General features: G+C 42.2%; 8 protein-coding genes and 1 long non-coding RNA gene across 12 annotated transcripts in view; 6 read left to right on the plus strand and 3 right to left on the minus strand.

The window, feature by feature from the left end:
* The window catches only part of LOC143138562 (uncharacterized), a 6010-nt gene extending 2077 nt beyond the window's left edge, over nucleotides 1–3933 (minus strand). The window contains exons 1-3 of the mRNA XM_076299006.1: nucleotides 3883–3933; nucleotides 3524–3636; nucleotides 158–1322 (exon numbers count right to left, since the gene is read on the minus strand). Coding sequence (XP_076155121.1) covers nucleotides 158–1322; nucleotides 3524–3636; nucleotides 3883–3903 — 1299 coding nt within the window. The 5' untranslated portion in view covers nucleotides 3904–3933. The remainder of the gene's footprint in view (nucleotides 1–157; nucleotides 1323–3523; nucleotides 3637–3882) is intronic.
* Nucleotides 3934–9137: 5204 nt separating this feature from the next.
* LOC143138563 (uncharacterized) lies at nucleotides 9138–10743 on the minus strand. The gene is made up of 3 exons (XR_012990249.1): nucleotides 10379–10743; nucleotides 9723–9808; nucleotides 9138–9291 (listed from the first exon to the last, which is right to left on the minus strand). It is a non-coding gene; the product is annotated as an uncharacterized LOC143138563 (long non-coding RNA).
* A 4942-nt stretch (nucleotides 10744–15685) lies between these two features.
* On the plus strand, nucleotides 15686–17901 carry LOC143138046 (parvalbumin, thymic-like). The gene is made up of 4 exons (XM_076298453.1): nucleotides 15686–15759; nucleotides 15995–16127; nucleotides 17602–17711; nucleotides 17873–17901. The coding sequence occupies exons 1-4, from the start codon at nucleotides 15699–15701 to the stop codon at nucleotides 17899–17901; spliced, it is 333 nt and encodes a 110-aa protein (XP_076154568.1). The 5' UTR covers nucleotides 15686–15698.
* A 1175-nt stretch (nucleotides 17902–19076) lies between these two features.
* On the plus strand, nucleotides 19077–21257 carry LOC143138045 (parvalbumin-2). The gene is made up of 5 exons (XM_076298452.1): nucleotides 19077–19109; nucleotides 19809–19880; nucleotides 20134–20266; nucleotides 20520–20629; nucleotides 21053–21257. Exons 2-5 carry the CDS (start codon nucleotides 19820–19822, stop codon nucleotides 21076–21078), a joined length of 330 nt encoding a protein of 109 aa, XP_076154567.1. The 5' UTR covers nucleotides 19077–19109; nucleotides 19809–19819; the 3' UTR covers nucleotides 21079–21257.
* A 2858-nt stretch (nucleotides 21258–24115) lies between these two features.
* LOC143138047 (parvalbumin beta-like) lies at nucleotides 24116–26285 on the plus strand. Its single transcript, XM_076298454.1, has 5 exons — nucleotides 24116–24198; nucleotides 24705–24771; nucleotides 25094–25226; nucleotides 25335–25444; nucleotides 25987–26285. The coding sequence occupies exons 2-5, from the start codon at nucleotides 24711–24713 to the stop codon at nucleotides 26010–26012; spliced, it is 330 nt and encodes a 109-aa protein (XP_076154569.1). The 5' UTR covers nucleotides 24116–24198; nucleotides 24705–24710; the 3' UTR covers nucleotides 26013–26285.
* A 2796-nt stretch (nucleotides 26286–29081) lies between these two features.
* pvalb9 (parvalbumin 9) lies at nucleotides 29082–33512 on the plus strand. 2 transcript variants are annotated; one of them, XM_076298455.1, is made up of 5 exons: nucleotides 29082–29334; nucleotides 30172–30239; nucleotides 30527–30659; nucleotides 31565–31674; nucleotides 33233–33512. In XM_076298455.1, the coding sequence occupies exons 2-5, from the start codon at nucleotides 30179–30181 to the stop codon at nucleotides 33256–33258; spliced, it is 330 nt and encodes a 109-aa protein (XP_076154570.1). In that variant the 5' UTR covers nucleotides 29082–29334; nucleotides 30172–30178; the 3' UTR covers nucleotides 33259–33512. The 2 variants fall into 2 exon arrangements, with proteins under 2 accessions (XP_076154570.1, XP_076154571.1); XM_076298456.1 differs by lacking the exon at nucleotides 29082–29334 and adding an exon at nucleotides 29343–29433.
* A 2696-nt stretch (nucleotides 33513–36208) lies between these two features.
* Nucleotides 36209–47858, plus strand: ccz1 (CCZ1 vacuolar protein trafficking and biogenesis associated). The gene is made up of 17 exons (XM_076298457.1): nucleotides 36209–36344; nucleotides 37079–37154; nucleotides 37291–37387; nucleotides 38189–38286; nucleotides 38401–38494; nucleotides 39462–39542; nucleotides 39637–39684; nucleotides 39779–39862; nucleotides 41635–41810; nucleotides 43072–43153; nucleotides 43526–43587; nucleotides 44547–44658; nucleotides 45269–45302; nucleotides 45698–45815; nucleotides 46823–46981; nucleotides 47073–47200; nucleotides 47388–47858. The coding sequence occupies exons 2-17, from the start codon at nucleotides 37141–37143 to the stop codon at nucleotides 47441–47443; spliced, it is 1443 nt and encodes a 480-aa protein (XP_076154572.1). The 5' UTR covers nucleotides 36209–36344; nucleotides 37079–37140; the 3' UTR covers nucleotides 47444–47858.
* An 8049-nt stretch (nucleotides 47859–55907) lies between these two features.
* Nucleotides 55908–64389, plus strand: dlgap5 (discs, large (Drosophila) homolog-associated protein 5). Of its 3 annotated transcripts, none has more exons than XM_076298458.1 (19): nucleotides 55908–55973; nucleotides 57165–57388; nucleotides 57863–58041; nucleotides 58317–58403; nucleotides 58605–58635; nucleotides 58781–58876; nucleotides 58987–59043; nucleotides 59154–59240; nucleotides 59394–59431; nucleotides 59563–59765; nucleotides 60017–60277; nucleotides 60775–60863; nucleotides 60970–61232; nucleotides 61667–61925; nucleotides 62152–62578; nucleotides 62698–62749; nucleotides 62941–63100; nucleotides 63483–63526; nucleotides 64190–64389. In XM_076298458.1, the coding sequence occupies exons 2-19, from the start codon at nucleotides 57166–57168 to the stop codon at nucleotides 64298–64300; spliced, it is 2667 nt and encodes an 888-aa protein (XP_076154573.1). In that variant the 5' UTR covers nucleotides 55908–55973; nucleotide 57165; the 3' UTR covers nucleotides 64301–64389. The 3 variants fall into 3 exon arrangements, with proteins under 3 accessions (XP_076154573.1, XP_076154574.1, XP_076154575.1); XM_076298459.1 differs by having other exon boundaries at nucleotides 58320–58403; XM_076298460.1 differs by having other exon boundaries at nucleotides 57866–58041.
* A 13-nt stretch (nucleotides 64390–64402) lies between these two features.
* rsph10b (radial spoke head 10 homolog B) overlaps nucleotides 64403–68688 on the minus strand; it is a 7303-nt gene continuing 3017 nt past the window's right edge. The window contains exons 9-19 of the mRNA XM_076298461.1: nucleotides 68488–68670; nucleotides 68247–68338; nucleotides 68078–68160; nucleotides 67819–67967; nucleotides 67612–67719; nucleotides 67273–67434; nucleotides 66847–66912; nucleotides 66700–66769; nucleotides 66499–66603; nucleotides 65924–66116; nucleotides 64403–64593 (exon numbers count right to left, since the gene is read on the minus strand). Of these exons, the coding sequence (XP_076154576.1) occupies nucleotides 64404–64593; nucleotides 65924–66116; nucleotides 66499–66603; nucleotides 66700–66769; nucleotides 66847–66912; nucleotides 67273–67434; nucleotides 67612–67719; nucleotides 67819–67967; nucleotides 68078–68160; nucleotides 68247–68338; nucleotides 68488–68670 (1401 nt within the window). The 3' untranslated portion in view covers nucleotide 64403. The remainder of the gene's footprint in view (nucleotides 64594–65923; nucleotides 66117–66498; nucleotides 66604–66699; nucleotides 66770–66846; nucleotides 66913–67272; nucleotides 67435–67611; nucleotides 67720–67818; nucleotides 67968–68077; nucleotides 68161–68246; nucleotides 68339–68487; nucleotides 68671–68688) is intronic.

Here is a 68688-nt window from a genome sequence, read left to right on the forward strand (position 1 = left end):
GGGTGGTGTGCATTAGAACGCAATGAGAATGAAAAGAAGTGTTTTAGGCTAGTGGTGTTTACAGTAGGATAAAGCATGGCAAAATGATGGCTGTGCTTGACAAATCATCGTGGAAGGATGTTATTTGGTTTGTTGGAAAGCGACTTTTTTAAGTTACCTTGTCAAAAATGAAGACAGTGACCTCCTCGAAGAAGGATACTCTCTTCCTCAGACGAGCTGCATTGTGCTCCTCTGATGAGGCAGACGGTACGGCATGCAGGTGTGCCGCTCCCCGAGACCTCTTGAGGATGGACAGCGGGCACCAATATCCTGTCCGCTCGCTCAGTGATTCATGCCCATCAGAGAATTCATGCTGACAGGAGGTATCAGATGTGTCTGTGCCCGCGTCATCGCTGTCTGAGTCTTCAGTCTCTGAGATGTCACTGCTGGACGTGCCGTTGTCTGCACATTGGCTGATCTGTTCACCAAAGGTGTCCGCATCTAATTCGGCCCCAACCTCCAAGGGAGGGTCGCTGTCGATTGTCGTCCATTCTGCACTAGAACTATGCCAAAGGATAGAGCTTTCTGGAAGCGAAACCGTTGGCAGCACCCTCAGGAAGGCATCATGAGGTGTGATGATACAGTCAGGGGGGGATTTCGTGGATAAAGTCGCCGTTGGATGACAAGGATGGTCGACTGTTGTCCTTAACAAGCAGTCATTGTGGTTGTAATCTTGAAATGTTTCTTCCCAAGGATAACTAGATTCAGCTCTGTTCTTTGGATGTCTGGCAATGTGCAGTGCACCACAATGGTCTGAGGTGCATACACTGTGTACACAGTGGCCTGGAGAATAAGGAGCTGGAACTCTGCACACAGAAGCCTTGGCACATGTAAAGTAGACATTAGGCTGAACTTTGAAGAATAAGATAGGAATGCTATTTGCTCTGGTGAAGTAACTAATAAGTCTATTTTCTATTCTATGATCATCCTTATGTGCTCCAAGTGACTCACATCTCAAAGAAGGTTGCCAGATTTGGTTTAAATCCATGTAATTTGGTGGAGAGTTTAAATTCTTATGGACCTCGCATCTGTGGCAGTTCAGCCAGGTGGCCTCCACCATACCCTCCAAAGGCAGTACCACAGCGTCTGGGGACATCATGACCTCTCCTCTGACCCAATCATGACCACACAGGCCCAAGTGAGGTGCGGGGATGGACGCTGGGTGCCATGTACAGCTCAGGCTCTTGTGCAGGTCAGGGGTAACCCAGGCCCGCCTGAGATCTTGAAGATGGACATAAGCTCTCCTCTCCTGTTGTAGCCATCTCCACTGATGTCTATTACACCTGATAATAATAGTAATGAACATTGTTTATTTACATGAAAGCTTTATATAAAGGGTAACTTCCCTGAATGTATGTGTAAACCAGTAATACCAATACAATACACTGATTGTCATTGTATTTAGAATCTTGAAACATGGAAATGGAACATTAACTAATCTTTTTCATGGTTTGTTTATTGAACTAATGGATTGTGCCAGATATCTTGGGTCTCCAGGAACAGCATCACTCATTGCATTATTTGACAAGAACAAACCATTACTGTCAACACCGACTAGCATAAAGACTTCTTGCTAATCCAGCCAATTAATGTTATCTAAGAGAACCTAACTGAACCCTGGTGTAGCAGTTTCTTCTTCCTGAACAATGTTTTTTAGTCCTGCCATCTTTCCATGTTTCTATGTGGCAGTCATGCATGCCCTATAAATCCCTGACATGATGAAAACCATAGTAACCAGTCACTCAAACAGGAGTTGGTGATTGGAACTTGCTAGAGGTGATGGCCTTTATCCTCCCCTTCACCCAAACAGTTTTGAAAAACAAAGTGCAAAGAACACTACTCAGCTCTTTTCTCTTTCAGACAATTTAGCTTTGATGCAATCATTTGAGAATGTATCTATTATTTTCTCTTGGCCTCTCACCATTTGGCCTGAATAAATATTAGCCACCAGCATCAGCAGATACGCAATAGGAAACATTTTCCCCTCCGCCATTGCCTGGCAACCCTCAAATGAGTGAGTCAGTGGAAGGAAGAGAGTAGCTGACTCAATGAATGACGAGTTCAGGGAGACTCTCTCTCTTCTCCTCTCTTTATCTGTCTCTATCTCTCTTTCATACACATAACGCTCTCTCTCACACAAACACACACACACATGAACTCTCTCTGTCTCTCTCTCGCACACACACACACACACACACACGCCCACACACACACACACACACAGTCTAGACTAGATTAATCTAACCTCTTAAGCCTGCTCCAGTTTTCCCTGAATAAAATGTGACCTGAACATGGGTTGACTATGATAATCAGTATATATCCAGTGGTTGTAGGGAAAGAAGCCCTTCAGAAACACTCACCATCTGGGCAAAGCAGGGGTCTCTAGCTGTGAGATAACATGCCTAATCTGCTGTCCCTTTTCCACTGGGATTAACACCTCACTGTCTGACAGGTTGGGGAGGAGGCAACGCCCCTCCTTAACTCCACACGGAGACGCTTTTTGGGTTAAACGCAGAGGTTTTGCTTTGTCTTGGCCGAGCGTCCAAACGAATCCTGTAAACGCACTGCCCGAAACCGCACTTTTTTGAAACCTGGTCCCAGAGTGGAAAAATCTGAAACCGTAGCCCTTTTGAATTCGTTTGGACAGCGAAACCGCACATCCTACTTGCGTATCGATGATGTCATCGCCACACCTCAGCTGCCCTGGACTTGCACTTATAGTATTGCCAAACAATACTAGTTTTCATACATGACATTACCTACGATTACACTCCGTAGGATAAATATCACAACTGGTGCTGCGCAGCGCCGATAGCTTATGACTTGGTGGCAGTGGCGTAACTATAGTAGGTGCAGCAAGTGCAGTCGCACCAGGGCCCGTGACCTCCCGGGGCCCGTGTTACCCCCGCCCTGCCTCCTTTTTTTTTAGAACTTCACCATTAAGAATCAAACTATCAAATAAAATCGGCTAAATCAAATTACCATCTTTCTTTGTCGTCATACTGTTTCGCCAGAGTATCTTTCTTTATACTAGATGCAGCAAGGATTTCTGGGTAGGCTGAGTGATTTGTTGTGATTTTTTGAATGGATGGTGGCTGCACATTTCAGTCATCGTTCCGACCAAACAACGCAAATATTCTTGATACGGTTCCAGGAAAGACGGAGGAAAAAAAGATGGGTTTGGTACGTGTGGACTAGGCCTCACACAGGGTGGACTCCCACATCCTGTAACCACACACACACACACACATGTTTGATCTGTAATCCCCATTATCAACAAAAAACCATCAACTCCCAGACAGTCACAAATAAATCAGTCTACTCCCAAGCCTGTAACAATGAACGCAGATAAACCCTGAGATGAGGCTAAGTGTTAGTGCAGCCTGTGCATTGTGGAGAGAGCAGGAAAAGCCTGAGGGACCTTGATTGGTCGGGTTACCTTGGGAGGCACAGTGAAATCAGAGAGCAGGGAAGAGAGGCTTACCACACTCTCAGCGGATAGGCCTGCTCCATCCCGACCACACCCCCAGGAAGTCCACCGCCGGGCAGAGAGGCTGTCCGGCACTCAGACGCATCCAGGTCATCACAAACGCTCATCTGGGAGGACCAGCACACCACATGCACAGAGCTCACACACTGCAGATGGTTCATAAGACACAATCCACTCCCAAAACCCTGCAGTACACAGTATAGTATAGTATTGATGCACGAGTGATTCACAGCATCAATATTACCAAAACAACCATCCTGAACTAGCATCACTGATTTGTGGAGTGTTGTGTGTGTAACTGAGTTTCTCTCTCTTTCTCTTTGTTTCTGTCTCTGTTTCTCTCTCTCTCTCACCTTGTGTTGTGATGGTCCCATGCTGTAGTCCCCATCCTCTCGCTGGCAGGCCCTGCGCTCTGCTGTGGCTGCTCCAAGCTCAATAATGGACGGAGGCGCATGAAGGGGAAAAGGACGAGTGCCGAGGGAGGGAGGGATGGGCTATGCAGACAGGCGCTGATCGATAGCTTGTATAATATGACAGAGGTTTTTCTTTCCTTTCCCGGCAGCTCTGGCGAAGGCTGCCTATAGCTGGTTGGCAGAGGGTACTGAGTGCACTCTCCACAGCACTGGAGAAGGGGCAGGCTCTTACCGGCTGCAGTCCGAGTGTGCTGCATGCACAAGGATGCGAGCTATTAGGACGACCTTGTTATCACGTGCAATATGCAGTATATCACCAAAGCCATACATTGGCTGGCTTAGTTTTACTTGTCTTGTACTTTAATTCAACAAAACAGAACACTTCTCATGCATCTGACTGGTAAGGTTCAACATCTGGCAAGGTTTTCAAAACCTATTTAACAAGTCAGCAGTGTTATCAATATAATCATCACCATCATCATTATCCTAATCATCATTAATCATTCCAATCACCAGCATTATTTGCATGACATTATATATGATTGATTAGAATCAGAGATGCTAATAAACTTGATCTAACTATGATGAACTATGATATTGTCTCTGTGTCATGTTATCATGCAGGGCCAACTGAGACACTGTTCCCAGGTCTGCCGGCCAGTAACGCTTCCATGTAAGTACTGCCCTGCCCTCCAGTGGTCATTTTACTCAGCTGCAATTATTTTCTTCTCTGGAGAACTGTCAATACAAAATAGTACAACACATGGAAAGGATTCTAGTCAAAACAACTTACTACAGACTGTGTTAAATGTCTCTTATCAACAATATTCTGGTTGACCACTTTCTCTGTTTTATTGATTGTTTAAAACCATCACTGGGATGTGGTATCACACTAAATGGAAACTCCTCTTTGGGGTGTCCTAACTTTAATATGTGACAGTGTGTGCTATTGCATGGAAAAGGTCCCAGAGACGTGTGTTAAGAACCTATATGATGAAAGGAACATAGATGGGCACTTTATTTCTTAAGGTGGGGATCCAAAGTCGTCTGATGATCAAGGAAAAAGGAACAATCACCACAAACCAGATCTAATCAGTTTTTATTTTTACTGACCAACATGTGTGTCTATGTAACATAGTGGCAAAGAGCGTTCAAGTTTGATGCTTTTCCGCAGTTGAATGCTTTTCATTGTGTCTGTGTGTTTGTATAACTCTGCTTCATGACAAAATCCCATTAGTTGCCTGTGTTCTTCACCAGCAACAAAATCACTGATGCTGGAGTAGTCCTTCTCAACACACTCAGGCAGCATCAGGATATTGTTGCCAGGGAAAAACAAACATACAGACACACACACACACACACACACACACATACACACACACACGTACACACACACACACACACGCACACACACACACACACACACACACACACACACACACACACACACACACACACACACACACACACACACACACACACACACACACACAGACTCACTCACTCACTCACTCACTCACTCACACACACTCTCTCTCTCTCTCTTTATTAGCATGACTGTATGGGAACAGTGTTGCTAAATCTATTGTTACATACAACATAACATACAGGAACATAGGAGGTGGACATAAAGGATCTAGAATTAACAGCAGTAAAGAACCAGAGTAATAACAGGATGGACAGGCTCTGAGATGAGATACGGCAATTCATATTCGCTTTTTAGGATCAGATAGGAATTCATTCTACTTTGGCTGGCAATTTGGTTTGTCTAATGCTCTAAATATTCTTCTTTTGCTTGATTCATTATTTTGTTGCCTCTGATTGATGTTTGGGAAACAGATTGATGTGTATTAATTGTTGTTATTGAGTTAGGTGGCTTATGTACCAGCTGGCTAAGAGGACTCTTTTCAGGTTTCAGCTGCTGGGTTTTTAGTACCTCAAAATGGAGAGAGTTCTTCAGACTGTTCAGGTGCATCCAAAATGTCAAGATTATTTTCTGAATAGGTAAGGCCAATGGAAAACTGCCTAACTCTGTCCTACATGCACCGCTCTCTCTCTCTCTCTCTCTTTCTCTCTCTCTCTCACACACACACTCTCTCTTTCTCACACACACACACACACCTCACCCTGTCACCCTGCTGAGTGTAGAGCAGGGGTCGCCAACCTTTTTTCCTCTGATAGCTACTTTGACAAAATGGACATGGCCGGGAGCTTTTATGTTAGTAGTACCATGGCATGTATTCACATAGCTGATCTCCACCCAAAACCCCTGAATAAGATTTGTATGCTTTTTAAAGGTTCCTTTCAACTCATTTACCTTCTCTCTTTGTAGACTATGAATTGATACAATAAATTGTATTTCATTGAAATTTTAACGTTTCCCCAAGTGACGGGGTTATCAGAGTTATAAACATCTTCCTCAAACCTTTTGGAGAGCTACTTAGAAACAGGTGCGGAGCTACTGGTAGCTCGCTAGCTACCTGTTGGAGACCCCTGGTGTAGAGTAAGGAGGAAGGGGAGCTCTGAGTCTGCAGCGGTGCAGGAGGATGGAGGACGGGGCCAGATGGTAGTTCACTCACACGCAGGGCAGGCGGAGCATGGACGAGAGCGGAGAAGAGAGGAGAGAAGAGAGAGGGGAAGGAGGGAGAGAGAGAGAGAGGGAGGGAGAGAGGGAGGGGCTGGGTTGCTTTACTGGGACTATCCGAAGACAAGACCCTTCCTTGTTCGGTGTGGGGCTGGGGGCGCAGGCCAGGAGCGACTGTCAGTCCCTGCGAGGCACCCAAGATGAATGGAGAAACATCTGAGACTTTTTTTTCCACTGCACTTAGCAGCATTATACACACTGTATAGTCAGCTCAAGAAACGTGGACCCTGCCCTACAAGGCCACAATAAGAAAACACTGAACTAAAAGATGAATTTACTCTAAAAGGGGATTCTAATCAAATTAATCCAGGTCCAGTGTTAATTACAGACTTTGTAAATAAGGATTTCTCTACAATGCTGGTGGAAATACCTGACTGAGTAGCCTACTAGCAACATGCAAGTGTAAACCAAACCCCAAGTTGATTATATATTATTATAGAGCTGCTTTGGACTTTTGTGTGATTCAACAATTCGACAATTCTCAAAATTCAAATAGTGATAAAAAAGTCAACAGATGAGGTTAACTGATAATGTTAACTGATAACTGATAATGTTAACTGATAACTGATAAGTTACGAGAGACTCACCTCAGACCTATTTGCAGCAGCAGGTTATTCCTAGGCTTCTATTAATATTCACGCTTAAACTAAAATAATTTAGGAATGTCTTGCAAATACTTTGTATGGTCATTAATCTTTTTGACATTACTGTTGCTTGCAGAGTTTTGAGACTTTTTCCAAATTTAACCGCTTGGCCTCAATCCTCCTCAGTAACAGAGTTGTGAAACCCTAGCCTTCAAGGAGAAAAGTATTCTTTGCTTAAATTTCAGTGACAGTGATAGCTGCTACATTCCAAAGTTAACTGCTGTTTTTCTAAGTGGGTAAAAGATTGAATCCTATCTTTGCTGCCCACAATGCTTTTTATTTTTTTTGCCTGTACTATAGCAAGATCTCATCTCTCTCTCTCTTCTCCCTTGCTTTCTCACACTCCTTCTCTCTCTCACTCTCTCTCCTTCTCCCTCTCTCCCTCTGTCTTAAATTAAAAACATTAACAGCATTTGCAGTGCCAAGCCTATGGCCATCCAAGAAGTCATTTAAGTGCCAGGGCCACTAGACCCTGTGCAGGTCATGGTGGGCAGCCCTCTCTCGCGGGGTGGCTTCCCGGGCAAATCAGATAGCTACCAAAAACGGGGAAAGCCTCAGGATTAAAACCCGCCTTTGCGTCGATGTTGCAACCGATTGAGCTGTAACACTTCAAAGTGAAAAAGCCAAGCCTGAACGCAAAACTATCCTTTTACACGAGAAGCGCAGAATCATCATATATCCCAGGAACAGACGACAAGTGACACCAAACAATCCGTGGGAGCTGTGTAATTGGATGCCTTTGGGCTCATTCTGAGCATGCACAACAGCCAGCAGGCCCGGGAGACACACATGCTTGCCCGGCCTCTGCTCTGCAGCGCTCGTCCCCCAGCCCGCCTAACTGCCACAGTGCACTCTGGGAAAGCAAAATGCTAGGCAAAGCGTCTGCCTGAACTGGGGCAGCCTTTTTTGGGAAGGTGAGTGTGTACAGTAGCCGGGTGGACTGGGGGTGGGGGGTTTAGGGTTAGGGTTTTAAAAAAAAGTGACAGGCTTGTCTTTTGAAATATCTCTGTAAACACAAAAAGGACAATCAATTCCCTGCCAAAGTGACATAATTGTCAAAATAAAATCAAAATAAGGGTATTACATATCTAACAGCACAGCTAAGGCAAAGGCCAGTTTTTACACCCATTCCCAATCAACCCTTATCAAGCAAAGACTGGAGCACCACAACAATAAAGAAAACAAATAATGTGCAACTTTAAGCACATTAAAGTTTGCACATAATGTGCACTGACTTTTTAAATTGAGTTTTCCACTCGAGGTTAATGACGTCACGATAAATGTAATCTTTAATATGACCACTAGTTGTTGCATTAGCAGAATTCACTATGCAAATGAATAGAAGAAAGTAAACTACTTTGTCAACACAATATATTTTCTGCCCATCAGAGGTACATTGCAACAGCAGCAGAGCTAAAAAGCTGAATCGACAGCAGACTGCAAATGGTTTTGAGGCCGCCTCATTGGAGGGCTAAGGGAAGGTTTTTTTAGCCCCCTGTCTGAGGGAGAGGCCAAGTGAGGCTAATGTAACCAACCTAATTTCTTGCCCCCATGCCAGAGAATACTGCCAGTCTGGCAGAAGACTGTAACATGATGTTTGTCCTAATTCCATCAGAGATGTTTTGCTTGGGTGAAGCCTGCAAGGGTTTCCTCCTGTCACACAGGTTAAAAATGATTGAAACCATTAAAAAATAACAAAATGATCATAAGCAAATAGTTGCATTTCTGAACAACTGTTGAATTCAGTGGTAGATGTGTTACGTTTGAAGCATATACATACCAGACAATTTGGATTGTGTAGCTTAGTTAGGTTCAAAGAAAAAATATTTTGCAAGGCTAAGTGCTTTATGAGAAACTGTATCAGATCACAGCCCACAGACTCAGTAGCATTGAATACCTGTGGCTGTTACCACTGATGGTGCTGTTGATGAGCAGAATGACGTTTGCAGTCATTAGCCATGCCAAACTCCTCAGAGGGTCAGCGGTCTCCCTATGTGACATCATAGGAAGTAGAACAAGACTCAAGCGAGATTCAGACGTTCCATCCAGATGTTCTATTTGCTGAAAAAAAGAAAAATACAAAATTATCCTTGGTGAGAACAACTTGCCATCACTTGTCAAGAGTTTGTTTTGCAGGCTGAAACTCCCTGCATATCTCTCTCTCTCTCTCTCTCTCTCACACACTCTATCTATTCATATTTGATCATAAGTGTTATCTTTCCCAGAAAGTAAACTAAATGGACTTACAGATTGATAGAATGATCAAGAGAGAGAATGAGTAAACAGCATGGATCTCAACCCTCAGTGGTACTGAATGTTCCCTTGAAGATGGAGTTAATGGTTTGTTCCCTTGAAGTAGTCAGCAAGATATCAAATGTGTGTGTGTGTGTGTGTATGTGTGTGTGTGTGTGTGTGTGTGTGTGTGTGTGTGTGTGGTGTGAGTATGTACAACCAACACAACACAAGCAACAAGCAATACATTTTATACATACATTTTATTCAGCAAGGTGCCATCTGGGGAGAGTGTCGTCCACCAAATTGAATTAGCATGCAGTTGATCATGCTCCTGCCGTAAGCCCTACATGGGCAGGGATGTTTCATGCATTAGCTTATATGCTGTGTCACTACAACTTAAAAATAAAAATAGCACGGTCAGTCGGTGGCCTGCATGATACTCTATCGCTGCCACTCACACAGATTGCTACAAACAACATCGCACTTGCTAATCGCGATAACCTGCCCCATCAAAACACTAAAGTGCTCAATCATCTGACATGTAACAACATACTGCTGGCCACATTCAAGATGTACGTTGATTATTTGTGATAGAAGATCTTGAGAGAATGGAAGGCTGCCATCTAGTGTGAGGTGCTCCTCTTATGCATGCCTCCCATTAGGATTGAGTTGGAAAGTTGCATGGAGGTATTTACAGACATTTGAAAAGAGGGCCAGAGGGTGAGGAGGCGTTCATTTTACAAGAGGGTCAATCTTCACATTGACCCACACTGAGCGTCCTCTCTTGGATTTGTGACAACTGGTTCTTCACGTGGACGTGAGAGGAGAACAGATGCCATGAACGTGCTTTAATAGTACCGCTAAGGACACACACACACACACACACACACACATACACAGCAAATAAACTTACACTGTCTCATCTGCAGGGAACATTCAGGACTTGATATCCAAACAGTAGCACAGAGGACATGCTTGCTTGTGTTATTTGAAGATCAGTCAAGAGGCAAACAAGCTTGTTTTCCTGTTTTAATTTCTCCTTTCACACTTCTGTTCACGGTCAGGTCAAATCAAACTGAAGTGTACATCTTAGCTTCAGATTTGTTTGTTTTTTTGGACACATCTTGGGTCCTCAGTGTCCCCAAGTACCCAATCTGACAACATACAAGAAAGAACAAGAAATACAAGAAATGTCAATTTGACTTTAAATTATCCCTGGTGCCTCTTCTCACTCAGGCCATGTGTTTCCCAAATACCTTTTTTAAGTAAAACAATTAAATGATTTCATGGTATTTTCCTCTGAAAAGCTGGTAGACATACAGTACAGATACACAGAGCAAGGAGAAATCAGCAGCCAAGCCAGTCTCTGATATCTGACATGAGAGTGTTGAGAGACTAGACGCCGCCTCTGACCTGGTCGTAAACATGCCATAATGTAATTAGTCAGGCATATTGAGGAAAGTTCTCTCCTCTCACCAATATACACACAAACACACACACACACATACATACGCATGTGTAAAACACGGCCGGGTTGGCCTGCATGAAAGACGACTTAGGGTTGCTGAAAGACGACACAGCAAATGTTTACAGGGTGAAAGCCTGTAAAAGGCTGGTGGCTCTTTGATAACCATGCCACAGCAGCGGGCACTAACTGGGCTCCTGTCCCAGAGCGGTGCCACTGAGCTGTCCATCATGCCCATAACTATGAAGCTTGCCCCCCCCCCCCCCTCATCCCATCCCACCCCCACCCTATCTCCAGTCACAGTCCAGGGAAACCCCTGAGGCTCTGAGTGGGTAGGCTGGACGGTCACTGCTCCTTAAGCCAGCTGGAATTCGGCTGCCTGGCCCCTGCCGTGCCACACTGCACACGGCCACTGTAACTATATTCTACTCAACTGAAACACACCCAGTTAAGGTTGCCACCGGTTACTGCTCAAACAAGGAGTACACAAAGCCCAGGGGTCTATTCATCCTGCATGTGCACTCTCACGATGCCTCCTCCAAAGCCCAAATCAGCTTTCTGACTCATCGACTGTCCGCGTTTTCTCTCCGCACCTGTATGGCGCTTAATCCTGACCAGGTTTTTGATTACAGTTTAATTTGGCCTATCGTCGGTCCAACAGTAAGCGATATGGTTGGCCCATCCTAGTGTTTGTTTTTAAAATGACCTGATAACAGCTTAATTTTGAAGGTTAGTGTAAAGTGAAGCTTCGAGACCACCCGAAGAGGGCTCAAAAAAGTGGAAATGTCAAACTCAGCTGTTATTGAGACAACCACTCAACCCCCCGTATCACCTCCAGTGAATTAGAGAGGCATTTATGTGACTTGGTGGCCTCTCACTCCTATTACATTGAGATCATGCTTAAAACTGAAAACAAGCTCATTCAGTCACCTTTAGACGGATATACCTTTCACCACAAGTGATCCTCTTTGTCTTGATTTCATTGAATTATCAGATAACATAAATCACAGACCCATACTGCTATAGAACTGCTAGCAGTTAAGCTATGCTGCTAAGCTACTACGCTAAGGGTGTCATTTGTCTATCTAGTTCTACTATCTTCAGAAGCCTCAGCAGACTGAGTGAACTTGCTTGAAGAGGGGAATTCAGAAAAAGGGCACAAAAGACAGAGAGAGAGAGAGAAAGAGACAGAGGGAGGAATAGAAAAGGCCTCAGCCCTTCTATTTTTTTCTGCTGGTGTGAAAACACTTGAACACCTGCTGCCGGGTGGTGCGGGCAGAGCTCGGGACACTTGATCCACACACACACACGCACACGCACACACACATACACACACACGCACACGCACACGCACACATACATACACACACACACACGCACGCACACACACACGCACACACACACATACACGCACGGAGGCGGGCAGTCGAGGGGAAGTCAAGGCAGTGGAGCGGGGCTGCCAGCCGGGAGGAATCTCCGGTGAGGCTCTGGACTAATAGAGGGTGCCTCTCACTCCGGGGCCAGGATTACACAACTCCCTTCCCCCCCCCCCAGCACCATGGTCCGTGGTGAGCTCATCCTGGTCAGGTCCAGGCTGCTGGCCGCCTGCCTCCCTGCCTGCCCCTGAGGGCCCCCGGGGGGGAGTATCGGAGCCCTGTGCGGAGGCTTCGCACCCTGGCAGGCTGGGCCGCTCAATTAGCACCCAGCAGGAAGACTGCTCAAGCCATTCTAGCTGGCCCGCAGGCAGAACTGGGGGGAGGGGGGTGAATTAGAAGGGAGAATAGGGGGAGGACGGTCCAGCTGTGAAGGAGGAGGGAGGTGGCAAAAGTCGAGAGAGACTCCGCGCTGTTAACTGTTAACTCACCGACAGTAAATCACAGAAGCTCACAGGGTAAAGTGGAAATGGCTTCGTACGGCGTCTCGTCGTGAGTGTTTTTTTTTTCTGCAATGCAATACAGGTTGAGTTGCGTGAAAGATTTACAATCGCAAGGCAGGGGTCAGACTGGGGCTCCAGACTGAACGCACAAAAGTATACACATAAACACACACACACACACACATCCACAACCGCACAGAGACACACGCACTAGCCAGTGATTGATGTCCGAGGCAGAGGGGTGTGCAGATGAAGAATCTGCCCCCACCCTGACTGCCCCCTGCTCATCAACCACCCCCCTCCCCTCCCCCCTCCCCAAATCTTGGCTGAATCTGAGAGTTGCAAAGGCATGTCACAGTCAAAGCTGCTTGACTGAAAATAGACTGGAGGGGTAACTGAACCCAAGAGACAGGAGGGAGTAGAACCTGCCCATCTTGCAAGAGTGACCAAATCCCCCCACCCCCCTCCCCACCCCATCTCTCATTCTGAGGAGGGGCATTTAAACGTGTCTCTTTTTAAATGAGGGAACAGATTAGATACGTCTAATAGCCCAAATACAATATCGCATATCTGGCTGTGGCAAGACAGGCACAGCATGTCGCAGGTTATGTCAAGTTGGCAGCTTGATTAGGAATCAGAGACTTGCTTCAGCAGATCAATATCACTGAGACTCTCTGTATGGAATGCCGCTCCCAAAGTAGAACCGCTTGTGGAAAGCAGAGCATATAACGATTAGCGTACAGTTATTGTGACATGTCTATCACTCATCAGATAATTAATCTTTGTCTCCATCTTGAGTCATCAGCCGGTGACAAATAATTGTAGCAATCGAATCGTTCCCCACAACAACAGTTGGACGTCTGATGTTGCTTAAAATGGTAGAGGTTGATGGCCACAAGTAATCCCAAATTAAGAAACACAAGCAGCTGTCCAACATGGATCAGAATGAGAAGTCAGCGCCTATGAGCACGGTGCGAAATGCATGGCGGTACTACACATCATCACAAAGTACTTATATAGGAACACAGGTTGGTAAGGAGTGTTCATCACTATCTCCCTGCATTAGCACCGGTGACGGTTTCTATACACTGTCAACTGGTCTGGCAGCCCATCCTTTAGAGACAGAGTAAAACACTTACTTGTTGCTCAACTCTTGTGGTATGGCAACCTTCAACTCTTTGTCAAACATAACCGCTGACATGTTTACGAACTGAACTACAAGTAATGTCAATGCCAGAAAAGGGATGTTTGTGTTTGTTCCTGGCCTATACCGCAATTGAATCACTAAATGACCACCATCATAAAAACTGATTAGCTTCACAAAAACACTTACCCCTTGTTTGCCCCGTGACCGTCCAAAGTCAGGCTGCTTGTTGTGTCTCTCTCTCATCTTCTGGGGCCACTTCTTTGTCATTGGGGTTTTTAAGATCTCCATTCGACCCTCAGCGACACAGTCCCATGAGCAAACGCCACAAGTGCTCTGTTGAAGCCGGACCCAGACTTTGTCTCTGACCAGCTACCCTGTGCTCCATCCAGTCGTCCTGCTCTCCCCCACCACCACAGCCCCGCCACGGTCCATCACACAGGAAACCTGGCCTTCCTGCAAACAAGCGTCAGCGGCCGAGGGGGGCAAGGCCAGAGGGGCAGGTAGAGGGGGGGGGGGGGGAGGATGTGGATGTTTTTGTTGTTCTTCAGGCCCAGGGGCTGGCAGTCCAGCGGCCTGGACGCACGCATTCGTCCATCCTGAGGAAGAGAGCCTGCGGAGGAAACCAGCCTCGCGTCACCGCGGCCTCGCAGCCACCTGCACCGGACCAGCACGTGCACATGCCACACACACACACACACACACACACACACAGAGAGAGAGATTTAATCTCTCCCACAGTATTTCACACTTACATGACAGGAAAATATGTCTGAGAAAAAGAACACAGTGTGTGTACTGCAAAGTTGGCAAAAATATTTTCAGCAGTGCAGTGCTACTAAGTATTTTATTACATTTCCACATAGTTGACCGTGTAATCTCATTTTCATTATAAATGAGGGCTTCCCTCAATGAACTTTCCGAGAATTAAATAAAGGTATACTACGATTAGAGATCTGAGAGATCTGTGGCTGGTTGCTGGGAGTTACCATATGCCTTTCATTTGCTTCTTACACCAGCCACTATTCAAATGAATGTATGGTCATTAACAAAGTGAAACACAAGATTCAGAATGACAGTAGTGCAAAAACAGGATGTTTGCATGGACAGGGTGCCAAATAGTCAGTGGAGAGTACCAAATCACTACACGGAAGCTTCTAGAAGAACCGAAAGAGGAAAAGTGATCGCATCTGGCCAAACCAAATATAACCTGATGATAATCTGACAAAAAGAATATAGTGTCTTTACTTGTGAATATGACGACACATGCTCTTTATGGAGAGGCATTGAAGAAAAGCCATGGCTTTGAACGACATACAAAAAACAACTTAGTTCCCCCTTACCATGGATTTTCTGTATGTCTTGTGTGAGAGTTGGTCTGAATAATGTGATTCTATGCAATTAGTTATATGACAATTCTATCATTCTAAGATTATTCATTGTACCATTCATTTTACAAAAAAGAGAATGGAAAAAAGAGGTAAAGAAACAAATGCAATGAATTTGGATGTACAAAAGAATGAAATTAACACTGCAAATGAAGTCTGCAGGTAGTGTTTACATATCACTTGTAAATGCACAATTCAGTCTTTGTGTGCACCTAAGTAGTCCTCCACTGCTGAAGAGGCTTCAGTAGAGCCCAGGTGCATCTGACAACGCCACGCTGGTGGTTTTTGACATGGAGTTTGAAGCTTTCTATCTCCTACCAGCAGTCAGACTCTGCAGTCTTCCCCGCAACCTCCCTGACGATGGCTATTACAGACTTCCTCGCTGCTTCTGACATTACTTCAGCCATCAATGCGTGCCAAGGTATGAGAAGCTGTCATTGGATTTCTTCCATTGACTGCCAAATGAAACAGTCAGGGGTCTGAGCGTTAAGTTTCTGGAATGCTGTTGTTTGGCTGTCTCTCTCTCCCTATCTCTTTGAGCTATAACATCACTAGGATCTTACATTATCAGATCATATCATGCTGTTATCATAACCGAGAAATGCCTTTTCTTCCTGTGATAATCATTTGTTATTTTTTTTCTCTACGTGGTGTAGCAAAAGATTCTTTCAGTCCGAAAACCTTCTTTGCAACTGTGGGACTGTCAAAGAAATCTCCACCAGAAATAGAGAAGGTCTTTCGGATTCTGGACCAGGATAAGAGTGGGTTCATTGAGCAGGATGAGCTACAGTTGAGTATATTAGACTTTTTCTCAGAAATAGAGCTTTTCTACCTTTGACAGTCCTGTTAATAGAGCTTTTGAAATGTCGAGATTAAAGTCAACATGATATTTCAACTTTATTATCGAAATTTCCAGTTTAATGTCGACATGTTGACAAGTCAAGATTAAAGTCGACTTGATATTTCAACTTTATTCTCGAAATTTCGACTTTAAATAAACATGTCGAGTTTAATCTCGTCATGGCAAAAATATATATTTTTATCATGTTTGCCATAATACGCCGTCGTACTTGTCTATACCTTTTCTATACCTATTTTGTATAATTAAGCAATATAGCACGAGTGAGAGTGGGGTTGGTCATGGATATTCCCACGGGTGTTGTTCGGCCGTAGCCACGAGGCCGGAGGCCGAGTGGCGCAGGCAACAACACCCGTGGGAATATCCATGACCAATCCCACGATCACGAGTGCTATATTGCTTTTATACAACAATTCTACCACAAACTAAATAATCTGAAAACACCCCATTCTTGTTTAAAAATGTTAATTTTGACATCGTTCTTACGCATCAAAACATAGTTCCCTTTTCAATAGACAGCGTCTTGGTTGCTAGGTAACCAACATTCCAGATCCCTTGTTACGGGTCTTTGTGGTTTAAATGTCTTCTTGAAAGAAATGTTGAAAGTCGGGCTGAAATCACATTTATATCTAGGTTTGCTGCATGCATGTTACAAGGACACTGGACCATGTCGTGTAAGGGACATGGTACTGCAAAAAAACGGAAACATAGTCTACATTGCAGAACCACTCAACTTTATTAATTTATGGTGAATAAATGTTACACTACTGTGCACAGCCTGACGTGACGATGCTAGCACGTTAGCATCGGTTAGCTAATTATGCTAACGTTAGTTATCTACAAGTCTCCTCCAAGTGACAATCATATTATACACAATGCTGGCAATGCTGAGAGCATCCTCGTTTATCTTACTTACATTGAGTTGAATGTGTGACTTAATCCACAGATGTGGTGAAGCACTGTTTCGTTATGGTTTGCTATGGAGTAACCCATTGCTTGAAATAGTGGAGGGATGGGATGAGAACATTGTGTCAAATCTTCGCATTGTATCGCGGAGTGATTTATTATTAGCTGTGCAAAGTCTGAGTTGAAATGTCCAGGGATATTCCAACTCATGGAACGTCTCTCGGCCAATCAGAAACAAATAAATAGGTCTATAGAACCCAATTGTTGTATAACTGCTAATAATGCACAAGGTAATACTTGAAGTAAAGAAACTGGAGCAAATTAAAATGGACATGAAAAAATGGAAATAAAATTGGAGTTATAAAGTAGCTTTATGGACTTTATGAGTTGTTACAGTTGTATCCTCAATGTAAAACTAAGGCCAATCAGTAAGAATTCCCCTTTTTGCATAGAGTGACATCTTCATTTGGGTTTTTCTTCCCATGTCTTGTTGTCCAGACTATTCCTTCAAAACTTCTCCAAAGGGGCACGGACTCTGACGGCAGCGGAGACCAGAGCCTTCATGATGGCTGGAGATATGGACGGGGATGGCAAGATTGGTTGGGAAGGTCTGGGAATATCTGATCTGAGATATTATTCTCACTCCATAGTGTAACAGTTGTTAACTCACAAAAACAGAAATGACTCAAATAAGGACATGGATGAATATATCCTTCCAGGAACTGAAGAACGTATTTGCATTCATAAATTGTCTCCTTTTGCTTCACAGAGTTTTCAAACCTTGTCAACTCCTCCTGAGGACAGACAGCCCAGGATTGTCACTACAGCATTCCAGCTCTGCACCCTCTGAATGATTTATTTAGATCATTGTGATTTGTACTTGTCCTGCTGATTTTAAACAGTACATTTGCTTGCAATGTGTCATTCTTAGTACAAGTGATGGCATAAAAAGACCCCGCTGAATAAAAACTCTTGGTTCAACAGTGTCACTGTGTGTGCAGTTTTGGTGCAAAAAAAAAAAACTGGCCAAGTTATTAATAGCGTGTCTCACTAGTGGCCTGCGCCACTCCTCAGAGCTATGTGTAAACAAGTTTTTCAGGTCTCTAGGGGATCTAAGGGATGTACATTTATAAGTACAAACTGATCAAAGTCAAGGTTTGTAACTAGTCACATCATTTTTCTGAGGTGTCTGTGGCACAAAAACATTGCTCACAGTCTGACCTTCAGGCACAAACTGAACTGTGAAGCTGAAAGCACACACCACAGTTTAAACTAGCAATTCAGCAATAGTGAATTTGTCTCGTATGCCTCCTAATTCATTTCAGAGCCCAGATCATTTTCTACCACAGGCTCAAAAGAGAGGGCATTTATCTTACTGCATACATACCTATGGGTTAGTGAAATTCTGTGGTGTATTCTGTCACATACATGTAGGGTTTCTTTTACAAGTGCAACAGATGACATTAAAGGAATCCTGAAAGATTGGCGGGTGAAATTTGAGAATTCTCTTCCTACACCTCAATCCTTGCCCATGTTTGGGATATCCTGTAAGACAGATGCCCTGATAAATTGCTTACTATTTATTTCTTTTTAAATCCATATAAATGCATATAGTTATATTTGTCAGGCAAACTGATTGCCTATAAACCACACAAGAGAATCCTGTTGGATAGTCACTTATGAATCTACAAATGGGGCATTTCCTTATGACAAGAGTCATATTACAAAGAAAACGCACTGTAGACAGTATGCCGTGCACATCGACTGCACGAGGGAGGAGAGACAGCCAAAGATGCCCGCTTATGTTACACTTTTGGACGATGAGCATCTCCATTTTAAAAGGATAAAAATAGCACTATATGACTTGGACACATTTTTTTTCGAAACTATACCTAACCTAAGCATGTGGTGTGTGTTACACAGCAGCAGTATAAATGTGAGACAGAAACTCTGCATCCTCAGCCTGTGCACATCCTTGCTACCCAGACGTAGACCAAAGTCTAAAGGTGAGTCGCTATCCGGAGTCGCAATATGGGAAGAGCTGTGATGCGCTAAGCGCTCTCGGTTCCCGAGCGCCAAATGGAATACAGTATGGACACACGAGGAAAGCTTTGCATTTGGAATTCATTTGGACTTCGCCTTTGGGTTGGACCTGCGAATAAGTTATATTGTTTTTAATGAAAAATAACAAGAACTCCCTGCTCAAGAGTGGACGGGAATTGGGCAATTGCCATGTGTCAAATAGGCGCAGGAATGGGGTGATGCGGTGTCCTTCAGACAGAAAGTCATGGGCAGTTACGGATTTTAGCTATTGACACGGTTTGCTCCTCAGTAGGCACTGTGCTATGAGACCAGAGTTCAAACTGCAATAGGATTTGGCAAGCTCTAGAATAACACTTTTACATAAAAAGCAAGAATTGTAATGTTGCTATGACATCTGTAGAGTGGGCAAAATTAACTGACCGGTCTTGGTCTTGATTCCTTAGCAACTCAGAAACAGTCAGTTTTGTGCAAACTTAGGTCCTAGGGCAAGTGATGGCAGGCCTGTAGGCTATTGACAAATGGCCTAACCCTTAAGGTCAAAGTTGATTCGGCATAGAAATCATGTTGTCAAACGGTTTTTATTATTTTTTATGTATGCGCTTCTTTTTTCATACGCATTGCCAACAATCTAATAGAGCTGATATCCTGCCATCCCTCCGCAGATCTTTTAAAGATGGCTTTTGCTGGTATCCTTAACGAGGCCGATATTGCTGCTGCAATCAAGGACTGCGCAGGTAAGGAATGCTAAACACATGGCCGTACTCATACATTACCACCAGGCACAATTCTCCCAAGAAAAATGAATAGGCTACATTGTTTGAATAATAGCCTACATATTTATTTGATTTCGTGAATCTTTTATTTTGAGCGTGAAGAATTTATTTAATAGTTTAATTAAATTATCAGTATAGTTGATAATATAGTTGTGTAAGTAAACATCTGCTTGAGTCCAAAATAGCTTTTTCCTGACCTCCTGTCCTCCAACAGCTGCCGACTCCTTCAACTACAAGACATTCTTCGTCAAGTGCGGGCTGAGCGCAAAGTCCTCCGATGATGTCAAGAAGGCCTTCTTCGTCATTGACCAGGACAAGAGCGGCTTCATTGAGGAGGATGAGCTGAAGTAAGAACAATATCAGTTGCATACTGCTTTTCCAAGAGATATCTGATGGTGTGGCTCGGCTAATGAGAATTGCATAGCACAATTATGATAATTGATAACCTACAAAGCCACGGGGATAAGGAACAAATCCTTCATGATCCAACAAAACATCTGCGATACGGATCATGTTAAGAACATAATTCAGAATGGGGGTCATCCTCTCTCTCACGAGTTTCCTCACAGCTAACTCAAATGATCCTGCTCTTTTTCCTAGACTGTTCCTGCAGACCTTCCAGGCTGGTGCCAGAGCTCTGACCGATGGCGAGACCAAGGCCTTCCTTAACGCTGGTGACAGTGACGGTGATGGCAAGATTGGAGTTGATGGTAAGATGTCACTCATACATTGTCATATTTCTATGGCTCAGTTACCTAAACATTGCATAATCGGAATAGTAGACACAAATAGCCATTCACTTTACAGTAAGAGACTATGCCAAGGAGCTATATTTAGAAAGCTATATATAAATTATTGTCAATAAGTAACAACACATTGAATTTCAAAGTCATGGCTCATGAAATCTGTCATAAATTATGATGAAGATGTTTTCAAGACAATGTTATTCTGTTCTGCAAAAGATATTGTTGCAAAAGATATTGTTGCACTCAAATAGTGATGTTTAAACTAACCTTACATATCATTAATTGTCAATATAGATCTGAAAATTATAAGGATGTAACTAATAACTTTGGGATATTAACATTGTATAGATGATCAATATTTACACACATTTATTTTTACCTCCACAGAGTTTGCTCTCCTTGTGAAGGCTTAAGTTTTCATGGATCCACATTTCATGGAACCAGACTTCCACTGCTGTAGACTACCTGGCTCAGATAGCTAATATTGCCTTTTTTATATATTTATTTATGAATACCCTGCCAACTCTTAGCAAGGACATGTGCAAGGTCTCAACAACTTGTCAATTTTTCATGTTGTGTAGTTGTATGTTGTATGTTCACAACCACACCCAGTGCAAGTATTCAATCTTTTTGCACTTTTGAAAAAAAGAAATAAATAAACATTTGGAGTAAATGTCTTGGCTTAATGGTTTAATTTCTTCGCCTCTCCATCATTAAAAAAGAATGCAACAACAACAACACAAAAAACATTTTAAGTATTTGGATACATCAAACAAACTCTGGCAACCAGTGCCCGAAACACTCTCCGTCAGATACCCACAGTGGGGGAATACCTTTGTGAAGACATTACTGATTAACCATTAGACGACATTGTATCCAGCCATCTTAGGCAATCTGTTGGCAATATCTGAAGACGGATGCTGGACACTTGGCCCTTGCAGGAGAATGCTGGCTTCACACTCAATCCCCCTTGCCGTGGACAGTGCAGATGCCACGGGTGTACTCAATTAGAGCTGCCATGCTCTGCAGGACTTGAGCCATGCGGACTAGGGTTTCAGAACTATAATTAAGTGAGATGGATTACTTTTTAACCAGATCCCTGCCGTGGGGAGAGCCGGCCGAATCCGGGTCACGTCGCACATGTATGTTGCAGAGCATAGTATATTTACAGGATATAAATACATTTTTCCACTCTTAGATGCAGCTGTCAAGAACAACCAGAGATGTCATTGCCTGAGCAGGGTAATAAGCGAGCCTTAAGGGACATGCTTCTTGGAAGCAAGCAGTAAGAGAAGCCATAGTAATTTAACACATCATACAGCATGTTTTAAACATTTCAAAATCCTCATGCAGATTGGAATTCTATCCAATGGCATAGAGTGTACAGTTCAATTGTATGAAAGAATTTGTTTTGAGAAACAAAAGACCAAACATCCATGTTCAACTCATAAAAGTTAACTTCACCTCAAAAGCACAGCTGTAGCAGGGAATTACAGCATAGCAGATATTGATTTAACTAAGAGAGGTGGCCTGAGCTCGGTGATTGATGTCTTATAAGTACAAATATTATTTAACAAGTAAACAGCTAACATGATTTCTATATTTTTAAAAAACTTAATTCAGGTCAGTATTTCAGCATTGTTTCACAAATGGGATAAATGCAGAGACCAAATTCCTTGTACGCAAGTATACTTGGCCTATAAACCTGATTTACATTTTACATTTCATGGATATAACAATCAAATCTTTTATTGATTATACAATTTTCAGAAATATACCTGGTTAATAAATAAATGTTTTAGAATATATTTGAAATTGATAAAAAGCCCTAAACACTTAACTGAGTGTGACAACAATGGCTCTTAAAAATTTGCTCAGTAATAAATCTTGTCAGGTAATAATGTTTTGACAAGCACTTCCTCCACCTCTCACTTTGCATTCCACAGCAAGAGTAGAAATTAGTGCTTTAAAATGCCACATTTATTGCTGGAGTGGACAGTTTGTCCTCTCACAGCCCTCCGCGCCCGCAAGGGAAAACCCAGAAGTGTATGAGCCACAACACTGCCACCCTCTGAAAGAGGGCTGTTATTCATTTCATTTTTAGAGGGGTTTTCTTTCAATTCAAGCAGATCGTAGCAATTTAAGCAGACTTAATAACTTACTTTAAGTGCATGCATACCAACAAGATAATACTCAAGACTATGCCTAACATACAATTATTTATTAATTATGTAATTAACAGTTTTCAATGGATCACAGATATTGACAATATCAGAAGATAATTCATACACAACAGTAAGGAGAAAATTGTAAGGACACAATAGGATGGTAATACATCCAGATGAATTGGGATAGACCTTGAGTAAACATGGGGAGTTCCTACCAGCTTGTCTGTACATTTTAATGAGGATGTAGCTATCAGTTTCCATCACTTTCATAAATAGTACTAGCTACTGCACCACAGAGCAGGAGGTGATGAGACTAATAATACAACCAACTACTTCCCAATTAAATGCAAGGAATACCAACAAGGCCTAACATCAATCCACAGGTTCACATTAAATCCACAACTGAAATCAAATGACAACTGAACTTATTTTGTGGAGTGCAACCTAAGATCTGACTTTTTTTTTTTTTTGCTATGCTCATGAATGACCTGGGCGAATTGCTGAGATGTAATGCTCTATACAATGCACAAATAAGAAGTGCATCACTGTATATTGACATACAGAGTAGCCTAGTAGTCTACTGGTGTAACTTTAAAAAAATGCAGACAATTAAAAGACCAGCACGACAACAAAAATCAAAGATGAGCACTATGACAATGTTTCTTTAAAAGTCAAATTTCTTTCCAAAATTCCCCAAAATATGCTCTCTGTTCATCAAGTTAATACCTTCATCATGGATTCACAGCCCATGACAGACCCTAAGGTGATGGTTATACACTTCGGGTAATAATTGCAACTTTAGAATAAATAGAAAGATTGAAATAAAATTGATAAACAAGTCATTACTCCTTACGCAAACTACACTTTTGATCAGTATATATTTATACTATACCAGTAATAAGAGCTGTAAAAGCACCCGTAGAGCATAATATTGCGCCAAATTAAGTCCTCGTTTGACTTTGTCAGATATCTTGCTCTAACTGCTCGTTTGCCCAACCAAATCGAATGACATTACCCGCATCCTTGCACCCTTCTTCAATTCTTAAGTTTGAATTTTGTGTCGCCAACTTAATCGTTAGACCCAAGTCAGCAACGTATATTATTAGCTCGACTGAATATTAAAGACTTTTGCCTACACCTACCTTTTATGCATCTTCATTTATGTACATATAAATAGATCGGCCTGACTACTGGATAAACTTTTCAACCAACTGCTTTGCATGCGGTATCAATTACATTAAGCCTCATATTTCGGGTGAGTGAAGGTATATAAGATCCACGGGTCGACCACTGTGGTTACTGCAGTTGGCAGATTGAAACAAGCTCGCTTGCGAATCCACTCTAGCACCTCAAGACACACTTGAGGTGAGTTCAGTTCTGGAGGAGACAGACACTACAAATCAATCGGGCGAATCTTAAGACATTGTATTTCTCACATCCGAATGGAAGCATACTAAGGCGCCGAATTGATGTTCCGAGATTCAAACTCTCCCACTGGTTTTGGACTACAGCTCAGAGGGGGGAAATTTAACGGACACGTAGCCTACCACTTAAGTTTTTCTTGCCACAAACTTGGACTGATGATAACCGAAGGGAAATGGACTCTGCTCTAGCAAGAACATTTGGATGTTTGGCTAAAGCAGATAGGAATAAGCTAAGCGCACCTGTAGTCAGACTCAAATAGGTTGTCGGACTGCTTGGATGTCTTAGGTGTTATATGATCCTAGCCAATTATTGACTTTCGTCAATCTACCTATCGATCTGTCGTAGCCTATAGGCCATAGGCTCCAGTGCATTAATCACGTGTTTACTGTATAGATGCGATTGATTGCTGTTTTAATTTAATATAATTTCTTTTCATTTTCCCTCAGAAAACAATGGCTCTTGCTTCGCTCTGTGCAGCTGCCGACATTGAGGCAGCCCTGAAAGCATGTGCAGGTAGAATATATATAGAATATAAATTCTCATCATTTGATGTGTACATGTAGTTAGACAAGAGCAGGACAATAAGTCCTCTTTCTGTAATAGCCTAGTCCTTTAGTCATATGCAGTGCTGATTTTTTTTTTTAATACACTAGACTATATCCCAAAGCTTTCTCTCTTTTATTTTCAGTTTTATTGCCACTTAAAAGCCAGAGCACACACTTGACACAGTCATCGTGCCATTGGTCATTTAAAGTTATGATCACATTTGCAAGATCATGGAGACATGGTTAAACAGAATGTTGTCATCATCAAAACATATTCCTTTTTTACTCAGGTGCTGACTCCTTCAAGCACAAGGAGTTCTTCGCCAAGGTTGGCCTTTCCGCCAAGGGAGCCGATGAAATCAAGAAGGCCTTTGCCATCATTGACCAGGACAAGAGCGGCTTCATTGAGGAAGAGGAGCTGAAGTAGCAATAACTTCTATCACTTTTATTCATTTATTTGACTCATTTTAACCTCACAATGTAGCTGATTCAGATGCTGGACATTAACTATACTTCCATCTCCATTTTCAGACTGTTCCTGCAGAACTTCAAGGCTGGTGCTAGGGCTTTGACTGATGCCGAGACCAAGGTCTTCCTTAAAGCCGGAGACAGTGATGGTGATGGCAAGATTGGAATTGATGGTAAGATATTAAACATGTCATATAGTTCAGCATTTCATGGTTTTCCCTAGAGACTACATTTGAATTAAAAGTAATCCAATCAGAAGAAATTAGGCCACACAGAATGTAAGTACAGCTAATTGGTTAAATTTGGTACATGACTTGTAAGCAGGCCAATAGCAATCAAATAGAAACCAATGGCACCAGAAAGTCACACACCTTTAAAGGGGAAGCTGTACTGGCGGCAGCTAAGTTGCAATATGGCAGGTTATTTATATCCCTATGATAAGCCTTAAAGCATCTTTTTTACTACACTGAATATATATATATATATACTGTATATTTGTGTGTGTGTGAGTGTGTGTGTGTGTGTGTGTGTGTGTGTATGCATGTTTTAAATATAGCATTCAACTGCCATTGCTATTAGCAATCCTTACATTTAATTGAATATTTACATTTGACTTAAATTGGCACAACTTCTGAAAGGAATTGAGCTGAATGATTCTGTATAACCTAACTCAGTCAGAGCTCATCTGTTGATTCTCCCTCTTTTGCTCTTGCAGAGTTCGCTGCCATGATCAAGCCATAAATCTTGACCAATCAACACCTCTTGCTTAAAGGAACAACACTGCCCACGACCTCCTTTTTCATCACGAAAAGCATCTGATTTTTATACAGTAGCCTACACGTGCTTCAAACATGCCAGCGGGATTGTCCTCTCCCATGTTGCACTCTGTCCAAAATGATGACTGTCAATGTAATGTGGTTGTGTCTCATGTCCTGAGTATGAATTTTGGTACTTGGAAAATCTGCACTTTTGGGGAATGGACGATGAGAGAAGAATAAATTTTCTTTTTCTTTATCTCTGTTCTGTTTTTTCTGTAATGCTATCAATATGATATAAAATTGATCTTGATCTAACTGAATACGCCTATATATAGGCCTATTAAATGAAAAGAAATCATAAGAGAAACATAAATAAAGTATATATAGTTAATATACCTTTACTCTTGCCAAAGAATGAATAGAATACACTTTATATTATGGAATTGCATAATTAACCCAGTGAGATACAGTATAACACACATTCATTTATAGTAAATCACCACATTCTATTAGGCAAAGGCAGCAAATTATCACATTAGAATATTGCACATGAAAAGACATGGGCGCTGTACACCTACTAATGCTGTATGCTGACTGAGACCATTCAAGTGGCATCCCTTTCCCTCGTGGGAAACAGGATCAGGGGTGACATCAACATAGGCTACTGTAAACCCCATCTGCTCTGCCATACCCTCTATAAGCCACTAGATGGCAACGTCTATTAGCAGGTCAATGTTACTGAACAAAAATACCCACAAAAACAATGTTTGTACTTGTTCTCTCATTTTAAACATTACTAATAGAAAACACTGATAACAGTTGTATCATAGAATTCCAACAAGACAATGTTGACGAGCTGTGAATCCTGAATGATTCCTTGTTTTACAAACATTGTTTAATAGAATGTGATGAGGGTCTAATGAGACTCTTTATGTGCAAATATTTAGTTAATTCATTGAAGCATTCAATCATTTGTGGATTCAACAAAGGCTCTTGAGGTTGAAAAAGATTCTAACTCCAAGGGAAACACAAAGAAGAGCAGCGTAACTCTACCAGAGAATCAGCAACACTAAACTGAGTGGTATCAGCATCAATGTGTAAACTGCACTGCTAGATCCAGTGTCTAATGCCCCTTATCTCTGCCTTCATGGCACAGCTAACCTCTGACCTATTTCCTTCTGCACATGTCGAAATCTGACAATATGGGTCATCACCTGCCATCCAAACGGCACCAAACTGAAGAACATGCGGAGTAAAAAGAATGTGAGAATTCTGCTGTTGGTTCAAAGAGGAAACGACTGGCAAGATGTCGCTTGGATTAGACATCCCTAATTAAACTGATTGGAAATGCTGAGTTGACCGATTCCGATACTTGGTTACAGAACCTAACCTCAGGCCCGTGTCTCAATGTCCAGGTGTCTTCCCAACTGGATCGGATTCCTTCCAGGGAGGTACAGTAACCTGATTTGCTAGCAGCAAAATGAAGGTGACTTAACTTTGAAACCCAACACATCTCAGGCCACAATTATTACAAGTGTCTAGAAAGTGCTCCCAGGTGATGTTAAAGTGGAAGTGCAGCAACATGTGGTGACAAGGAGAGAAGCTTTACCTGAGTCCATACAACACTGACTGCTTCTACAGCTATGGGGGATGCGTAGCAGAACAATGAGAGCAAAAGCAATATTGTAAATGGACGTGAACCAGTATGACATTGTTATAGGTATAGGTATAAAGTGTAACAAGGATTGTGTCCCTGTGATTTTGTTTCTATGTTGCATCAAGTGTGTTTTTGGCTATATGTTTTTTTTAAATTATTATTATTCTTCCCTAACTTTGCATTCTCATGAGTTCCCATGTGCATATTCCATATGAGAAAAGATGCCAGCTTTCTAAGTCCTAGTGGCCCTCACAAGGAGCACTAGTATTGAATATACAATACAGATATATATCTGTTATTTTAACAATGCTTTACTGTCATACGTTAACTGTCAGTCAGGGCACTCTGCAATACAGTGAAAGTATACATATTTGTTCTTTCAAAACATGCATTCACTCATCTTGTTCCGAAAGTTCCAGATGGTTCCACAAAGAGAGAACAAAACACATCTGATCCAAGACAAATACCATTTGTAAATCTGCCTTCAGACTGGGTAATTCCATCCTGATACATAAGCACCACTGCAGCTCCCGCACACTGCCACCACTCAGTGGGACAAGTGATGTAACATTGCGGAATGTATACGGTCACATTCACACAAATGTAAAGGCTGAGGCACACAGTTCTATGTAGTGTGGATCAGCCTATACTGACATCTACTGCAAATGTGCCATAAGGCTGTAGCCTACATTTCATATAAGATCATTACATATGGGTTTGTGTTCCTATGTTTCCTATGTAAATAGGAAAAGCAGAAGAAAAGTGACATTTTCTGGCATAGGTAGCATTAACTCAGGCAACTCTACACCAACCATCACACTATTTCAAAAATGAATGAAGATCCTTATGACATGGGAAACTTAAACAAAACAAATAGACTGTTTGGGCAATGCAGCAGTGCACTGGGAGCATGAAAGGTTGAAGAGTCATGATATTTTGTGATCGCCTGACGGTTATGCCTCTCTAATATTTTAGATTAGCATAAACATTCACAAGGGATTATCAGACTACCATCTGTTCTGATGTATTCTAACAGGATGGAGGGAAATTAATATTTTGGGATTACTTAACAGAGGCAGACTTTAATCTCCTCATTGTTGATTTTTTTGTGTCAAATATATTCAAGGTGATACATGCCAAATTTGCCTTACATAGTTCATGCTTGCGCGTGCATTTGCATATGTGGAGTGTGCATCTGTATGTGTGTGTGTGTGTGTGTGTGTGTGTGTGTGTGTGTGTGTGTGTGTGTGTGTGTGTGTGTGCGTAAATGTGTGTGTGTGTGGTGGGGGTGCAGATTTGGGTGTGTGTGTGCAGAGGGAGGGAGGGAGGGAGGGAGAGAGAGAGAGAGAGTGAGAGAAAGAGAAAGAGAAAGAGAGAGAGAGTATATTGCTGAGACAGAGGGAGGGAGGGATGTCCAGGTGCTCACAGCCTATCTACACGCAGCCCGAAGCGGATATAAATAGTAAAGGTTAATTAGTTAGGTAAGAAACTGGAGAGGGCCCTGACCATACGAATTTGATATACGGACAGGTAACTCAAGCATCACTCATTGTCCGTGCAATAACACCCTATATAAGTTCACGTCGGCTGACAACAGTCACCACTAAGCCTTATCTTTGGATCACGGAAAAGCGAAAACCTCACAGCGGTAAGTGACTATGTTCGGCGCTTGTGTGGGATACAGGGGGCATTGGTTGAAGCCTACAGGCAGGGAACCTCTGGATGTAGATTTTTGAGTCAGAGACAGGTGTGTGATATTGCGGAGTTTTGGAACTGATGAGTATTTTAACTTCGAGATAGGTTAGATTAACTTAGAGCTAACATATTTTTTCCTACAGTGTAGTTAGGCTATTTGAGGTGTTGCAAAGAGCTTGTGCGTAAAAGGAATTAGGCATTCAATGTAATCATATCTAATACATTTAAATACGATTGTCGTTATCGTTCATAATTCAAGGACACAATTTTTCCAAATTAACAGGACATTATTACTACAATGGAAGACGAGTTAGGCTATTTCAAAGCAGGCGCAGAGTGGAGAGATTCAGAGTCTAGTGTGCCACACGGTAAACAGCATTGTTCGCTTAGTTAATTGACGGTTAATGCTAAACCATACAGTTATCAAGTGCTCACTTGATAGAATATGGTTATATTTGGTTTTGCATGCATGGGATGGGTCATGACCATGTTTTACCCTAGTATGCCATCAGCTGATAAGTTTGTTTTCAACACCTCATCAATTATATGCTTCGTCTGTGGTCTTATCAGCGTGAAACTATAATTTACTACCAAGGGGATTTGTTATCTTCGGCGCGTGAAAAGCAGTAGCCTAATTAAACAGGGCCAATTAGGCAATCTTTGGCTGTCTTGCGAATTACACAGGACTTGTATTTTTGTCTTTAGTGAAAGCTCTTGTTCATTAGGAGGGATGCTTTCAACTGAATTTATGCAGACAAGTGAATTATTTACAACTCTGTTCCTCCGACAGGATTAATATGTCACTCACCTCCATCCTTTCCGCTGAGGCCATCGACAATGCTATCAAGGACTGCCAAGGTACACTCATACTTCAGATGTGTCTCACTTAGCAGAGGGTTTAAGGAGAGTGGTTCAGAACAGCAGAATTTTAGTAGGCAGGTGAAGAAACACCGAATGAAGGGATAAATGGAGGAAGGGTGGAAATCTTGCACATCTCCAGCATGGCAAATGGATTCTTAGTTTCATTTGTATTGAGATTTGAAACTGTCAAAATTGCATAATTTCCTCTTTAAACGGGACAGTTTCAGTTTGAATTTGCCTAAATACTCAGTAACCTTGCGATTCTCCCTGTCCCACTCCTCCAGATCCAGATACCTTCTGTTATAAAAAGTTCTTCCAATTATGTGGCCTGAGCCAAAAGACTCCGCAGGAAATCAAGGATGTGTTCCGTCTCCTGGATGACGATAACAGTGGCTTCATTGAGGAGTCAGAACTGAAGTATGTTCATTTGTTTCGTTTTATTGCTCAGTCAAATCACTTGATTTATATGTCAGTGTTTGCCCAGAATCACCAAGCTACACTTAGAAATATGGCACTATATTTGATTCTATTGGCCTAGTGCCCTTTTTAAATGCTATTACATAATCAGATGATGCATGATCAGATGGATTGTGTGTTAATATGTCTGGTCTTTTGGAAAATGTGTTTTTATAGAATATATTAGTATTTGGTTGTAATGCAGTACATATATTCCCTTTCATTTGTTTATCTCAAAGGAGCATTTAAGTGGCTTTTCACATAGAAAAGTAGCAACATGTAAGGTGACTAGCCCTTTTAAGTCCTTAGAGAGTGAAAGGGAAAGACTAAATAAGCAAACAGCTTGTGTGGATCAGATTCCCATCTTCGTCATTAATGCAAGAGGTGTATGTCATTCAGACCCTTACACAATCCATGGATATCACCGATATTTTCAAGGGAACAAGGGATACTGGAGCTTTAACCCCAGGAATATAGGACAATTGCATTGCTGGAACAATGGCGAGAGCTTTAATTTGGGGAGTACTTCTGGATCACTTCCACATGTGCTTGTCACAAAATGTTAGCAACATCAAGGCCACAGGCCCAATTCATGGGAAGCATCCATAGCCAATGCACATTGAAGTCACTTTTACTGCTGCCTGCTAAACATCAATGTAAATTGAAACAAGAATTACTAGGAACCATAATTCAACAACTGAAGGTCATTAGAACCATAAAATTGCCATAGAACCATAGAAGTTCTGCTAATGTGTGAAAAGGAGGGTATAGCTTCTCTGATATTCTGTCACATTATTATAATCTCTCTCTCTCTTTCTCTCTCTTTTCTTTCTTTTTCTCTGTGTTTCTCCCTTTGTCTCCATAAGGTTCTTTCTTCAAAGATTTGTTCCAACCGCTCGAGTCTTGACTGAGAAGGAGACCAAAAGCTTAATGTCAGCTGCTGACGATGACAGTGACGGCAAAATTGGTGTAGAGGGTGAGCTATCTCTATTTTTTCCACACATATTTTCATACCAGAATAGGTGCAATAATCCTACTAAGACAGCACACAGGAATGAGAATGATACTTCATTGGGTGCATTTTCACAAACTATTTGTAGAATTGTTTCTGTATCATGAGAAAGTATTGCAAAGTATAGCCAAACTATAGGCTAGTGGAAATTCCCAATGAATGCAGAAAACATAGGCAGCATTTGCATTCTGACAAAATGAAGCCAAAGTTGTTTGGCCGTATTGGCAATAAGGAAGTGCTTTGCAGCCAGAGCACCCAGCATCAAAACTGGCCATATCCACCCAGAATTCATCATATTTTATGAAACTTCTGGCAGTTTTTACTTCTTCTTGGTGGCTCCAAAATGTTTGACACTAGACTGTCTTTTGTTTTATACAGTTATAGGCAGTGCAAATATAGATGTTTTCATTGAGACAATAAGTGATGCTTAAAATGTAGAAGATCTGATTAGGATACACTCTTATCCTTTTGTTACTGTTATAATACTGACTATAGTCCCTACAATCCTCTATTGAGTTACTGGTTAATCGGATACAAAAAACTCTGTGCAGATAGGACAACACTAACATGCAAAGAGGGTAAACTTACTCCTTAATAGAGTCTTGTCATGGTAGACAATATGGCAGGCAAATATGTGAGAGTCGTGCAACCTAGATTTGTCCCTGGAATAGTTTTACACAAGCTCAGATCTCAAGCCTAACTATTATATAAAAGGATCAAGGAAGTAGACGACCTTAAATTATTATTCAAATCAAATCGCATGTCCTTAACCTTAATGCTCTGATTTCAAACAGGGTTGTGAAGGACATTTGCAAAAAAATAAAAAATGAAAGGCATTTATTTTTCTAACACAGTTGCATTTAGTGTACATTAATGTGGTCATTAATATTTCAATGCATGCATAGCATCAGTGGAATTTAGTAATGGTTGTGGAATATTTTAACCTTGATGCTTAACATTAAGAATTCAAACTTGACAAAGCTGTCAGGGACCAACAATAGAGACTTTGTTGAGCAGGTTTTTTATATATAATATTTCCATTTCTGTGCAGAATAATCATTTAAAGCTATATCTGGTAGTGTGTTTTGCAAGTCAAACTTAAGGTCTGATAAGGAAAAAAGAAATGATAACATCCCAGTCGGAGTGGGACAAGCATCCAACATTTGCATTCATGCATGCAATTCTATGTTGCAGTGCAATCATGTAAAATAGCCTTTTCAACATTTTGTTGCACCCTTAGGAATAGCAATTCATGATGTAGCTTTTTTGACAGTCAGAGTCAGAGGGGTATAAACAGAAAGAAAAATAGGTGTGTGTGTGAGTGTCTGTCTGTGTGTGTGTGTGTGTGTGTGTGTGTGTGTGTGTGTGTGTGTGTGTGTGTGTGTGTGTGTGTGTGTGTGTGTGTGTGTGTGTGTGAAAAAGAGAAATAGAGAGATATATTGAAATAGATTTACAGTTGAAAGAGTGCAAATGTCTATGGTTAATGACATGGCATTCACTTCCTCTTCCCTATCTCTCTCAGAGTTCCAGGCTATGGTCCTGTCCTGAGGGACCAGATCCCCATCAACCAACCATCTCCAGTGTCCAGTCTCCAGACCCAACACAGTGGCCTCAGCTCCTCTCCTCCTGCTTTGTACCAGTGACTTGTTTTTTTCGAAGCCCTGCACAGACATCAGCCATTTTTATTTGCCTTTTGAATACACATTAGGAGGTTTTTGTAGCTGTGTCCTTGTCCCTATGCTCTCCCTGTGATGGCTGACCACCAGGCTCAGAAACCTGAATAAAGTACACTGCAACTGTGACTCCTGCGTCCTGGATTTTTAAATCCCCTTCTGCTTCGCATGCATTTGTTACAGCTCTGTCTTTTAGCACGGAAGGCAACATCTGTGCCATTTATTAACAGATCAGCATCCATATACATTGCAAAGCACCCCTGCTGGGCCTTATGAACTAAACGTGCACTTTGAAAATAAAGCAAAGCATATAATCCTTCTTTCCAGGACTCATCATATATTTAAGGCTAATCCACAATACATGGAAGAACAGGGATATTATTTAATGCGGAAGTCAAGAAAGATTCACCAAACAATACCATACACCCATGGGCTACATTCACTTTTAAGTTATATGCAAACTAGAATGGACCAGTTTGATTGCAAGTCAAGTGCAATTCCAACAACTGTAGTACTTTGGTTTCATTAAAAATCAGTTTGTATATTTCAACATTCTATCTTATAGGAACCATTTGCTTTATCTAGACCATTTGCATAGCCCTGTCAGTACTGTCCAACGCCTGCTTTGCAGTTCCCTTTCAGAGCCACCTTCATGGGCAGTGTCTACACAGCAATACAGAATATAGCATGGTCACAAATGCACCACAAAACCGCATCATTCTGTCAGCCGGGTGAAAAAGGACCTCCCTCTCATCTCTGGCCCGAGGCCTTAGAATGCGCAGTGGAGAAAAAACGAGGCCATAACCTTGGCTGACTCTCACTAACCGTATTGGATTACACCTGACTTTCAGACATTGCTAATGATGGCCAACATTAATGATGGCATTGCAGCATATTTAGACATCCTGAATGTTGTTTGATCTAAGATACAGGGAACGACTTCTGTCCTGTTTGCACCGAGAGAAAGGCAGAATTTCTCAGATGATGCTTTGGGATTAGGTTATGTAATGCCTCAGTGAAGGGTATCTACTGACATTTTGCGATACAGATGGGAAGGTCATCTAATAAATATGGACACTCCGACAGTTAAAAGTGTGCCTGTTTATTCTTTTGATGTGACTATGAGTAAGAAGTGGCAGATGGCAATGAAACATATCATCTTCTTCCATCCTCATCAGCTGTCACATTTCATTGGCCCAACTGCCAAGGCTTTTTGCTGACTGGAAGAAAATTGAATTATTCAGAGGTGGATTCTATTCGCAGTATGTCTTGAAAATGGCCAAAGCATAAGAGCGTTAAAATTTAAAGCAAATTGGGGTGACACAAAGGGGTGAGGGACAACGAGGACAGGTTAAAGTTACAGTGAAGAGGACCTCTTCATATGGCCATACAGACAGCCCTACTCTGGTTTCCACTGAGCTCATGGAACAGAAAATGCTTCCACAATGCTAGGCAGTGTGATGGTGAATATTGTAAATGCAAAATTGTGTATTATCCCATGTTTGATTAATGATTCGAATTTATTCAGTTAGGCCTATGACTGAGTGCCTATACTTATTATGACCGCCGCGCAACTGTATGTTGATCTCAAGGGGCCATGTCAACCCATTCCATAACCACTCATTTCATGTATAGCGCCACCTAGTTAAACACAAAAAAGTAAAAATGAGGTGTTGTAATCGCAGGTATCTGTGACCTAACATAGTCAAAACTGCACAAAATTGGAAGTGTGGGATCATTATGACACCCTCTGAATGCACGCCAAGTTTCGTGGAATTCCGTTCATGGGGGGCCACACAATAAATTAATTTATGTTACTATACACCTAGGGCCTAGGATGACCAATTTTTTCCGTATGTTTGCCTCCAGGGGTCATGTTGCCATTCCATGTGCACACATGTGCATAAACAGATACACACGCACACACATACATTCACAGTAATCATACGTATGACACATACTCACACAGTAGACATATGTACGCATGCATGCACATGCACACACATACGCAGGCAAACACACAAGCACGCACACACACACACACACACACACACACCCACACACATAAACATAAACATGTACACGCACACATGCACACAATTCAAGAATTTCTCAGAATTATGAACAGGCAAGATGGGGGTGGGGTTGTTTAAAATGAATTTTACAGGTGAAATCTATGAACTAATCATGTTTTGGTACTTGTTGTCTAGCAGATACCAGTGAGAATTGAGTGTGGATAATGCATTTTAGTGAGACAGTTAGAATCATATAGGCCTTTCAGCGTGATTTATTTTTGTGGAAAAAATGTGCTGGACTGGGCGGCGGTCATATTTTGTACCGCTCTGCGGTACATCTAGTTTTCCCACCATTATTTTTAACTAGACTCCAACTCTAACTTATTGAGTGACACTGAGGTAAAGTTGTGTTTGAACTCACATCAATATTTTCAGTTTAAATCGTTGAGGTTAGGAGAATGCATTTACTTATTGACAATCTACTTGTTTTGTATAACTATCATAGAACATATTCTACATAGCCTACTCCAGAACATTTACTATAGAAAACACTTCCTACATCTTGGAACTGGTGTAACGCAATAGGCTAAGGAACAAATAGCAATGCTCTGATATTGTTGTAATAAATCCTAATATGTGGGGGAAAAAACTATTTTGGTATGTTTGTTTTATTTGGTTGAAATTATGTCTAGCCTACCTGTTCTATACAGTCTATGCTACCTACAAACCAAGTCCACCAACCCAGTTGACAGCGCAAACTATCCGGAACTGTTCTTAGTTACTCAATAGAACCCATCCGAACATGTCAAATTGTAGCACGCATGTATCCTGTCAAAAAGGAGGAAGTATGCTAGGTGTTTATAATTGATCGCGACTTCCCACACCATATATTTTTGTCAATTAAATAACAGCACGGATCAACTGTCTTGTTGCCATGCAGTGAATGGTATGTTATTTCATATGAAATAGCTCTCATTGCAATGAAACGTGATGGAATTAGGTTAGGTTAATGCTAACTGAGGGTGCATATCCTGCAACGCACCCTGTAAATGTTTGGATTACATTACTCTTACAACACATAATTGAATTGTCTTCCATGGTAACGAGTCTGTATATGTACCAAACATTTTGCTTTTGTCTCTGTAGAGTCTGTTCGTCATGGTAGCCTGAACAACCTCAGGCAGAAGGTTGTTTAATTTGTTTGGTTAGCCAACTCGCGTCGAACTAGCAAGCTAGCTAAATTAGTTTAAGTGTATGAGGACTTGCTTGAAGTTAACGCACACAGTTCTCAAAACGGTTGAAATGATATGAATGTTTGAAACCCTACATTTCCTTATTGTTAATGACAGGTAAGCGTCATGATAGAGCCAGTTAAGATTAACGTTCACGTTAGCTAAATTGTAACAGGAGGAGGCAAGAATGATTTGCTCATAGTAAAGCTAGTTAAATTTGTGACGTTGTTTACTTCGCTAAAATAGAATTACTAGTCAGGACATATTCCTCTAAACACCTCCTGGATACGACCAGAGAACGCAGTTAAACGTTGACGTCTTTCTGCCTAAGTGTCAGGCACATTTGTTTAATATCCAACATGCTTATAAAGTTGCATAGCTGATGGTTATCGACAGCCTAGTTGTTGAAGTTGTCGAGAAGTCACACTGAGATGCTTTGTGTTCTCAGGTTCAAGGCATGCTTACCAAGCTACTCAGAAGGAGCACGAATTTGAGAAGTAAAGTCCACTCATGCTGATGATCAGGTACGCCCACCTGCACAGTATTTATTCTGGTGCTTTCACTACTATTAATGCCAATTCAGAAACGTATGACAACTGTAAATACAATTTCTCACAATCATAGAAGCATAGAAGCTCATTCGATGCATTTTTTTTCCAGTCCAAGAATGGCCTCTGGAATGCAAGAGAAACAATACACCCCATCCTTATTAAATTTCTTCATTTACAACCCTAAGTTTGGACCTCGTGAGGGAGAGGTTTGTGCTTCCTTGTATCTAACTGTGAAATGTGAACAGCATGTAATGTCTTGTTACTAAACATAACATTTGTTACTAAACAGAACACGTTACTAGAACGGTTTATGATCTTCAGAAGTCGCCCAGTCGATCTGTGGCTTGACACAGAGCAAATTGCTGTAGCAATTCTTCAAGGTTTTATGTGATCCCTAGGGACATCCAAGTAACAAAGTGTACTAGGCCTATTATGTACTAAGTTGTTCAAGGTAAATTCAGGGCTTGAAATCCCGGGCTTCTAAGTATTTTCATGTTTGTCTATAAATAGTTTACTTGATTGTTAATTTGATAATTTATGGATTTTTTTTCATGCTCCGTCTAACCCATATCTCAATAAGACTCAAACGCAAAGAGTTTGTTTTTGAATCCTTGAAACAACAGATCAACAAAACTATTTTATGCTAAATTAACATAATTCACAAGTTTTACTGTTTTTCTTAAGATGTCTAAATCATTTGGATGCATATATCAGAAATGGAGTTAGAGGGTGCCTTCTATTGAAGTCTAGAGTCAAAATGATAATTGACAGACTTCCTCTGGCCCTAGTGTGCTGACATTAAAAAGCCACCTGCATGATCAGCACAAAGGAATGGTTGCTGGAGAAACCATAAGCAGCTCAGCCAATTTAATAGTCCTACTGCATAGATTTAGCCCCAGCGGGGTTCCCTGAATGCTGTGCTCTGTAAGTTTTGTGGTTTGGACCGCATAGTTTATTTTATTAAGATATTTGTCTGCTTATCCTACTAAACTTCTTTTCTTAAATAGGAGGAAAAGAAAATTCTGTTCTACCACCCAAGTGAGTTAGATCAAAATGAAAAAATCCGCAGTGTTGGACTCTGTGAAGCCATAGTTCAATTTACAAGGTAAATACATTTCTACATTCCATAGATTCCATGAATTTCCCCTTGGGGATCAATAAAGTATCTATCTATCTCTATCTATTATTGTCATTTATTGTGTCATGCACACTTTTTCAGAACGTTTTGTCCAACAAAGCCAGCAAAGTCTCTTCACACACAGAAGAACAGGCAGTTTTTCTTCGAAGCGGAAGAACATTTTTGGATGGTCATGGTATGATTTCACTTATATATAATAATAATATAATTAATATAAACCATGTGTTTTGAAAGTTGACTATAAGGATTCATATTGGCTTTATGTATTTGATGGCCTTTCCTTGATGTTCCCCATATACAATGAATGAACTTTATTTGTCACTATACCAGCAGTACAATGAAAATATGTGGGAGACTCTGGCGCTGTGCACAATAAATAGAATGAAATAGAATAAAATACATAAGTTAGATTAATTACCATCAGGGCATCCTTAGACCAGCAGCAATTTATAAGCTTCTAAGAAAAGAGTTAATTTGTCTGTGAGATGGGGAGTAACGGATACCACTGCTCTCGGGTAAAAACTGTTCCTGAGTCTGTTGGTTTTTTTATTTTATCGCTCTGAACCTCCTGCCAGATGGCAGAGGTTTGAACAGACAGTGTCCAGGGTGAGTCCAGTCTTTGTATATATACTGTGTGCTTTCTTCCTGATCTTGTGGCAGGATCATCCGCAAATTTAATTGTGGAATTTGATGGGCTGATTAGGGTCGATTGCAGTCGTATGTGCAAGTTGTGTAGAGCATGGGGCTTGACACACATCCTTGGGGGGTACCTCTGCTTAGTTTGAGGGTGGAGGAGGTATGCTTGCCAATGCTAACACTCTGTGGCCGGTTCATTAGGAAGTCCAAAATCCATGCACACAGAGAGGAGTTGATGCCCAGGGGGTTTAGTTTGCAGACCAACTTGGGAGGAATGATGTGAATGCTAAGGGCAGGGGATGTTCAGTTTGGCATGATGTCTCATTTAAATGTGATTAAATGTAATTGTAAGATACATGTAAATTGATTGCGGTTGTATATAATACTTTGAATATGACTGGCAAACACAGCAAGCATAGAGCAATGTTAGTGCACATGCCGTAAAACAGCTACACTGCTGCAGTAACTCTTATTGTGCTATTTGTTATTGTTTGTTCTCACTGTAGGTGGTCCGAAACCCTATGATAGAGAAACCTAATAAAGATGGAAAGCCACCAACAGTAGAATATCAGGAAGAGGAAATTCTTGTAAGTGCAAAACAGTTTTTTTTTTATGATTCTGCAATGGTCAATCACAGTGTAAGTACCTGGGGTGTACATATCGTTGTATTTCTTTTTTCAGGACTCTGTTTATGGAGCAGTATTACAGCAGTGCTACAGTATGTACAAGGTAACAAGAGCTACTGATATTACAGTTTATCGTGACTATAAAGGATTTTTATCTGCTCCTGTGGACTGATGGTCTTGCCTTATGCTTTCCTCAGCTGTTCAATGGCACATTCAGCAGGGCAATGGAAGCTGGCGGTGTGGAAATGCTGACACAAAAGCTTGAGAAGTTCTTCTACAGGGTAAGTAACCCAATAATAAATTCCCTGTAAGGTAAACATTACTTTAGGTATGTGCTGAATTGACTAAAGTAATGGTTCTAAAGGTCTGTCTGAATAACACCCTCTTTACTTAGCATCTATGTCTTATAATTATTAGATTATAATTACATAATACATGTAGAAATAAATTTTTTCATCATAATCAAATCATAATAATAGATTAGGAATAATAGCAAGAATAATCTGAATAACAACAATACTTGTCATAATAATAATAATAACAACAATACATTTATTAAATTATAATAAAAAAGCTAAGTAAAAAGATGCATTTTAATCCTTCCTGAAAATCCCAAAGCCATCATTGGAACGTACATATAGCCATGTAGATGGCTTGGTGTTTAACTGAAAGCAGCTGGGACAATTGGATGTGGGGTTGTAAATATGGGCTTGTGAAAAGCTCTGATGTGGATTTTATTTTTTGTCATGGAGTTAAAATGTCAAACCAGATCACAATTTTTCCAAGTCCTTTTTAAAACTGGCATGTTAATCCATGCTAATTCCACACTAATCCAAAATGCTTTTAACTCGTCTGCCATCACAACAGTGCGTTGCTGCATCCGTCTGTGGCTCAGGGCAACTAGCATTGTGCAAGGGCCCCTTTGGGAGCCGGTGTGTGGACTCCTTTAGCGCTCCCGGGTGCACTAATACTAATCAGTAGTGCCGGCAGGGTTGAGTTGCGCTCCTCATTGGGGGCATCCAGCGCTAATGCGTCGGTGCTAATCATGCCCTGCCCCAAACATGGGCGGCAGGAGAGGAGTGATCTCTCGTGCGTTCGTCAATTCATTCAATTATTCAGCCTTGCGGCATCAAGGGAAGCCCTTGCGGTCTCATTCCCACAGCGGCCCCAATGGCGAGGCTTCCCCTGACACAGGCGGGGGGGGGGGGGGGTCAGATGTCACCCGGCCGCTGAGTCCAGGCGGATTGGCTTTCCGGTATCGTCTTCGCCCCGGGGGTTGCTTGCCTGGGTTAGAAATCAAGCAAGAACAGACGAGTGTTCTGTTGTGCTGCCTCACCTGGAATCAAACCTGCGTGGTCAGTGATATCCACTTTGGCCTTGAGGCATGGACACCGAGGCAATGGAGAGAGGGGTCAATGCTCAATTAGCCTTTTCTGTATTACACTTGTTTGTCTTTCTGAACACCTCATAATGATAGGCGAGATGAGGTCCACTGCAGAATATGATGCTCCTCTTCCCAGCCAGCTGCCCTTACTGTAACAGATTGTGGTCTCGTGTGCATATGCCAGTGCAATTGCCTGTGACTACTCTCTATTCCCACGTATTTTGATTGGAAGGTTACCAGAGGTCATTCCAGTTTGACAAATGTTTGTGCGAAATAGCATAGAGCGCCTACTCCGGATGATGCCAGCGACGTTTGTTTGATTTCCATGTTATGATTGGCTGATATTGCAACCGAGCACAGCACTTATGTCAACACCTGTCACAAGCCAAGTCCAGCCACAGAGCCCGCCATGGAGCGTGTGGGCTTTTCTGTTGCCCACTTGATTCACAGGATGTGGCATGAACTTCCCATTATAAACAGTGCTATAAGTTCCAGTTCAGAACACAGGAATATAGAGTGTCATCAGAGTTATGTGTTCCACTTTCATTCAGTCTTACGTGTGTGAGCACAACCTGATTCTTATCACCAATTTTATTTTTCTGTTTCTTTGTGCGTGTGTGTGTGTGTGTGTGTGTGTGTGTGTGTGTGTGTGTGTGTGTGTGTGTGTAGTATCTGCAGACACTGCACCTGCAGTCATGTGACCTGCTGGATGTTTTTGGAGGCATCAGCTTTTTCCCGTTGGACAAGATGACCTACCTGAAGATCCAGTCCTTTGTCAACAGGGTGGAGCAGAGTCTCAGCCTGGTCAAATACACCGCCTTTCTCTACAACGATCAGCTTATCTGGTACGGTCCGTTGGTGACACGGGGTTTGTTTTGGATGCTTTCTTGTTTTATCTTCATTTGATGTCCTTGGGTCCAAATCAATTACTTCTGGTTTACGTTTGGCGGTGTCCACCACTCCTTGCCTTGAAAAATGTTCGACAGTTTTATCTCAGATCCCTCTCAAATGTTTTTGTGTCTTTTTTTATTATTTTGGCTGAGCATAAGAAAAAACAATCACAAAAACAATCACATTTCCATTCTTATTGCACAGGCATTTTCATAGTCTCCAATGACTGTGCAGTGTGCATAAATGCAAATATATGTACAGGGCTTAAAGCAAGGACAATTTCTGTGTCTGAAGTTATGAGAAACTTTTGAAGTTGCTCTATATAATGATCTATTTTAAAATCTTAAACGGTCTGGTCCACACCTTGAATTCAGACACAGTGCCTGAGAACTTCAAGTCCTTTGTATGAAACAAAGTAAAGAAATAGATGATAGAGGAGAAGTGATATATATAAAACACACAAATATCAAATAAATATGACAATGTGCTGTAAGCTGATGTGGATGTGTTCCCTGAGTTGAAGTATTGTCATCAGGTTATATGCTCCAGGGACAGTCCTCATTTAAGATGCGGATGGATTCCGGTAATGCTGCCTCATGGTGGCTTGCGCTTGCCCATGTGGCAGATGACCAAACCCCCTGTTGGTGTTGGAGTTGCCAGGGCACGCTCTGTGTCATTAATAGCCTCGGGCCTCTCCCTGTTGGCAGCTTCTCGTAACCTCGTCTCGTCTCTCATCCCGAGCACCCCGGCGTCTGCCCTTCTCTCCTGTGCATGTCAAGGTGTGTGAAGAACCGCCGGCGCAGGAACTCCAAAATCACCCCCCCCCCCCCTCCTCCCTCAGTACCAATTACAAGGCATCGCAATCCCCCAAGGCTTTAAATACGTCGCATAATCCTCTTTGCACAATGCAACGTCCTGGCTTTTATCATTTATTTTAGTCTGCAACAACCCAAGATGGCTCTGGGCCAGTTGAGAAGCTAGGCGTGGGAGCTGGCGACGAGTGACCGCAGACAGACTTTACGGGAGGATGTGGTATCCTCGTCTCCTTGCTGAAATCAGTTCAAGGGCCCTGACTTTTGTGGTGCCCCCCCACACACACACACACACTTCATTCAAGTCAAAGCCTGGTTTCCTCTCTCTCTCTCTGATTTTCTCTCTCTCTCTCTCTTCTCTCTCTGATTTCTCTCTGTCTCTCTGTGATTTGTTATCCCCTAGGAGTGGTCTGGAGCAGGATGACATGAGGACTCTGTATAAGTATCTCACCACCTCTCTGTTCCCTCGCCACTCTGAGCCTGAGGTGAGACCCGCTCAGTTCTGCCCCACATTCCTCTAATCTGATGCCTTTTCTGATTGATTTTGTATTCTGTCATTACGTAAGCTCCTCGCAGAGTGTGCTGTTGCTAGACGATTTGTACAGATTTCATGTAAAGTCAGTGGCTGCACAGAAAAGGATGTAGCTAGTGCACTGGGTAACAGTGATATCAGATATGTATTTGATTTGTGGACTAGAGCTTTCACAGTTTTATGAAGAAACTGTGTACCCAATTTAATCATCCACATGCAGTGCTTTTAATGGCAAATTGGCTTGTCAGAGATTCTAGCAGGGTCACACTGTTAATGCACATGTGTGTCTGTACTTAACGCCGACATTTTCTGGGTTGTGCCGCAGCTTGCAGGGAGGGACTCTCCCCTGAGACCAGAGGTGGCTGGCAATCTGTTGCACTATGGGAGGTAGGTCCTGCATGGCCCAGCCACAAGCCCCAGTCCTCCTCGGAGGCCCCTGGGGATCAGCTTTACAGCCAGCAGCGTTCAGAGTGGCCTGATTGGCATCAGTCTGCACCACTACTCCATGGCCTCCTTGCTAACTCAAAGATACTATGTAATAGTGCTGTGTGTGTGTCCTGCAGTGTTTAAACTGGATAGGTCATGATGCACGTTTTAAATTAGGTCTGTGAATCAAGGAGAGGTCAATCCAGTCTCTCTCTCTCTCTCTCTCTCTCTCTCTCTCTCTCTCTCTCTCTCACACTCTCACACTCACACTCACACACACACACACACACACACACACACAGTCTCTTCTGTGTGTGACAGAGACACCTGGGTAACCCACCAGAGAGGTGAGCATACTGAGGTCAGGCGCGCATTATACTCCAAGCACCCTGGCACAATTAAGAGCATAGAGAACAGTGTCCTGACTGTCATGTACAATGACATATACAGTACATACACACACATTTGGAGTCATAAAAACCTACGCAAAAATGCACTGCCTTACCTGGACTTCAAGGGCAGCCCAGGAGGGACACTGCAGAGCAGGCTTGGGTTGCATTACGTGACTGTTGATGTGCACTGAAGCCAGACTGGGTTGTTTTCAAGTCTCCTTTCCACCACATTAACTCTCAGATTCAGATTCATGCATATCAGTGACTCTGATAGGGTTCTGCGTTTATACAGGATCACATTATTGACCTAGATATCCGAAGGCAGGCTTTTCTTTTTCTTCTTCTCCCTTCTTCTCCTCTGTTCTTCTTCTGTTCTTATTTTAATTCACAGAAATGGATCACTAAGATGATGTGTAGATATTTTGCAGCCCCTGGTGAAAGTGGCTAAAAATGACATACTGACAAAACAAGAACAAAACAAATGGGTTAATTGCCACACATGTGTTAATTGTTTGATTTTCTTGTTAGGTTTTTGACTGGACCCGTGAGTCTCAAAGATCCAGATGCCAAATTCAGGTTTCCAAGAATATATGTAAACACAGGAGACGGCTATGAGGAGCTTCATTTGATAGTGTATAAGGTGAGACTAAGGTGGAATTGTGTAGGACAGAAGGAGTATAACATCACTACCCTACTAGGCATTATTCTTTTTAATTTGTATAAAGAGCTCGGCAGGTAGTTATCTAAACTCCTCATTTTTTTTGGCAGCCATGAAAATAATCTGTGATTAGTCAAGGGCATGGCAATGTCCACCTCGCATATGCATGAACAGATTGAGATGTTTTATCCGTAGCTGTGCATCTCATTTTGGGTATTTTCCATGGTAATTTGAAAGGCCTGTGGTAATTGTTATGTCTAAATGTCTAGTTACATAAACAATCTGTTATGCGACTTTGAATTATGTAATGTGATCGTAACAGTGCAGTGACTGTTGTCTCACCAAAAAAAATAGTATATAGAAGTGTTATGCATAGTTGTGAATTTCTTTTTCTGGCAATTTGAACGTTTTTGTGCAATTGAAATGAACCCACAATCTTGTCACATACTCTTGTTTTATCACTTTTATGAAATAAAGTGAAAAGGATAGCGACATTATGGTGACTGTTCTGGTTTGGATAGAAAGAGGGTTTACGTTAATGTTAAGTTATTTTTTTGCTTGGATAATTGTAGTATTTTCTCATCCTCCACAGGCTATGAGTGCTGCAGTATGTTTTATGATAAATGGTAAGCATTGGAGGCAATATACTGTGATGCCTAATACATGTAATATACTGTAATACCTTATGTGAGGCTGTGTCTGCATGTAATCAATCACAAGGGTCATTTATGCTGAGTAAGACATTATGACCAAAGTCAAAGGCACAAGCTTAACCCCCCCCCCACACACACACACACACACACACAAACATTATCACCCACTGATCTAGTCATTGATGACCGCATGTGTAACAAACTTGTTGTAAAATGGATGACTACAGCAAAACTGACCACCTCTGTTGACCTCTGAAAGAAGGGGTGAAATGAGGAAGCCATAGCTATCCATCTCCTATACTAATCCCTCTCTCTCTCTCTCTCTCTCTCTCTCTCTCTCTCTCTCTCTCTCATGCTCTCTTGCCTAGCTGCGGAGGATTTAACGCGGGAGTTCTGCGAGCAGCTGGACAGTCTGGTGGGTCCCCAGCTCACCCTGCTGGCCTCAGACATATGCGAACAGTACAACATCAATCGCCGGATATCGGGGTCAGTACTTATCCCACACGCTAACCCCGCACATTACCACCACCAATGGCAGAGCTCGTTGCCTGACACTCAACAGTGTCGTTGTCAAAAGGGGTGTCCATTGCATGCCAGCAGGCCGCATGTAGTCATCCATCATATGATTACTCAGCATAAAGAAGATGACTTTGACATGATGGGCAATACACGTTGATGGCTTTTATGTACATGTTCAGCATATTTGCTTGAGAGGATGGGGTGACATCCAGGGAAGTTGAGACCAAAAAAATTTTTTTTCTCTTTTAATATTTTGCTGAGCTGTGCTTTAGATCAGATCGGAGTAATCTGCTCGGACAACGTTGCCAGATTACTTAGTCTGAGCAGCACGTAAGCATCTTTTGCCAAGTCTTTTCCATCCATGCCCCAGCAGTCTGCTGGCTGCTTTTGGATACAGACAGGCCCTTATAAACAGAGTACATTAAGTGAACTAATGTATTACCGGTATACGTCATTTTTCTGTGACACCCAACCAGACGTTGGTGGGAAATTGATGATGGATCATTAGTCCATATCCATTTCAGGAGTCCTGAGGTTAGGGCTTCACTGCCCCTTTAACAATGCCATTGTGCAGTTTCTGCTTGTCTACTTTTATTTGAATATCTATCTCCTTTTACTAATAGCACCCATTTGAATCTTTAATGTTCATGACACCCTCCCCTATTGACCGACACAGTGACACAGGGATGTGGTGCTATTTAGCAGGGTATCATCATAGGCCTATTGTATTAAGTCATCCAAAACATCAGTTTCTGGCGCTCCTTTGGACCATGATGCATGTTTAATGTGGATATCTTGGATTTCATCACCCCAACACATAATCCATAATTACAACTGACATGAATAGAATATTACCAGGAGTGGAGTTTACACATCAGACTCCTTGATGTGTTTTGATCCTTAATCTGTCTGAATTAGTTAGTCTGAATAAATTATTATTCTGTTCTCTTTTTATTGCTGTTCAATATCTGTAGACCAGAAAAGGAGCCTCAGTTTAAGTTCATCTACTTCAATCACATGAACTTGGCTGAGAAGAGCACCATTCACATGCGCAAGACTGCCAGCGTTTCCCTCACGTCTGTTCACCCTGATCTCATGAAGATCCTAGGCGATATCAACTGCGACTTTGCCCGGTATGTCTTGTTTAAATCCAATGCCTTTGTTACAACCACACTCACTAGATCTGACCTTGTGTCCTCATGTGACTTCTGTTCTGTTCAACAGAGTGGATGAGGACGAGGAAATCATTGTGAAAGCAATGACGGACTACTGGGTTGTGGGCAAGAAGTCAGACCAGCGGGAGCTCTACGTGATTTTGAACCAAAAGAATGCCAACTTAATTGAAGTGAATGGTATGTCAATTTCAATTGGTTGTTGATGCGTCATTAAGTGAATGGTATGTCAATTTCAATTGGTTGTTGATGCGTCATTAAGAAATCTGTCGCCTGGCTGCTAGCCGATAACCTTGTGTGTTGTGTGAGCTGTTGAATTTGGAACACTGTGTTTTTAATTGTCTTGTCTGTTTTTCTTTTCTTGCAGAGGAAGTGAAGAGGTTGTGTGCAACACAATTCAATAATATTTTTTTCTTGGACTGAAGAGATTTGCAGGAGAACGTGGGACTGTTCCATCACACTAAGAAACTGTCAACTGTTGAGAATACAGTGGCAGAATCAGTGTAATGCAATAATTGCATTGTAAAAAAGATTCACAACATGCAATTTTTTTAGATTTTTATTTAACATAATATAAATCGTAATGTCATTCTTGTAATTAAGTGTAAAATCAGAATTTCTGTATTTTTCCCCAGTTTGTACATACATTGTTATGTTGTTTTTTTCAGTGTTTTTTTTTTTTGCCATACATTCTGTCAACATTTTAAAGACCACTCTAATCTTTTTTTTCCCCATTCGCTTAAATCTGACATGCAATGGTTTCTTTAATGTTATCAAGTCGACAATATTGTTTGTGTCCTGTTATAACTCCATCTTTAAATAAATTGTGAAAATTTTAGTTTATTGAATTATGTGGAGGTCTTAAATATAGGCTTATTGTGGTGTGTATTATTATTGTACTATTATTTGAAAAGCTCAGTCAATTTTGCCATCTACTCTATGGGCCAGGACCTAAAAAATCACATATCGGTATCACCTGAGGTGGCAAAATCTACCAATGATTTTTGTAATCCTCCATGCCTGAGGGACATTATTTGGTATGATAGCCCTCTCTAAGTGTAGCTTAGTTGTATTTTCCCTAGCTTTTATACCTGCACACAGTAAATTATACAATACAAGCCTATGTACAGATATGGGTGCCTCAAAGTCTGGAGGAAGGTGGGACATGTCTTAATCCATGTTATATCACATCTAGATGACATAGGCTTGTAGAAAATATAAAATTTAGATGGATGATTTAGTTTTTCATTAATGATGCAGGCTAAATTAAATAAAATGTACACATTTGCGCCTATATAATACATTAATATATACATGCAAAAGGATGGAAAAGGGTGGATCAAGTCCAAACTCATGTTTTGTGACATCTAGAGAGTATGGGCTTTTAGAAAATATATGGATTAAATGGCTGAATAGGCATTTGGCTTTGATAGAGACCATAATGTCTTGGCTGCAAAAATGGCTCAACTTTAGGCTACAGTGGAATTTATAGGTGGATGTGCTCAAACGTTTGAAGACAAGATTAATGAGGACTCAAAATTATATTTTTAATCTTCATCACTATCATCATATTCATCCAGACTGGCATTTACAGCGGGGAAAATAAATATTGAACACGTCAAAATTTTTTTGAGTAAGTATACTTCTAGTGAGGCTATTTGCCTGAAATTTTCACCAGACATTAGTATTAACTTAGGTAATCCACACATATAAAAAAATCCAAACATTAATGTTCATAAGTAGAGTTATGAGTAAAAAAGTGGAATGCCACAGGAAAAAAGTATTGAACACGCCTACTGAAATGTCTTAAATACTTAAATACCCTTTATTTGAAATGAGAGCTTCAAGGCATTTCCTCTATGACGAAACTAATCAGTCGCAGTATTCAGGTGTGATTTTGGCCCATTCTTTTAAACAGATAGTCTTTTAATATTGAAGATTCCAGGGGTCCCTCTTGTAAATCCTGATCTTTAGGTAACTTCCAAAACTGTTCAATTGGATTTAAGTCAGGGCTTGAATTTCCTTTCTCTGAAACCAATTGAGTGTTTCCTTTGCTGAATGCTTTGGATCATTGTCCTGCTGGAAGGTCTAGCCATGTCTCATCCTCATTGTTCTGGTGGATGGCAAGATTCTCCCAGAAAAAATGTCTCCATTCATCATCTGTATGAAGTCTGCCAGTACCATGAGATGAAAAACAGCCCCACACCGTGATGCCTCCACCTCCAAACCTCACTGTTGGTATGATATTTTTAGGGTGATGCACAGTGCCATTTCTCCTCCAAATATGGTGTGTAGTATGACATCCAAAGAGTTACATTTTGCTCTCACCTGACCAGAATACATTCTCTTAGTATTTCATAGGCTTGTCCAAATGTTGTGTAGCAAACTTTCCATGAGCTTCAACATGTTTTTCTTCAGTAATAGAGTCATGTGGGGTGAGCACGCATAGAGGCCATGGCGGTGGAGTGCATTAACTATGATTTTCTCTGTAACAATTGAACCTGCTGCCTCCCAGTCTTTCTGGAGTGGTCCTTGGCTTTTAGGCTACACTTCTGACTATCCTTCTGACTTCCTGGTCAGAAATCTTGTGAGGAGATCCTGTGCATGGCCGATTGATGATGCAGTGATGTTCCTTCAACTTGCAGATAATGGCTCCAATACTGCTTATTGGAGTTGCAGTCGCTTTGGTTAAAAATGCGTCAGCCAAATGTAATGTAATGTAATGTAATGTAATGCTTACTGGATGATTCTGAAGTTTTCAAATGCATCTGTAACCAGTTCCATTGATATGTTTTGCAACAATAATGTTGCAAAGGTCTTGGAAGAGCTCTTTGCTTTTACCCATCATGACATGTTTCTTGTGTGACAACTTGGTAACGAAAAACCTTTTTATAGCTCATCAATATGTACTAACCCAGCTTACATTAATTTGCACAGATGGGAGAGATAATTACTCTCTAACTATATATAGATTCCAGCTCGTTCCTTGCCATTCCTTGCCTTTGTGTACTGTTTTTTCTTAGTGTGTTCAATACTTTTTCCCTGTGCCATTACACTTTTTTACTCATAACTCTACTTAGGGACTTTAATGTTTGGATTTTTTAATACGGGTGGATTATCTAAGTTAATACTAATGTCTGTAGAAAATTTCATGCGAATAGCCTCTCTGGAAGTATACTTACTGAAAAAAATGTTGACGTGTAATACTTATTTTCTCCGCTGTATGTTCTCCTCATCATCCTCTTCCTCCATCTGATTGCTACAAGTTTGTAACCTACACAATTCCGTGCACTTTAATTTGTTTGAAAGACAGGAGCAGTCAGGAAGTTTGCAGGTCCGTACACATTTGCAGGCCAACTTAGTTTTATCTTTGTCTATGTCTGAATCTTCCTTTGTGTACGCCCTGTAGCAGGATCTATGGTAATGGCCTTCTGCTGCTACTAATGGCCACCTTACACCAAACAACTTTGACAAGATTTGGGAAAGATTCTTGAAAGATTATAGTCTTTCAACTAATGTCCCCCATTCAAACCTTACTCAAAAGACTCCAATCTTTCAAGAATCTTTCCCAAATCTTGTCAAAGTTGTCTGGTGTAAGGAGGCCATAAGTCACGACTGGCTATGGATAGTACTCTTTTGTAACCTTTCCTGACAGCTGCTCTTCTGATTTTGTCATCAGGTCTTAACTGCACATTTTGTTAGACTCTCTTTTGTCCTTTGACCTTTCAAATACTTGCTACATTTATCACAAAATACAGGTGCTGGTCATATAATTAGAATATCATGAAAAAGTTTATTTAAGTAATACAGGTGCTGGTCATATAATTAGAATATCATGAAAACGTTAAGTAATTCCATTCTCATGAAACTTGTATAATGTATACATTTCTTCCACACATACTGATATTTTTGAAGTGTTTATTTCTTTTAATTTTGATGATTATAACTGACAATTAATGAAAACCCCAAATTCAGTATCTCAGAAAATAGAATATTGTGAAAAGGTTCAATATTGAAGACACCTGGTGCCACACTCTAATCAGCTAATTAACTCAAAACACCTGCAAAGGCATTTAAATGGTCTCTCAGTCTAGTTCTGTAGGCTACACAATCATGGGGAAGATTGCTGACTTGATAGTTGTCCAAAAGACAACCGTTGACACCTTGCACAAGGAGGGCAAGACACAAAAGGTCATTGCTAAAGAGGCTGGCTGTTCACAGAGCTCTGTGTCCAAGCACATTAAAGAGACACCAGGCAACGTTTTCGTGTTAATTAATCATCTTCATATGTCGGTATATGGTTAAATGACTCATTACGGGGTGAATGAAGGCTCTCTCGCCCGCCCCTACTGCCTGTAGGAAGAATATCCCACTTGCAAGTTCGGTGTATCCTACCCGCCGACCGAAGCAGGATCAGCTTACAGCACAGAGGCAGGCTAATGAAACGCTAGAGATTGTTGCAAACGTGTGCATAATGGCAGAGCCAGCGAAGAAGCAGTGAAAACCCTTGACGGACGCAAAGAAAAGGAAAAGCGCTTCAGACCGAGTGAGGGGGAGTTTCGTAGAGAAAAAGCATCAGGCTTGCCTGGTGTCCCTTTAATAGACACCCATTCAAAAATGTGAGATTCACAAAGAGTGGACTGCAGCTGGAGTCGGTGCTTCAAGAACCACCACGCACAGACGTATGCAAGACATGGGTTTCAGATGTCGCATTCCTTGTGTCAAGCCACTCTTGAACAAGAGACAGCATCAGAAGCATCAGAAGCGTCTGGGCTAAAGACAAAAAGGACTGGACTGCTGCTGAGTGGTCCAAAGTTATGTTCTCTGATGAAAGTAAATTTTGCATTTCCTTTGGAAATCAAGGTCCCAGAGTCTGGAGGAAGAGAGGAGAGGCACAGAATCCACGTTGCTTGAAGTCCAGTGTAAAGTTTCCACAGTCAGTGATGGTTTGGGGTGCCATGTCATCTGCTGGTGTTGGTCCATTGTGTTTTCTGAGGTCCAAGGTCAACGCAGCCGTCTACCAGGAAGTTTTAGAGCACTTCATGCTTCCTGCTGCTGACCAACTTTATGGAGATGCAGATTTAATTTTCCAACAGGACTTGGCACCTGCACACAGTGCCAAAGCTACCAGTACCTGGTTTAAGGACCATGGTATCCCTGTTCTTAATTGGCCAGCAAACTCACCTGACCTTAACCCCATAGAAAATCTATGGGGTATTGTGAAGAGGAAGGTGTGATACGCCATACCCAATAATGCAGAAGAGCTGAAGGCCACTATCAGAGCAACCTGGGCTCTCATAACACCTGAGCAGTGCCACAGACTGATTTACTCCATGTCATGCCGCATTGTAATTCAGGCAAAATGAGCCCCAACTAAATATTGAGTGCTATATGCTCATACTTTTCATGTTCATATTTTTCAGTTGGCCAATATTTCTTAAAAAAAACTTTTTTTGTATTGGAGATACTGAATTTGGGATTTTCATTAGTTGTCAGTTATAATCATCAAAATGAAAATAAATAAAGATTTGAAATATCAGTCTGTGAGTAATGAATGAATATAACATACAAGTTTCACTTTTTGAATGGAATTACTGACATGATTGAACTTTTTGATGATATGACCAGCACCTGTATACATTTGGCCTCATAAACTCTTAAAGTCGTTGGACCTTCCCTTTTGGTCTTCTGTGACAGACGGTTCTGCAGATATGTCTTTTGCAAGGATCTTGTCAAGCAGTTTCTTCATAGTAAAGATGCTACGCCATTTTCTGTGATACAATATGGATGGTATTCTACCCTCAGGTAGATCTTTAGCAAGATCAAGGATGGGGCGATAGGCTCTTATTTCAGCTGCTCTCAGTAGTGTGTTCCATGACTTTATGTTCATACAGTAGGTGCCACAAGGTTTATCATCTGAACAATGTATTAAACACTCCCCCTGAATACCACTACTTCCTTCTGCCATGCTTCTCGATGTACAACAATTTAAAAGCAACAGAGATATATCAGGAATGATGTGCTAAAATGAGGCCTTTTCCTACTCAGCAACAGTGTGTGTGACTGTGTGTGTGTGTGAGAGGGAGAGACAGAGGGAATATATGAAGTGTGTGTGTGTGTGTGAGTGAAAGAGAGAGAGTGTGAGAGAGAGAGTGTGTATGTGAGGGAGAGAACATGTTTGTGTATGTGAAGTATGTGTGTGTGTATGTGAGGAAGAGAAAGAGAGTGAGAGTGCAGTGACTTGAGCTGTGGCTTGACTGTGCATCATCAGTGTTCTGCCACTCTCATCAGTATTCTAGCTTACCAACTGAAACTGCTCTCTCACACATAGGCTACATCTCTGTATATTATTTAAGTAAGTATATATACTCTTTTGATCCCGTGAGGGAAATTTGGTCTCTGCATTTATCCCAATCCGTGAATTAGTGAAACACACTTAGCACACAGTGAAGTGAAGCACACACTAATCCCGGCGCAGTGAGCTGCCTGCAACAACAGCGGCGCTCGGGGAGCAGTGAGGGGTTAGGTGCCTTGCTCAAGGGCACTTCAGCCGTGCCTACTGGTCGGGGTTCGAACCCTCTGGTTACAAGTCCGAAGCGCTAACCAGTAGGCCACGGCTGCCCCTAATTTTTGTCCTTTCTTTTGTTCACACACAAATTGGGGAAGTCTACAGTTTTACGGTTTTCAGCATACATCATTGCTTGATAATGATGTTAGTACCTTACTTGGGCCGGTTGGGTTATTATATCTAGTCTTTCACAAGTAGCCTAGTCATTGGTCATATCCTTACTCATTCTCACACATCTGAATCATAACACAAATAAAAATAAACAGGACTCACCTTGTAATCTGTTTTTGACAACAGCCATTGTAACCTAACTAAACTGCTTCCATCCACATACTGGCCCTGTGGCCCAGCAAACACCAACACCAGGGTTGCCAGACTGGGTTGAGTGATTTCCGCCCATTCACGCTCAAAAACCCGCCCTCTTCAGCAAAAAAACGCCCCAACAACGATTTTGTCATAGAGAACCATTCAACTCAAAATTTTATTTGCCCGCCTAAAGCTTATTTTCCCCCGCCCGACGAAGTCAAAAGAAGCCCAATTGGGCGGGCACCCACCCAATCTGGCAACACTGACCAACACACTCTAAAGTTGGCAGTTTATATTTGTACTGTAGAATGTTCAGAAAAGAAATCTAGTTCCAGACAAATTGAAAAAGCAGAATTTAGGCCTAATTAAAGGAACCGTATGTAAGATTGTGGCCAAAACGGGTACTACAATCACTTTCAAATTACTGTAGAGCGGTGTATCCCCTTCCCCTCCCCTCTGACTGGCAGAGTTGGCAACCGGATGACTAAACACTACTGACTTTGTGATTAGTAGATAGGTGGAGGGTGGCGCATTAGGCCAAAACACAACATGACAACATCAACATCAGTTGAGGGCTGCAACTTCACTTTTTAAATGACAATATCCTGGCCAGACTACTGTTGTCAGTGATATAAGTATTTGAAATGAACATGATTTCTTAATGTCTAGTGACATATCAGGGCAATTTTATGATTAATTGAAATACAATTTTTACATACGGTTCCTTTAAGGATCTACATGCATTCTCTTTAGAATTGAAATATCATGGCATGTCCGATCATTATAGTTTTGGTATCATTAGGGAAAACAGATTAATTACCCTAAAATATATTTTTCTGAGAAGTCTATATATTCTAGATGTGATATAATGTGCATTGAGACATCTCCCAACTACCACTATACCTTAGTTCTGTAATGTATTTAGCATTACATTGAAATGCATTGATTTTCAATGGACAGCTATTAGTTATGGGTCTAAAATAGCTGTGTAAAGTGTATTCAGCTATCTAACCCATATCTTTTCTAAAAGCCTATACTCTCTAGATGTGATATAGCAAGAGTTTGGATTTGACCCACCCACTTTTAGTCTTTTGCCTCTATCTAATCCTATATTATATAGGTGAAAAAGTGTATGACGGATGCATTTTAGCCTATGTAATTCATGAAAAGCTAAATTATCCATCTAAACTGTATATTTTCTAAAAGCCTATGCCATCTACATATGATATAACATAGATTAAGACATATCGCATCATCCCACACACTTGCATACAGCTATATAGGCATTTATTGTAAATTGTACTGGGTATGGGTATAAAAGCTAGTAAAAATACAACTAAGCTACCACTTAGAAAAGGTTATCATACCAAAACATATCTCTCAGACATAGAGGATTACGAAAATCATTGCTAGATTTTGCCACCTTTGGTGATACCAACTTCTGTTCTGGCCCATGGACTATATGGTCCATCAGCAGTCAGAAAAATGCTGGCAGAAAATTTGATGTGAAGTTTTTGTTGAGTGTGACTGAACACTCAACTGTGTGGTTCTTCGATCCTCAAAACTGCAACAGTGTGTTTAAGCTCTAACTCCATCTACTGGTACATGGAGTTAATTGATGGCTAGTCACCACACACACACACACACACACACACACACACACACAGGTGGAGCTTTGAGACCTTTAGAAACTGAGACTGAGAAAATATATTGTTTATTCCGTGAATTGTATTGACAAATGTGATCGTAGCAGTACTTACATTAATCATGCCAAGTTACCCAACAAAGATGCGAGGCATTCATAGTAATTGTAAACATTTAACATTTTGATGTAAACATAAATTCTCTATTATGTGGATGTAAAGACTTTAGGGGGCGTCGCTACGGCGGGTAGAGAGCTCGTCAATGCGTTTCAGCCAATCAAAACGGCATCTCCACTCCTCAGCAGCCAACCAAGAAACACTCTGATTTTCAAATCTTGCCCGCCATCTTGTTTGTTGTCAGTTTCCGCGTAGAACAAGTTGCGTTAGGTAGGGTTGTTCACATTTTTGGATCGCTACCAGTGGATTTAACGTCAAGGTAACTTGTTTTTGTTTTAATTGTTTTGTTGTTAACATTATGGGTGTAGTGGGTCCGTTATTGCGCGAATCAACATAGTTTTAAACATCCTCTTCGTCAGGGTAACCTCAACATAACTTTTTGTTAACGTAACGTTGGTGTCAACGCTAAATTACCTTCCTTTAGCTATGCTAGCATGCAAACTGGTGGATGTTTAACAGTCAAACCATTGTGAAGCCTGTTTATGTGTTATTTCGTATTCAAGCGAACTAGCATACTTTTAATTTAAGTGTGGTGGTACACATTTTGCCTGCTTCAAATGGTTTGTGCTGTTTACTACCAAACAAACAGCGTCTTGGGCCCTATGGGTTCCCACAAAATGAAAACACCCCTCCGCTTTAACCCTGTGTAACTACATGTGTGTTTAAACGTTCAATTCCATTTGGGGAAACCTATGCTGCTGAGTCGCCTGATTATCTGATGAGAAGTAAATAATTGAGTTACATTGTTTGATTGAACATTTGTATTTTCTGACATTTTGTCGCAGCGGCAGGATTTTCATTACATTAACGTTACAGCCCGCTTTTCATCTTTGATTTAAAAAAGTAACAGTTAGGCTGATCATAAAGTTACAGCAACGTGGGGCCCAGCCCTTGTTGATCATTACTTGCACCAAACTGACTGCAGCACTTTTAAGATTACTTAACAAGACACCTGAACTCACCCAGAAAATGTTTGCAGAAAGATAGAGATGACCACTGCATTTTCCTTTTTCACCTGGTCATGATTCCAAGTAGGTGGTTTAGTTACAAACCCACAGTAAGTTGTAAACCTGATAACAGAATAGCCCGAGGGTTCAATATCCAAATTAAACAAAGGCAAAAGGCTTCTCTATTTGGAACTTTAACACTTCATCTGGGTTAACTTACCCAGATCTGTCACTAAACCACCTGATTGGAATACAGCCCTGCTCTAGTAAAGTTACTCTGATTTCCACAATGTCTGGTGATACTGGTGTGTTTTCCCTGTCTTCTTCACTTCAAATTGTGGAAAGCAAAATAAGCTAAGCCAGGGTGGACCATGTCACAACATTGTGGATTTCTGTTACAAATGTATTGACTCTCGGTCCTGCAGTGTGCCACAGAGCTCTGTTCCAGATTGCGGTTATTTTACACAGTAGTATTCATACCATGTAATGTTTATCGCCTTTAGGATGGAGTCTCGCTTTGCATTCCTGCACCAGCGGGACAACAGCGTGTCTATGCTGAGAGTGAAGATGTCCCGCAGGCGGTCCCAGTCCCAGAAGGAGAACCGCACGAAAGTTCACAACCTTCGCAGGCAGCTGGAAGACTTGCAAGAGCAAGATATTTCCATACTGGAGAAGTCAGTTGCAGTTCTTGAAGAGAAGGTGGCTAAAACCAAAGCACTGAAACCAGGTGAACCTCGCCCTCCTCCATTTCAAGACCAGGACAGTCTGCAATTTTATTGCCATTTATTGCTGTTTTTTCCACAGTACTTATTCAGAATAGTTTCATAGTTAGTGTATAGCCTGGCAGACATTATGGAGTCCATATAATGTAATTGCAGAAGTCACAAACAGAACCTTTGTGCAACAAAATTCAGTGAAGTTTCTTCATGTTATTCACTGATTTTAAATATAAGAAAGTTGCAATAGTCTATATAGGTATCATGCCGATATTTAAAATACCTGGTTGATTTCAATCTAACCTATTATTCAAGATGGGCATCTTTGTTTACAAACATGACACAACCTCTTCAGGGAACAATAGATTGTGGAAAGGCCCCCAAACAGGTTTGATTGATTGTGAAAAGACTAAACATGTGATGATAAATCTTGCAGAAACCTCCAACCATTCAATTGTTTCCAATGTCAATGATTTGCTTTCCAGTAGATGCTAACAGTGCTGTAGAGGAGAGGAAGAAGATGCTTGCTCGGTACAAGGAAGCCAAGGAACTCCAGAAGGAGAAAGAGCGCCGGGAGAAGGAAAAGAAAGGCGTGTTTAAATGTGGCCTCTACCAGCACAGGCAGCCTGCATTTGCCAACTCACAAGCCCCCACTAAAGCAAAGGTGAGTGCTGCTGTCCTGTACATGCTGTGCTGTATAACCTGATAAAGAGGAGCTTACACTTTAGTAGCTTATGGAATAGGCCCTTTCCTATTTGATTATGTGGCTCTGAAAAGGAACATTGTCCCTGACCTTAAACTGAGGAAGGGGCATGTCTTTGTGGGACAGATTGCGTCCCACAAAGACATGCCCCCTTGTGGTTTCAGTCTATTTTATGGTCTTGTGATGTTGGTGAATAAATCTGTGTCGCTCATCATGGCCCTCGTTCTGTCCAAAAGCAGAACCCTGAGCCAGTGCTGTCCACACGCGTCACTCGATCTATGAAGCAACCACAGCAGACTCCTCTTCAGCCACTGCAGCAGAAGGTAAATAAAAAACAATCTAGTGATTGCAAACAAAGCTCTCCACTCTCTCTAGTCATTTATACTCTCAGGCAGTATGCCTCATGGCAGTAAACAATAGAGCCTTGCGGTTGTTAGCATCTCACTCTACTGGTTCCACTGTCCCCCACCCGTTACCACCCATTTACTGATTGAGCCTCATTTGTTCTCTTCCAAACCTTACAGACTGCAACCCAGAAGTCTGCGCCAAAGAAAGGTAAGCCAGGAAAGACTCTTTATACATGTCCTGGCTTTTATAGTGCATCATGCCTTCAGCTGATGACGTGATGACGGCATATGTCTGCATGTTGTGTGCTCATTTCATCTCCTTAAAACTCTTTTGCTTCTCTGTCCACACACAGAGCCAGTGGTCAGGAGGCCTCTCAGCACCAGGGGACAGACGAGGGTTCCTCCAGTTGCAGCGACGACCGCCGTGACCAAGCCTAAAGCTGCAGCAGGTTTGATGTGGCCCTTTTTTGTTTGTTTGTTTTTATTTATTTATTACAAAGAAGTACATACCTTTGGTTTCCTACGTATTTCTGACATTTGGGTGTTTTCTGTTCTTCAGTTGAATCTGTCACAAGAACCACCAGACCAACAAGGGCAGCAGCCAAGCCTACATCAGGTGTTTACTCAAAGCAGTTTGCCTTATGTAATCCAGATGTACTTTAACTTTGTATTGAGTAAAAGCGGTAATAGTTTCATATAAAAATGTACATTTTATTTTGTATTAAGATTTGAAAACCAGAAGCAATTCTAAAACAAGATCCACGGTGAAGCAGCAGAAAGTGCCATCTGCAGGTCAGGAGAAGGAGCCAAAAGGTAACTAACCACTGACCGGACCCATTGACCACCTCTGGTCCGTACAGACTGCCATAGGTTCATTAGGTGTGTGCGTGTGCGTGTGCGCGTGCGCGTGCGTGTGTGTGTGTGCTGTCTATACATTAACTTCATTGTTTGATCCTTTTTCCACAGAGGACACAAACGAAATGATACAGAGTGATGAGAAAAAGGTGAGAACCTACGGCTTTCCCCTAAGTGTTTAAAATGATGACAATTTTGATTAGTATTTTTTTATGTTTGATGTAAAATCCGATGTAATAAATAATAATGAATGAATAAACAACTTTCCATCCATATTTAGGAAGAGGAGAGTTGCCCTGTGGACCCCCCTGCACCTCAGCCAGTGACTGCCCCAGAGGAGGACCCTGTCCAGACGGAGGCCGAATCCGTGGCTCCCTCCTCCTTTGCCCCCGAGGGCTTTATGTTCCAGGCCCCCGTAGGCCTCCCGATGCTCCAGCCTGCCCCACCGTCCCCCGACAAAGCCAGCGCAGTCACTGCCCCCAGGTACCCGCCTCCCTGTCATACAGCAGCGCTCCACTCTGTTCACTTCAATCATTATCATAATTTCTATATAAGGCTTCAAGTGGCTCCCAGCTTGTTGATCAGTGTTTTTTGAAAGCCAAAGTTTACGTCCTCAAATGTGGTGTTTTATATTATTAATTGCTCAAACCAATTAATGGATTACCAAAATTCTTGGCGATGGCTTTAATAGTTACAGCCCTAGATGTAACATTACGTTCTCTCCATATCCACAGCTTTGAAGCCCAACTGGAGGCGGACGTGCCCATGGACCCTCCTTCTGCTCCCTCCTCTCCTCCTCCCAGCATCCCGACCTCCTCCATCTCACCTGTATCCACTGCCTCACCACCTCCTGCCTCCTCTCAGCCTCTCTCCTCCTCCTCCTCCCCCCCACCTCCCTGCTCTGATGGTGCTACTGCTGCAGCAGCAGCTGACTGTGGGTCTGCAGCGCCTCCTTCTGACCAGCAGGAGGAACAGCATGGAGTCCCCTACTTCAGGTGGGTCTCAGTCAGGGCACTCATTGGATGCACCCAGGTAGTGTTTGTGCTGTGAAAAGGGTTCATATATGGAGCATCACGCTTAGGATTTTGCTGTTGTGACCTGTTCAAACACTGACTTGCATGTAGGGTGCAGTCAATCTACACAGTGTTTTCTTTTATTGGGTCCAGTTGTGGTGTAACTTCGGTTGAAAATACGAACACAAAGCAATTGAACTTGACCCCAGTCGCTTTGTCACTTGTTCACTTTTGTGAGGTGTACATGTGCTGGTAGTCAGAATGTCGATTTGTTTTAGTAAACTCTGATCTTGTACAGTGATTCCGTAGACTTTTGCTGCTGCCTGAATTGCTTACATGGTAAATGGTTAGGTTGGTTAGGCTCCATTCTGAACAGAAACATAACAAACAATGAGTCCTACAACAGTAAGATAAACTTGTGAATTTTGGTGGCATTGCTCAGGCTGTTATAACTAATGTAACTGAACTCTTTATTTCAGGGCTGTGATGGTCAGTGAGACTCAGAGGTTAACAGAACTCTCAGAACAATGGGAAGTGCACTTTGAGGACTCCTCCATCCCAGAAGAAAGTGAGTATGGAGATTGAGAAGTGAATTTGTGTGGAAATGACTCAATAGGTGAAATACTGAATTGATTCAGTGAACACATGCAAATGTTTCCTCCTGTGCCCATCAGTGAGAGAGCGCATGCGGACAGCGGTGGGACAGGCCCGGCTCCTGATAAAGGAGCGCTTCGGTCAGTTCAGTGGTCTGGTGGACGACTGCGAGTTTGGCCGCGGCGAGAAGATCACCACCTGCACCGACCTCCAGGGATTCTGGGACATGGTGTACTTCCAGGTGGAGGACGTTGACCGGAAGTTCAAAGCTTTGAAGGAAGCAGAGGGACGGGGCTGGACAGAGGAGAGCAAACCAGCACCACGGCAGAAGAAGCTTGTTAAGGTGAGGCTGCTTTGGGAAGTAACCTGCTTGTGTCCCACCTTGGTACTGGCATAAATTGAATTAGCCAATTGATTTTGCAGAGGTATTAAATTAGCCTTACGGCTCCCACACACAGTTGCGTGCGGTGCAGTGCAGTGCTTGAGACGCATCCCATCCACTTTATATGGGCTTACGTCATCCGTTGCCGAACTGAATTGTGGATCCGTTGCGTCGCGTTGCTCCCGTCGCTTGCGTCAAAGTTCAACTTTTGCTGCACCGACGGAGAGCAACGGATGACGCCAGCCAATCAAATTACGGTTCTAGGCCTACTTCAAGGCATTTGCATAGTAGGCTACACACCCCGGTCGCCGGGAACACCCACTGGCATGCGTTGACGGAATGCAACTGTGTGTAAGCACCGTTAGTTAATTGAGGCTCCATTTGTCTCCCCACAGAAACCCCCTATAGCAGGTGCCGCTGGCAGGCCGGCTGCAGGTGCTGCAGGTAACGCAGCAGCCAAGAGTCGCCTCGCTGCCATCAAAGCAGCCATGAAGGCCAAGCAGCAGCAGGCCGAGGCAGAGAAGGCAGCGCAGGCAGCGGCCAGTGTTCTGGACAGCACCCCTGCCTTGGACACCCCGTCTAAACTTCGACCCGCAGACATTGTGGTGTTCAATGGAGGCTTCTTCCAGGTTGAGAGCCCACTGAAGACAGCTGGTAAGGGAACCAGGCATCTCTTACGGTGTCTAACTTTTTTTTTTTTTGAATTAGTTGTTATTTATTATTATTTGATCTCACTTCGTTCATAGTTGTATAACAAAGCTTGTAAGTTGTGATGGACTCTGACAAAATAGCCACAGTGTTCTGTGCCCTCTTCCGAGGATTGTCTATAAGAAAATAAAATGAATGTTTTTGGAAATGTCTGCTGGTTGCCTCTACCTAGGAGCATCCCGGCTGAGCGCGACCCCCGCTGCCTCCCCGCTCATGACCCCCAGCAGGCACCGGCGCTCCACCCTCCCCGTCCACGCCTCTCCTTTCCCCCGCGTAACCCCCGTCACCACCCCAGCACGTCTGCCCAACCCGTCCCCGGCCCGCACCCCTCAGCCAAGCGTCCCTCCAGCCGCCGCCGCCGCCGCCTCCTCCTCTCACAGTCCGGACCCAACCAGCCTGGCCCTGAGCTTCTCCCCGGAGCGCTCGTGTCCTGCCGGCTTGTCGCGGCTCAGTCCCCAGGCCCCGGACACAGACGGATCCCCTCGCTCGACGTCAGAAGTTGCCCCCAGCCTCCACCCCAGCCTGCTGGTCTCCTCCCCCGACGCAGAGCAGCGTCTCCCCACAGTCGACAGCCACGCCAGCCCAGCAGGAGCTGTGAGGTAAGGGACCCCTGTTATTCCTCTGGGACCTAGGATTGGAAGTAGGAAGGAGGCTGATTAACTGAACGTGTAAAGCAACCCAGTGGGAAATGTAATCTAATGTCGGCTCTCTTTCTCAGCATTCTTGCAGATGTTGACATGAGTGCGACTCCGGAGACGTCTTGCACAGAGGTGAGGGATTTATCATCTCTGAACAGTTAACATTTCATAAATCATTGAAGACCCTCCCTTTAAAGATTGTTACTCTTTAGATGGAGGAGAAGCACAATAAAAGACTAGATACGTTTAGATCTTTACATTTTTTGGGATGTGGCTGAGTGTCAAGTTAATAATTTCCTGAGGGTTTGTGTGGATGGACACAGGATGTTCCTGGGCTGGACTTTGAGCGCTACCTCCAGCCCACCGCGCGGGTGAGCCTGTCTCCTAGTGCCCCCTCAGAGACCTTCTCCCCCATGGCAGTGGACGCCGAGATGGAGAGCCCAGAGGTCAAGAGGCAGGACGCTCTACTGCAGACCCCAACCGGTATATGATTGACACAACTAGAGTATCTTGGGTTGAAGGTGTGGAGTGTTTTTCTGGTTTACAACATTCAACAATGAATGATCAACAGAATGTGAAGAAACATCCATTTTGATGTAATGTCAAAAATGGCCTTTATTCTGTGTTGGTCAAATATTAACTGAAGATAGACAAAGTCAACGGAGGAGTGTTGTGTGTCTGTGTTCAAGACCGTTCAAGACCATTCAAAGCCTACAGAGTTTCACACGGCTCCTTTAACATCAGAATCACAGCTAGTCCTTTGTGGTGTTAGCTGAACTGGTTTGGTTTATAATGGTGTTGAAGCTGTTTTAGAATCTAACACCTTCACTCTCTTCACTCCTCCTCACCCCCCACCCCCACCCAGCACTACCAAGGATGTCCCCACTCTTCACCTCACAGATGGAACAGGTTAATATTAATCACTAGTCAATCTTCACCTTTCTTTTTCATTATTTATTCACTTTTCTATCCACAAGTTTCCTACATCCATTGAGGCCTTGCGTAATAAGTGTAATAAAGAAGATGTCAATTTGGAAATAGCTAGTGTCTTGGCAACATCCGCTTCTCAGTATAACGGATGGGATGTGTAGGGGGGGCTTTTTTAAGTCTAAGTTCTTCAGACATATTCTTTTTGATTTGTCGTCTTTTGGGAGGAGATGGAAACTATACCATCGTCGGCAGGAACACCGATTTAGTTTTAGTAAAAAAAAAAGAAAATGTATTAGTGTAGTCCAGTTATATGTACAACCACAAACGGCACATGTTGTCACTGAGCTCCGTAACATCTCTCATAAAGGTTTGCGACTCTACACAGTAAATAATAACCCGATTAGCCTCTTCGCTAACTAGCACACAGAAGACCGCAGGTATGCTACTTCCACCGCCTCACGGGAAGGTTTACCCGTTTTCTTCTTTACAGCAGCACCCCAAGGAGACTTGTGGATAGCATTAGGGATTTCCTTTTAGTCCTATATTTTCATGTGTCATATTTGATTTGTTAGTGTCATATTTGATCATAGATGAAGTAACTTTTTAAAATAAATGCATTGTTGTCTGTTTTCTGCCTTGCAGTCAGTTCAGTCAAACCTGTTACTCTTCACCCCTGTTGAGTTGAAGGACTGCGTGCCTCGGGCATTATGTGAGAATGACCTGATGTCCTTTACCCCACCAACTCACAACTAGCGACAAAAGAAAAATATTTTGTTTTATATATACATTTTTTTTTACTTCATTGCTATTTGACTGGTTTAAATAAACACTTAGTTTCTCCAGTGACGTTGTGGTCTCATTTCTTCTTCTTGCGGCTGCCGCTGCTCGGGGAGTGTTTCGACAGGCCAATGGAGGTGGCGGAGGCCACAGGGGTGGTCAGCGCTGAGGCGATGGCGTGGTCTTCCTCCTGGGCCTCCGCTCTCTCAGCCTCTTCATCCTCCTCTTCCTCCTTGCGCCTCTCTTCTGCCTCCCACTGCTCCCGTAGCCTGCAACGCAGCCATAGAGGTGTTAGCATGGAGATCCACAACCACTTTTAAAAACAAAAAAGCACATATTGAATTTTCAAATAAGAATAATAACCATATAGGAGCTTCTGTCCCTGTTTATTGACACAAAGAAGGTCGAGAAGCAGTTTGAGCTGATATCTCAATTGTGCAGGTCAAGAAAAATGTACTTCTGAAAGTTGTGAACGCCAAACATGCTACTCCACTAAATTATGCTGTAATGCAGTGGTCCCCAAACTACGGCCCGCCACCTCATTTTGGGTGGTCCCCCAAGACATGTCCTTAGTATATAGCATCCGGCCCGCACGGGAGTACAACATCGTCAAACTAAAACCTCCGCAATTTCCCCCATTTATTCTCTATGGCGAGTCAAACAGTACACATGTAATACTCTTTTTGTCCACCGGTGGTTGTTTTGGCGCTGTTTTGCGTTTGCCATCGAAAACGGAATAAAATGTAGGCTACCTGCAAACAATGTGAGAGGCCTATGCTGACTGCATCAGTGCTCGAAGTATTTTAAAAGTTTATCAATGAATTGTTAATAACTAACTTCTATTCAAGTCATCTTTCTGGGATAATTATTTCTATTTTTTATTCACTCGTTCAAATGTACAAAGAGTTCACAAAGTTCTCATCAGGTGACCGAAAGTTAGAATGGTGGTCATTTCAGACCACTTCAGTACTTCATAAAATTCTCATAGTTTGAGAACTTTAAATCATTTGTAGGATATTCACAACTTGAGCTGTGTATGCAAAGACACAGAATTCAGAATTCACACATTTTTAATAATATACTTTTGGGACTCCTGCTAATACTTTTGGGAATGCAAATGTTTTTTTATTAGTATTATTTAATTTTACACTGATATGGCATGATAATATAAACACGGCTAACAATGGTATTAAATTGCAATAGCCTATGATTAAATGTAATAGAATATTCAACCAAGGTAGACTGCTGTTCACAGCACTAAGCTATTTATGGTTACTGATATAGAACTACTCCAAGTCTCTGGCCCTCTCTTGGAGCCAGGCATAGTGAGCTGGCCCTCGGAAGAAAAAGTTTGGGGACCACTGCTGTAATGGAATACATTACTGCCAAGATGCATTTATTGTCTTTCCCAGGTCTTAAGTCATACTTTAATCAAATTGCTTTAATTGAAGATATCAGAAAGTGGATTTACTTGCTTAAAGCACCACATGCTGGCAACCAACATACTGTATCGTAGGTGGACCAGCTCTTTAGCGTACTATACCGATTCAACTTCAACACAAGAGCTGCCATTTATTATTACGATTACTCTGGCTGTACCTGGCTGCCTTTTTGGCCTTTGCGAGAGCGGTCTGTGTACTGGCCGCCTCCCTGAGCATCTCCTCCTCCACCTCCCTCCTCAGCAGCAGCATGTGCTCATAGGCGGAGAAGAAGCTCTTGCTGAAGAAATGGTGTATCCAGTGAATCCAGCTCTCCAGCTCGCCGCCATCAGTGCCCCCCAGCAGTAGAGGCTCTGGAAACAAACACCTCTACCTTTTATAGTCCATCATATCTCAGGCCACTGCCTCAGGGAAGTTGTTTACAAACAAGCAAACAACACATGCTACCAAGGCCTTATGAAGAGTATGGCATTTCATTATTATATAAAAAAACATAGTGCCATAATGAGTTTTGAAAAGTAAACCTGGCTAATAAATTAAAGGGTCTTTAAAAAAAACTTTGAAGAAACATACCCAAAACTGTAAAAGTATCTTTCAGTTTGTCTTTGAAGGACTGAACAGTACTTATAGTAAGTATATTGACTGTTAAAACCTCAACTTCCATTTCCACTGAAAAAAAATGGTTACAAACAATTGTGGTCTACACCCTAGGCTGTGCTGGAGAGGGATAAAGACCTTTAGGATCCAGAGCTGCCATGGACTGGACCAGGGTGTCCGAGACCAGTTCAGCCTCACAGTGGCCTGTCTCTGCACGGCTACTGGTCCCTGGTCTGGTCAAATCTTGGAGGGAGAACAGCCAAGAAGAAGAATGTATACAAATAATTTTGGGTTGTTGCACTGAAATGTTGAGATGCGTTTACTGGGTTTGTGACGGACCTGCTGGGCTCTGTCTGCAAGCCATCACCTCAGGTGTGCAAGGGGTGTCTCTCTCTTTGGATTTTCTCACCTGAGAAAGACAACAAGTTGAGATTGTCAAAGGCCTCTCCAATGAACCCTATCTTCCTCATGGAGTGTGAAACACACCTTCATTGATTTAGTGCTGCTCCCCTCAGCTGATGTTTGGTTTGAGGACTTCAGCACTGATCCAACCTGGAAACAGACAGTATTCAGTATTAGGTAACAGACTGGATCTTAAACTTTTATGAAGATATTACTGAAAGTAATTATGTACTGCTGTATTGAGCATGGTAGGAGTGGATTTGGATTAGATATGTTATCTAATTTGTCTCTAGCCAATACCACCTGAATAACATACTATAGCTATAAATTATATAGTCAAGTCCATTTATTTTTATAGCACATTTAAAAGCAACAGCATTGTACCAAATTGCTTTACATAAAAAAAAAAACATATATATATATATATATATATATATATATATATATATACACACACACACACTGTATAATGATAATCTTCACAAAAGTTGTAATGAGAGTTTTATTGACCAGAGGTGAGGGGCACTGGGGGGTCCGTAGACTGGTCCCTCCATCCGGTGCGGCCACTGAGCTTGTGGCCGCACTCAGGCTCTCTGCTGACGACTGCACGACCCTCTGGCTCTTCACTTCAGCACAGCCCAGTAACGCCTCGTAGAACTCCAGGAAAACCATCTGTGGGGCCCGGAGCACAAACATGTAAGCACTGCTTGTTCCTCATAAGGATGACACGGCAAGCACAGTCAGTATAGATTCACAGAGGGCAGTGTAATAAAGAAGATATTAATGTCAGTCTGGAAATATCTAGTGTCTTGTCAAATTCAAAAAGTCGCTTGGAGACATGGAGATCACCTCTATATCCAAATTACTATGGGAGTCACCGTAGACCGATGGATTCTCCAGAGACAGGATCTGCAAGACTGTCCTAGGTGTCAGAACACTGTCAGACAGGTCAAGATCCTGTGGAGAGAGGATTCCACGGTAGATTTCCCATTTGGGGGTCATAAACATTCATGATAATTGTTTTCTCACAGAGGACAGCGCAATCAGCTTTGTTACCTGAAACATCCATATGAACTGCCTCATAGTCATGGTTTTGTCAAGGTGTGTGATTGAGTTGAATTGACAGAAGGCCTGGTGAATCTCCCAGCTTTTATCGATATAATTCATAGCAATCACTGCTCGCATTGAGTCCCGGAATAGAAGACCTGCATAGATTATATAGATTACAAGGGTGCATGACTGCCACAATACGTACATGTTTATGGTAATTAAGAGCCTACTTATGTGCACACATAACTTGGAATGCTTAGAGTACCTTTGACTTGTTTTGCGTTAGGGATAATGTTTTCTCTCATCAGCTTGGAGAAGCATGCAACAATGATTCCATTACTGGATGATCTGGAGGTAGATATGAGGTCATACAGTGCAATACAAAAAGAGGCAATTTCAAAAGCAGACTTGTAGCTTTGTGCTAAACTGCTTACCCAACTTTCTTATGGTACATGTGAAATGCCAGGATGACTAAAGAGCTTACGAAGGTCCTAAGCAACATGGTGGAGAAAGGAGAGTGAATCTCCTCAGGTGGGATATCCCCTGTATTTTAAACAGATTGAAGCAAAAGTTGAGGTATGTGCACTTAAAAAAATGAGCTATACTGATAATAATGTAATAATGAGCTTCTGCTATACGAGATCACTTTAACTTGTTTCCCTCACCTCCACTGACGAGCCGGTCCATCTGGGCCAGGGTGACGCCCTGCAGGTGCATGTTACAGTCCATGAGCATGCGCCACAGCTGCAGGCGCGTCAGCAGGAAGGTGTTGTCCGGCGACTCGCCGAGGCCCAGGCAGCTGTAGAAACCATAGATGGCACGAAGCTCAGAGATGTGCCGCAGCACGGCAAACTCCACCTGATACAAACACACACA

This window comes from Alosa pseudoharengus, unplaced genomic scaffold, assembly GCF_046254945.1.
Source record: "Alosa pseudoharengus isolate Yale_2024_CS ecotype anadromous, Long Island Sound unplaced genomic scaffold, YU_APseudo_1.1 YU_APseudo_1.1_scf_21, whole genome shotgun sequence".
In the NCBI taxonomy this organism is placed as follows: domain Eukaryota; kingdom Metazoa; phylum Chordata; class Actinopteri; order Clupeiformes; family Clupeidae; genus Alosa; species Alosa pseudoharengus.

What these genes read in the sequence shown, in the direction of transcription:
- LOC143138047 (XM_076298454.1), top strand. Translation starts at nt 24,711, where the DNA reads ATGGCTCTTGCTTCGCTCTGTGCAGCTGCCGACATTGAGGCAGCCCTG. An exon ending in AGCCCTGAAAGCATGTGCAG is followed by an intron (nt 24,772 to 25,093) that starts GTAGAATATATA and finishes TTTTTTACTCAG; the next exon opens with GTGCTGACTCCTTCAAGCAC. An exon ending in ATTGAGGAAGAGGAGCTGAA is followed by an intron (nt 25,227 to 25,334) that starts GTAGCAATAACT and finishes CTCCATTTTCAG; the next exon opens with ACTGTTCCTGCAGAACTTCA.
- dlgap5 (XM_076298458.1), top strand. Translation starts at nt 57,166, where the DNA reads ATGGAGTCTCGCTTTGCATTCCTGCACCAGCGGGACAACAGCGTGTCT. An exon ending in AACCAAAGCACTGAAACCAG is followed by an intron (nt 57,389 to 57,862) that starts GTGAACCTCGCC and finishes TTTGCTTTCCAG; the next exon opens with TAGATGCTAACAGTGCTGTA. An exon ending in GGCAGAAGAAGCTTGTTAAG is followed by an intron (nt 61,233 to 61,666) that starts GTGAGGCTGCTT and finishes GTCTCCCCACAG; the next exon opens with AAACCCCCTATAGCAGGTGC.
- LOC143138046 (XM_076298453.1), top strand. Translation starts at nt 15,699, where the DNA reads ATGGCTATTACAGACTTCCTCGCTGCTTCTGACATTACTTCAGCCATC. An exon ending in AGCCATCAATGCGTGCCAAG is followed by an intron (nt 15,760 to 15,994) that starts GTATGAGAAGCT and finishes TACGTGGTGTAG; the next exon opens with CAAAAGATTCTTTCAGTCCG. An exon ending in ATTGAGCAGGATGAGCTACA is followed by an intron (nt 16,128 to 17,601) that starts GTTGAGTATATT and finishes CTTGTTGTCCAG; the next exon opens with ACTATTCCTTCAAAACTTCT.
- pvalb9 (XM_076298455.1), top strand. Translation starts at nt 30,179, where the DNA reads ATGTCACTCACCTCCATCCTTTCCGCTGAGGCCATCGACAATGCTATC. An exon ending in TGCTATCAAGGACTGCCAAG is followed by an intron (nt 30,240 to 30,526) that starts GTACACTCATAC and finishes CCACTCCTCCAG; the next exon opens with ATCCAGATACCTTCTGTTAT. An exon ending in ATTGAGGAGTCAGAACTGAA is followed by an intron (nt 30,660 to 31,564) that starts GTATGTTCATTT and finishes TGTCTCCATAAG; the next exon opens with GTTCTTTCTTCAAAGATTTG.
- ccz1 (XM_076298457.1), top strand. An exon ending in TTGGACCTCGTGAGGGAGAG is followed by an intron (nt 37,388 to 38,188) that starts GTTTGTGCTTCC and finishes TTTCTTAAATAG; the next exon opens with GAGGAAAAGAAAATTCTGTT. An exon ending in ATCAATCGCCGGATATCGGG is followed by an intron (nt 45,816 to 46,822) that starts GTCAGTACTTAT and finishes CAATATCTGTAG; the next exon opens with ACCAGAAAAGGAGCCTCAGT.
- LOC143138045 (XM_076298452.1), top strand. Translation starts at nt 19,820, where the DNA reads ATGGCTTTTGCTGGTATCCTTAACGAGGCCGATATTGCTGCTGCAATC. An exon ending in TGCAATCAAGGACTGCGCAG is followed by an intron (nt 19,881 to 20,133) that starts GTAAGGAATGCT and finishes GTCCTCCAACAG; the next exon opens with CTGCCGACTCCTTCAACTAC. An exon ending in TGGCAAGATTGGAGTTGATG is followed by an intron (nt 20,630 to 21,052) that starts GTAAGATGTCAC and finishes TTACCTCCACAG; the next exon opens with AGTTTGCTCTCCTTGTGAAG.